This window comes from Primulina tabacum, chromosome 3 (assembly GCF_025594145.1).
Source record: "Primulina tabacum isolate GXHZ01 chromosome 3, ASM2559414v2, whole genome shotgun sequence".
Lineage (NCBI taxonomy): Eukaryota > Viridiplantae > Streptophyta > Magnoliopsida > Lamiales > Gesneriaceae > Primulina > Primulina tabacum.
The window spans coordinates 16,753,057-16,822,124 of record NC_134552.1 but is presented as its reverse complement, the minus strand read 5'-3'; the positions used below and the strand labels follow the sequence as shown (position 1 = coordinate 16,822,124).

General features: G+C 35.2%; 10 protein-coding genes across 16 annotated transcripts in view; 6 read left to right on the top strand and 4 right to left on the bottom strand.

Annotated features, from left to right (window-relative positions):
- Nucleotides 1–2,495, bottom strand: part of LOC142538524 (uncharacterized) — a 3,015-nt gene extending 520 nt beyond the window's left edge. Inside the window, exons 1-4 of the mRNA XM_075643836.1 lie at nt 2,476–2,495; nt 2,205–2,354; nt 900–1,089; nt 143–806 (exon numbers count right to left, since the gene is read on the bottom strand). Coding sequence (XP_075499951.1) covers nt 143–806; nt 900–1,089; nt 2,205–2,354; nt 2,476–2,495 — 1,024 coding nt within the window. The remainder of the gene's footprint in view (nt 1–142; nt 807–899; nt 1,090–2,204; nt 2,355–2,475) is intronic.
- A 9,711-nt stretch (nt 2,496–12,206) lies between these two features.
- Nucleotides 12,207–14,166, bottom strand: LOC142540856 (U-box domain-containing protein 40-like). Its single transcript, XM_075647282.1, has one exon. It carries the CDS (start codon nt 13,937–13,939, stop codon nt 12,338–12,340), a length of 1,602 nt encoding a protein of 533 aa, XP_075503397.1. The 5' UTR covers nt 13,940–14,166; the 3' UTR covers nt 12,207–12,337.
- A 1,658-nt stretch (nt 14,167–15,824) lies between these two features.
- Nucleotides 15,825–18,279, top strand: LOC142540855 (putative DNA glycosylase At3g47830). Its single transcript, XM_075647281.1, has 4 exons — nt 15,825–16,216; nt 16,779–16,979; nt 17,812–17,868; nt 17,980–18,279. The coding sequence occupies exons 1-4, from the start codon at nt 15,845–15,847 to the stop codon at nt 18,220–18,222; spliced, it is 873 nt and encodes a 290-aa protein (XP_075503396.1). The 5' UTR covers nt 15,825–15,844; the 3' UTR covers nt 18,223–18,279.
- Nucleotides 18,280–18,661: 382 nt separating this feature from the next.
- LOC142540854 (alpha-mannosidase I MNS5) lies at nt 18,662–25,041 on the top strand. Of its 4 annotated transcripts, XR_012819157.1 has the most exons (17): nt 18,662–19,048; nt 20,036–20,078; nt 20,173–20,238; nt 20,307–20,368; nt 20,493–20,592; nt 20,785–20,967; nt 21,688–21,736; nt 21,852–22,031; nt 22,198–22,318; nt 22,537–22,618; nt 22,700–22,785; nt 22,884–22,984; nt 23,701–23,842; nt 24,036–24,186; nt 24,426–24,738; nt 24,833–24,871; nt 24,939–25,041. XR_012819157.1 is itself a non-coding variant. In XM_075647279.1 (15 exons), exons 1-15 carry the CDS (start codon nt 18,912–18,914, stop codon nt 24,651–24,653), a joined length of 1,731 nt encoding a protein of 576 aa, XP_075503394.1. In that variant the 5' UTR covers nt 18,663–18,911; the 3' UTR covers nt 24,654–24,935. The 4 variants fall into 4 exon arrangements, 1 of the variants encoding a protein (XP_075503394.1); XR_012819158.1 differs by lacking the exon at nt 24,939–25,041 and having other exon boundaries at nt 24,833–24,935; XR_012819156.1 differs by having other exon boundaries at nt 18,663–19,048; nt 24,426–24,871; nt 24,939–24,960.
- Nucleotides 25,042–26,008: 967 nt separating this feature from the next.
- On the top strand, nt 26,009–30,568 carry LOC142540852 (calmodulin-binding protein 60 A-like). Of its 2 annotated transcripts, XM_075647277.1 has the most exons (7): nt 26,013–26,548; nt 27,129–27,204; nt 27,802–27,854; nt 27,966–28,456; nt 28,971–29,131; nt 29,431–29,637; nt 29,712–30,568. In XM_075647277.1, the coding sequence occupies exons 1-7, from the start codon at nt 26,475–26,477 to the stop codon at nt 30,291–30,293; spliced, it is 1,644 nt and encodes a 547-aa protein (XP_075503392.1). In that variant the 5' UTR covers nt 26,013–26,474; the 3' UTR covers nt 30,294–30,568. The 2 variants fall into 2 exon arrangements, with proteins under 2 accessions (XP_075503393.1, XP_075503392.1); XM_075647278.1 differs by lacking the exon at nt 29,712–30,568 and having other exon boundaries at nt 26,009–26,548; nt 29,444–29,607.
- A 7,957-nt stretch (nt 30,569–38,525) lies between these two features.
- LOC142540851 (LIM domain-containing protein WLIM1-like) lies at nt 38,526–41,077 on the top strand. Its single transcript, XM_075647276.1, has 4 exons — nt 38,526–38,894; nt 40,274–40,370; nt 40,467–40,600; nt 40,676–41,077. The coding sequence occupies exons 1-4, from the start codon at nt 38,757–38,759 to the stop codon at nt 40,874–40,876; spliced, it is 570 nt and encodes a 189-aa protein (XP_075503391.1). The 5' UTR covers nt 38,526–38,756; the 3' UTR covers nt 40,877–41,077.
- Nucleotides 41,078–42,933: 1,856 nt separating this feature from the next.
- On the bottom strand, nt 42,934–44,242 carry LOC142539041 (uncharacterized). Its single transcript, XM_075644339.1, has 3 exons — nt 43,842–44,242; nt 43,574–43,725; nt 42,934–43,238 (listed from the first exon to the last, which is right to left on the bottom strand). The coding sequence occupies exons 1-3, from the start codon at nt 44,140–44,142 to the stop codon at nt 43,125–43,127; spliced, it is 567 nt and encodes a 188-aa protein (XP_075500454.1). The 5' UTR covers nt 44,143–44,242; the 3' UTR covers nt 42,934–43,124.
- Nucleotides 44,243–54,791: 10,549 nt separating this feature from the next.
- On the top strand, nt 54,792–57,714 carry LOC142540850 (inositol transporter 1). The gene is given in 3 exon segments (XM_075647275.1): nt 54,792–55,589; nt 55,591–55,695; nt 56,503–57,714. Coding segments are annotated over 3 exon segments (1,503 nt in total). The 5' UTR covers nt 54,792–55,136; the 3' UTR covers nt 57,448–57,714.
- A 259-nt stretch (nt 57,715–57,973) lies between these two features.
- On the bottom strand, nt 57,974–63,017 carry LOC142540849 (nucleobase-ascorbate transporter 6-like). Of its 3 annotated transcripts, none has more exons than XM_075647272.1 (15): nt 62,923–63,017; nt 62,556–62,677; nt 61,861–61,958; nt 61,586–61,759; nt 60,997–61,097; nt 60,753–60,828; nt 60,555–60,614; nt 60,240–60,424; nt 60,045–60,141; nt 59,522–59,608; nt 59,348–59,406; nt 59,182–59,273; nt 59,025–59,102; nt 58,416–58,576; nt 57,974–58,335 (listed from the first exon to the last, which is right to left on the bottom strand). In XM_075647272.1, exons 2-15 carry the CDS (start codon nt 62,647–62,649, stop codon nt 58,117–58,119), a joined length of 1,581 nt encoding a protein of 526 aa, XP_075503387.1. In that variant the 5' UTR covers nt 62,650–62,677; nt 62,923–63,017; the 3' UTR covers nt 57,974–58,116. The 3 variants fall into 3 exon arrangements, with proteins under 3 accessions (XP_075503387.1, XP_075503388.1, XP_075503389.1); XM_075647273.1 differs by lacking the exon at nt 62,923–63,017 and adding an exon at nt 62,808–62,912; XM_075647274.1 differs by lacking the exons at nt 62,556–62,677; nt 62,923–63,017 and adding an exon at nt 62,068–62,478.
- Nucleotides 63,018–64,512: 1,495 nt separating this feature from the next.
- Nucleotides 64,513–68,633, top strand: LOC142540848 (uncharacterized). Its single transcript, XM_075647271.1, has 4 exons — nt 64,513–64,703; nt 65,498–65,687; nt 67,136–67,293; nt 68,266–68,633. Exons 2-4 carry the CDS (start codon nt 65,519–65,521, stop codon nt 68,371–68,373), a joined length of 435 nt encoding a protein of 144 aa, XP_075503386.1. The 5' UTR covers nt 64,513–64,703; nt 65,498–65,518; the 3' UTR covers nt 68,374–68,633.
- The last annotated feature ends 435 nt before the right edge of the window (nt 68,634–69,068 follow it).

The following is a 69,068-nucleotide window of genomic DNA, read 5'->3' as shown; positions in this document are numbered from 1 at the left end:
ACTTCAGCCTTAACTCTTCCATTTAGAGAATAATCACTGAGAACTTCAAAAACTTTGCAAGTTGCAGTGTACATACCTATCAAACTTTTTACCGAATCATAGTGAGAACTCCAACGAGTAGCTCATGCTCGTTGCAAATTACCAATCTGGTTTGCACCACTTCCAGAATCACGTTCTCCAATTGACAACATATACTCAATTTCATTTCTCTGTGCAGTACGTAATTCAGCAATGCGCTTAGTAGAAGAAGTGACAATATTAACAATATTGTCCAAATGAGAAAAGAATTCCCAAATAACACTAACATCCTTAGCTGCAGAAACCAATGTCAGTTGTAAACGATGTGCAAAACAATGGACATAGTATGCATAGGGACAATCTTTGAGAAATAATGCTTGAAGTCCATTCCACGCTCCACGCATATTGCTTGCACCATCATATCCTTGGACTCTGATTTTCTTAACATAGAGATCATGATGAACAAGAACATTTGATATCATATTTTTCAAATTCATTGAGGTAGTGTCACTAACACTTTTGATGGCAAAAAATCTTTCTGTCAAAATCCCATGATTGTTCACAAACCTCAATATAATGGCCATTTGCTCTCGTTTAGATATATCTCGGGCTTCATCAACAAGAATACAGAAGTATTTATCTCCAACTTCTTCACGAACCATCTGTCGTACTCTATTGGCCATAATATGTAAAATCTCTTTCTGAATTTCTGGAGCGATATATTGGGCATTTTTTGGAGCATTCTCAAGCACAACTTCATCAATTTCTATATTCACTTTTGCAAAAGCCTTCACCAATTCAAGAAAATTTCCACGATTAGATTAAGATAGAGATTCATCGTTACCTCTAAAAGCACAACCTTGAAGTGCTAGCCAACGAACAGCTACAATTGAGGTGCTCAAACGCAGACGATTTTTCTCTTTTTCCTCTTTAGATTGTGCATGCATCACTTTATCAGTATGTTGTGAGGGCCTCATCAAATTTTCAGCCCTTCTCTCACACATAGTATGAGGTGAAGAAGCTGCAGAACCAATATGGGCAAGAAAAGCACATGTTTTTCCTTGGTTTACCCTTTTCCAATTGTCAAATCATTCATTGACCAATGCCGAGATATTAGATGAATTAACATCATTCAGGAAAAGAAAACAATAGAAACAATATGCCTTATTTGTTGAAGACGAATAATCCAACTAATAAAATTTCTGAAACCATTTTTTCTGAAAACGACGATTCTGGCTTCCAAATTTTGTACCTGAATACTCCAACATATCTGGTTGATAAGGCCCCATATTTAGATATGAACGTCTTATCTCATCTCGTACATTAACATGATATTCACATATCTGTTTTCTTTTTCCTGGATCTCGTTCAATAAAAGTAGACGAAGACTGATGATCGTCTCTAGGAGAGGAACATGAAGGAATTTGGATATTGGGAAATAGAAGACTTTTACTGTATTGATGTTGCATTGTAAGGACCGTAGGAATTGAAGTATCTTCACTAGCTTGACGATCTCTCTTCTTAAAGAAAGAGGATATCAATGTTTTTCCTTTCTTTGCAGCAGATTGATATTCCATTTTGAAATAGTTCAATTTATAATCCTAAACAAGAATAAAATAATTATTAGCCAAATAAACAACTAATAGTCACTCAACAACAAACAATCAAGAAACCACAAATCACACACAGAGAAGCTATAAAAAACAAAATAAAAAATGTATAGCTGATTCTTACCTTGATTGTTGCCTTGCCGATGAGCAATTCGATTTCTTCGGGAGTCCACAATTCTATTCTGTCGCTAAAGGGCTTGGGACTTGGGAGAGAAATTTTGTAGAATTGAGGTGGGGCGGATCAGAGGATAAATTTGGTCTCATCCTTGTAAATGGACGGGACTTGATTGGACTAAGACATTGATGTACGACGGTTTTTGAAACAACCGTCGCTATTAGCGACGGTTTTTCAAAAAACAGTCGCTAATAGCGACTGTTATTAGCGACTGTTTGAATAAACCGTCACTAGTAGCGACGGTGCAATTAAAACCGTCGTCGATCCAGATCGACGGCGGTTTTACTAAAACCGTCGCAAATATTAGCGACGGTTTTTCAGTCGCTGAATTATTAAAAAAGTGGGCTGGGCTACAGCCCAGTACAGCCCTATAATACATCCGTCTCTGCAAGCATTGTTACAATAGCAATCTGCGGCAAAGTTTAAGTTCACTCATGTGAGCAACAGCTTCTTTAACAGAGCGGATATCATAATTAGCTTCGAGAAAGGGAATTACAATTGTTCGATTCCATTCATTCGCGATGATCCATCGATGACTCATGCGTTTGAACCTACGAAAGGAAAGATTCACTTTAACGCAGATAAAAAATGAGCGTCGAATGGGGATAAGAGAGCCTATGATATCCAAACTATTGCACTACACGAGTTTGGTCAACACTTGGGCTTGATCACAGCAATATCCCCTCAGCCATTATGTTTCCTGAACTTGCTCTAGGTCAAAGAAAAAGTATATATAAAGATGATATTCAAGTTATCAAGGCTTTATACGGCTTTTGAATTAGTACATTAATCTTTATTTTAAATAAATATGCTGAAATTGTTATGTAGTGGACTATTAAAACTGAGGGAAAAAATTTAAAGTATATAAATAAAACATTAATGAAATGGTCAAATATTTTTAGTTTTGATTAGTTAAGTACACATAAATATTCAATAATTTTTTCCGAGTGCTTTAAATTTATCGTATTTTATAGATTTGACACTATCCAAAAAAATATCGGCAAAATAATGTGAATGGTCGTAGACTAGTATTTATGGTGGTTGGTGACAACACGTTGAGCATTTATGGAGGTTGGAAGCAGACGAATGAAACGTGTTGAGGATAGAGCTCCCCTTCCCTCATCCCATATTATCTCGTTCTCAACTGATCTTCTATCATTTTATAGCATTTGAGAGCTTAATTCTATGATATTTGTGAGTTTTTTGTTCTCTTATATTAAAAGAGTGTGGGTTCTCTTTGAAAACACAGTGAGTGATTGTACATCATAAAATATTATAGTGAAATTCTTTTCATCTTGCCCGTTGTTTTTACCTATAATAATTTTTAGGAGATTTCCACGTAAATATCGGTATCTAGGTTATATACTTTATTTTCATATTATTATCTCAAGATGCCACACCTAGGACCAACAAGTGATATCAGAGCCTCAGTTTAAATTTTCTTAAAATTTTGAGTATGTTATATGGTTGCAGCCTAGACTGATCTTCCATATCAGAAAATATTTTTTATTAAGATGAGATCTACTAAATTGTTGTGGACAAAAAGACGGACATGTACAGGATAACAGAGTTCAATGAGAGAAATTTTATACTGTGAAAAATAAATGTACAAGTAGTTTTAAGAAATGAGAATTGCTTGGCAGCCATTGGAGATAGACCGAGGGAAATAACGAACGATGGAAGTGGAATTAGATGAATGATAATGTTACTGTCAATTTACACTTGGCTATAGTAGACGAAGTACTGTCAGGTATCTTTGAGATAAAGACGACAAAAATTATCTGGGATACTCTGACAAAGATGTACTAAATCAAGTCACTACACAATAAGATTTCTTAAAAAGAAGACTTTATACTCTTCGGATAATGGAAATCTTGAAGAAGAAATCTATATGCTCCAGCCAGAAGGTTTTGTGGAAAAAGGCAAAGATAACTTGGTTTGCAGGTTGAACAAATCTCTTGCGGTCTCAAACAGGCACCGAGGTTTTGATACAACAGATTTGATTCCTATATCACGAGCCTTGAATACAACAGACTTAGTGCAGACCCTTATACATATTTTAAGAGGTATGATGATAATTATATCATTTTGTTGTTGTATATAGACGATATGTTAGTAGCATGTTCCAACAAAGATCATGTCCAAGAATTGAAGGCACAATTGGATAGAGAATTTGATATATAAAGGACTTGCGGACAACAAACAAGATTTTAATTATGCAAGTTCACCGATATAGAAGTAACAAAAATATTTGGCTTCCCTGAAAAATTATTTAAAGAAAGTCTCGCAACGCTTCAACATGCAAGATAATAAGCCAATTTCGACTCATCTTCCTGTTACCTTCAAGTTATCCTCTGATATGTTTCCTAGCAGTGAAGCAGAGAAGATGAAGATGTCTCGAGTACTATATACATCAACATTGAGAAGTTGAATGTTCGATATGATCTGTACAAGACCGGACATTGCTCAAGAATTGGGAGCAGTTAGTCGATATATAACTAATCATGGACGAGAACATTGGAACAATCTGTACAAGACCGGACATTGCTCAAGCATTGGGAGCAGTTAGCCGATATATAACGAATCATGGACGAGAACATTGGAACACTGTTAAGAGGATCCTTAGATACATTAAGAGCACATCTAATATTGCATTATGTGATGAAGGATTAGATTTTATACTCAGTTGCTATGTCGATTCAGATTATGCATGTGATCTTGATAAGAGAAAATCTACTTCTGGTTATGTGTTTACACTTGCAGAAAGAACAACAAGCTGAGTTTCAAAACTGCAAACACTTGTGACGTTATCTACAACAGAAGTAGAATATATGACAAATACTCAAGCTTATAAGAAGGCAATATGAAGTGAAAAGGTTATTGGAGGAGATTGAACACAAACAAGAGAATGTTTCTTTGTTTTGTAACAGTCAAAGAGCTTTACATATTGCAAGGAATCCAGCATTTCATTCCCGAATTAAACACATTGGAGTCCAGATTCACTTTTTCCAAGAAATATTAGAGGAATGAAATGTGGATATGCAAAAGATTCATACAAATGATAACGCAGCTGATGTTCTAACCAAGTCAGTGAACATTGACAAGTTTGAGTAGTGTAGATCCTCAAGTAGCCTATCAGAAACATAAGCAGCAAGTAATTTGTGAGGTGTCTGTTCTCTTGTATTAAGAGAGTGTGTGTTCTCTTTGGAAAAACATCGAGTGTGAATTGAAGCTTCGTAAATCTCAGTGTCTGATTTTATACTTTATTTTCAGTTTATTATATCAAGATATGGCTTCTGATACCAACAAAAAAAATTTTGTTTCTAAAAATTCAGCACTGAGTATATATAGCACCTCAAGTTTGTTACACAGTTCTTTGAAAGCCCACTTAACATATGTGTATCAATGGAAATCAAGCACCCTAAGTCCTTCACGCCTCCCCGCTAGCCACCACATTCGCACCCCCCTTTCGTCATCCTTCGGTCTTCTTTTCCTTTTCAGCCCTTACGGTACTTGTCTCATATTCGACGATGCCACGCCCTAACGCTCACCACATAAAAAAGTTGCGGACTTTCTGGTGGTGGAATTTCCGGTTGTCTGTCCAATTTGTTATTGGCGGTTTTTTAAATTATCGTTTCCTGTGTTTTTGTTGTTTATATTCGAACGCTGATTCGAAACCCTAATTTTAATTTCCGCGAGGACCAAAACCCCATTTCCATGTTACTCGATTTTCTTCTCTTAGCGTCTTATCCATCGATGGACAATCTTTCAAGATTTCAGAATCCTATGCCTATCAGCAACGGAAGTTTTAACAAGATACCACCAAATCGAAATGATGTCGTTGGCATGAGACCCTCGCCGCAGATAATTCTTGATCGATTTAGGGAAATGGTGAGGGAGAGGGAGGAAGAACTTGGGTTTTTTGGTGGTCTCGGTGAAGAAGCAGTTTCACCTTTAAGTATGGATGAAATTGTACGGTTTTATGAGATCGTTCTATCAGAGCTTACATTTAATTCCAAGCCCACAATCACTGATCTCACTATGATTGCAGGTGAGCAGAGGGCGCATGCAAAGGGGATTTCTGAAGCTATTTGTTCCCGGATTATCGAGGTATAGCATCTAGGATACTTTTGGAATCCTCGACAGCCTTTTCGGAATTATTGTAAATATGTTGATGTGGTAGTTTTGATTGTATTGGAGTTGTAGCGATTGGAGTTGTAGAGAATAAAGTGTGTGAATTGAAGCTTCGTAAATCTAATTGAGCCCATTTGGTATAAGAAGTTACAATTAAAAAAGTGTTTTTGTTTTAAAAAAAAGTGTTTTTTTAATTTTTAACTTGTTTGGGTGAGCTTCTAGTGCTTAAAAAAGCACTTATTTCAAAAAGCACTTATTTAAGTTGAAATTAGAGCTTTTTTAAAAGTCCTATTTTAAAGCTTTTTTCACTAAATTTTTTAATAACGTTAAAAAAAACATCTACCAGTAGCCTCCTCTCAATCTTTTCTCCATTCTTCTACAAGGTACAATTTTTTTTTCCGTCGAGGTTTTTGTTCGTTCATTTTTTTCTGCTTTCTTTTTGCTGCAGAATCTACACTCCCTATTCATTTACGTCTGTATTACGTATTGTGAACTAGATAATTATGTTACAATTCGGTCAATGATCCGATAAATCCAGGAAGTCAGGAAGGGGAAAGTATTTGCTTATTCCATTTTTTTGCAACTCTGTATATAATATTCATCAATTCTTATGTATTACGTATATAATATTATATTAATTAAAATATGTTATATACCATAATATTACTGTAATATTATTTAATCCTTGTTTGTATTACTTTTTTCATTTATAATATTGTGAATTAGATAATCTATTGTTTTTTTATGTTTTATTTTTTGAATATAGAATGTATTCGAAGTTAGCTCCTAAACGAGTATTATCAAATCCAAGTCAATTACCTAGATATATGATTGAGACTGTTGAACATGGATTTGTTGCTGATGGGAATAATAAGGCGGATTGGACTGATCAGAATACCGAAATATTTTTAAAAATTTGTGAGGAAGAAATTGAATCCGGCAATAAGCCTACCAAACATTTAAACAAAACGGGGTACACAAATTTAGTTTCAAAATTTCATGAGAGAACGAGACTTTCTTTGAATAAAAAATAATTCAAAAATAAATGGGATTCTATGAGAAAATATTTTGCACTGTGGACACGACTTATTGGAAATAATGAGACTGGCCTTGGTTGAGATCATAACAAGATGACCGTGCAAGCTGATAATAGTTGGTGAGAGGATAAGATTAAGGTACATAATTTATATACTACATTTTAAATTTTTAATCAATTATTTTTATTTATTTTTTGTTACGTTGCAAATTACAGGAAAATCCTGAGTATACAAAGTTTAGATTGAGGGGACCCAAGAATTTAGATTTATTGGAAAATATATTTAAAGGTTCCATAGCAACTGGCTATGCTGCAATAGCACCATCAGAGGATCAACCAATTCATAATAATTTCAACGATGATACAAATGATTGGGATGTTCAGTTAGATGGAGAGTTTCAAAGTGATGTTTATATTAATGTTGAAAACCAAGAATTTATGGAAAACTCAACAATGGGAGCTGACAACTCTATGCAGCTAAGGAAGAGAAAAAGAAGGGAGAGTGGGGAAAAAAGAGGTCCCATTGCCACTAGGTTAGCCGATCAACTTGATCGTGTCCTTCAAGAATTTGAGACTCAAAAGTCTATACACGAAACACCAAAAGATGATCCATGTAGCATTGAAAATTGTCTGGAGGTTCTTCATAGTTTGCCTGGTATGGTGGTTGACAGTGAGCAATTCTTCATAGTTACCAGAGTTTTGGGTAAAAAGCATAATAAACAAACATTTATCGGATTGAAGGACTCGGAACTGCAGCTTGGTTGGGCAAAGACATTCACTAAAGATGATTTGAAGCATTATTAACATGAGTTATGTTTTTAGGAAAAATACTTGAATAATGCACTTGTTTTTTTCTTTTATTGATTGATGAGTCAACTTTACTAAGTAGAATGTTTACATTTTTAATGCAATAATCTAAAACTTTCAATGTTTATTGTTTTTTATATATATTTATCTTTATTCATATATTTTCACAAGATGTCTGCGAGTTCATGCTCCACTATATCAGATAACTCTGATGCATCAAGTTATTCCGACATTTCCGTTGATTCTATTAGAATACACATGTCTCTAAGAAAATAATGGTTTTGTTATCCTTGTGTGGTGTTACGAATTATGTTTTGAAATATATTGTTAAAGAAAAATGTAGGACATCGTGGTTATCAGGGTCTCAATGGGTGGCAGAGATATTGAATGGTAATGAGACACGATGCTTTGAAATGTTTAGAATGAGGAAACATGTTTTTTATAAACTATGTGACGATCTACTCCAAAAATATAGCTTACAGCCAACAAAGGGAGTTGATATCTATGAAAAGGTGGGATTATTTTTGTACATGATGGGTCAACCTGCTTCAGTTAGAAATGTTCAAGAGCGTTTTCAACACTCGGGGGAAACTGTTTCAAGACAGTTTCACAGCGTTTTAGAGTCCATATGGAAGTTGTCGAGAGATATCATCAAACATATCGATCTTAATTTTACAGATGTCCCTGAATATATTAAGAATGACAAAAGATATTGGCCTTATCTTAAAGATTGTATAGGGGCTATTGATGGCACACATATATGCATTCGTGTTCCGCCTAGCAAGCAAATAGATTTCATTGGAAGAAAAGGGTATACTTCAACAAATGTTATGGCTGTATGCGACTTCGACATGTGCTTTACTTTTGTATGGGCTGGTTGGGAAGGTTCTGCTCATGATTCTAAAATTTTTAAAGAGGCTATGCGCAGAGAGAGATTGCATTTTTTACTCTCACCTGAAGGTTTGATATTAATATATCTTATATGTTTTTTTAAATAATTGTTAGATAAATATTTACACTTTAACTCTTATTTTTTGCAGGTAAATATTATTTAGTTGATGCAGGTTATCCTACTTTCAAAGGCTTTATGGGACCGTATAAAGATACTAGATATCATTTACCTCAATTTCGATTGGCTCCAAAGTTCAGATAAAAAAATGAAGTATTTAATTATCATTATTCCAGTTTAAGGACGGTTATTGAAAGAACATTTGGAGTGTGCAAAGCACGATGGAAGGTATTACAAAATATGCCCACATTTTGTCTAGATACTCAATTTAAAATTATAGTGGCATGTTTTGCTTTACACAATTTCATAAAGCGATACGATGCGGCTGGAGATATTCTTGAACAACTCGAAAATATTGATGATTTACAAGAAATCGAGCAAGATGGTGAAAATGCTTATGTCCATGACAGAGGTACGAGATGGCAAGAGCCAACACAAGAAAATATTACGGAAATGAAAGAATTGAGAGATGACATAAGAAATTCACTGCCAATACAAGGTCGACATTGAACTATTAGTTTTTATTTAAATAAATTAAAGTAGAATGTAAACATTAACCATTGTTATTAACAATTGTTTTTATGGTTTTTAAGATTTAAATATTTTATTGTTTTGGTATGGATTTAATTATTTATACATCACACTTGTTTAAAACTCCGTTATAAAATATATATATATAAATTAATGAGTTAAAAAACCACTTTAATGATATGTATCCAAACACATTTATTAATTTAAAAAGTGCTTTTTATCTATTCATTCCAAACACAATATTAACACAACTTTTACTTAAAAAACACTTTTAAAAGCCAACTTAAAAAAGCACTTTTTTAATCAAAAAACTTTTGATACCAAACGGGCTCATTGTCTGATTTTATACTTTATTTTCATATTATTATATGAAGATATCGCTTCTGATACCAACAAAAAAATTTTTTTTTCTAAAAATTCAGCACTGAGCATATATAGAACCTCAAGTTTTGTTACACAGTTCTTTGAAAGCCCACTTAACCTATGTGTATCAATGTAAATCAAGCACCCTAAGTCCTTCACGCCTCCCCGAGTTTCTCGGCCATTTGAGCGGAAATTCTTCCGGAAGGAAACAACATAAAAGAGGTGCACAAGCCGATCTTCGTTGCTTAAATCACGACAGTTACCTACGGCAACGATATTTTCGACGAACCATTAGAATCTATCATCACCAAATAACAAGATTTCTTTAGCCTCAATATCACCGGATTCTTGATGTTTAGTATCTATCGTAACTCCATATTTCAAAAGAAATTATCGTGTTATCTTAAAAATTTTCGTTCCAAGCAAACTATGGAGCTTATATGCAGCTAGTGAGCTAGATATTTGAATTATCTTATTTTTAATACCTCTATAAGATTTTAAAAATATTTATTTAATAAAAATACGATAAAAATTATATTTTAGTAAATTTACGCTGTTTCTATAACTAAGCTATCTCAATAAAACTTTCTATTAATTTAATCTGTATTTTTGAATTTTAAATGATAATATCACCACTAACATAGAATATTATTGTAAAAAAAAATCTCTAAATATTTCACATAAATATTATTTTATGTTTAAAATTTAATATAATTGAACATATTGCGTGTGTAATTAAGAACTCTAGGATACATATACGATCATGATTCCAAATAGGTTGAACCCTCCACCAATTTCAGTTTCATCGTGATCTTGTGACATCATCATATTTTTGACATTCAACTCTCTTGAGCTAGTCATATGTTGTAAGTTCTAATTTTTCATTCTCACATAATTGTTATAATTTTTTAAAAAAAGATCAGATTATAATTTTTTATGTTTATTAAATATATATATATATATATATTAATAAAATATTACATAATTTGAATCGTGCCGTCGAATAAATTTAGGCAAAAACTTATGTGAAACGGTCTCACGGGTCGTATTTTGTGAGATGGATTATCCATGAAAAAATATTATTTTTATATTAAAAGTATTACTTTTTATTGTGAATATCGGTAGAGTTGATCTGTCTCACGTATAAAAATCCGTGATACCGTTTCGTTCTTGTTCTCAGTATAATTAATATTCCCGAGTGGGGTTACGAAAGCAAAAGAAAGCCCTCTCGTGTGTGTATGTGTGTGTGGAATCTTGGTCTTGGTCAAGATTTGGCTCCCAGATTTATAATAATTTTTATCTCTGGTCCAATGAAAAGGACCCAAATATGTTTCTATTTATTAAAACCCCAACATGGTTTAACTTGATTCCACCATCATATATCGTACCAAGACAATATTATCGGCATCAAAATCAAAGCCACCACATTTGACATATCAACCTCTTATACTTGAAAAGTAGCCTCTAATTCTAAGTCCAATAGAATTCTTCAATAGGACAATTGTTATTTTTGATCTATCTTGTGACCACACACACACACACACACATATATATATATATATATTGACGATTAAATTCCTAAGATATAGAAGTTGTTTTTCGACTGTGTATTTAGTAAATATTCGAATTAAGATAATACTATTTAAATTATGATAGTCAAGTAAATCGATTGGACAGACAAACTCTGTGCACGATAGGCTCATTCAAGAGTTTTTATAACAAAAATTGAAGTTATAATCATTATTCAAAGATTCACTTACTCCACAATTTTACATGTATGTATCTTCGATCCTAGACATTGTGAATGGTTTATTAGCATTCACACTATTAAAACAATATTGTAATGTTTAGTTTGAAAGTGTTGTTTTTTTAATAGAAAAAAACATTATAAAATATATTATGCTTGATTAGGTTAAAAAACACTCAAAAATGGTTATCAAAATATAAAATGGTTATATGGCCACAATCACCGGATCTATTATATATATATCTATACTTCTATACTATATTATTAAGTGTGAGGACATGATAATAACTACCTAGAGAAGACATCAACTTTTTTTTCTTCAATTTTACCCTTATATGATACTAATATTACACTTTTGTACTTTGTTTTTTTTAAAAAAAAATTCAACACACACTTTTATTTTTATTTTTTTTATTTCAACCATTCAAATATCAATTTAGTCCCTCCATAATTTGTCAAATTTCACTTTAGTCCATCGATAATGATAAAAAAGATTGTACACACGAACGCGTGTGCAGAGTAACTAGTATTTTATTAAGGATAAGGACATGATAGTAACCATCTAGGGGATACCAACTATTTCTTCCTACTTTATCATTATATGATACTAATATTACAGTTTTGTTTTGTTTTTTTTTTTAAATTTCAACACACATTTTTTTAATTTTTTATTTCAACAATTCAAATATCAATTTAGTCCCTCCATAATTTGTCAAATTTCACTTTAATTCATCGATAATGATAAAAAAAACTATACACACATACATCGCTTGTAGAGAGTAACTAGTTATAATAAATAAACACGAGAAAAGCCTAAATACAAAAAAAAAAAAAATAAATAAGTATGAATATCGACAGTGCCCCTAACAAATTAATAATAATGATATTTAATTATTCACACATCAACTCAAAACTCGGTTGAGTTAGGGCTGTGGCGCCACCCGACTCGGTACCCGGCGAGACCTACTCCTCCCTTCATCACCGCCTCCCAGTCCACCTCCTCCGCCTCTTCCCTATGCCGTAAACCCTCCAAAATCCTCCCCGACTGCTCCCTGGCCAGCTCGCTCCCTGTTTTCGTCACTTCCTCCAATATCTCCGCTGCACCCGAGTCCCTCGCCAACCCCTTGAACCTCAAGCTTCCGAAGCTCAGCAGATACAGAACGGCGACACAGTTTTCCCGAGTCGACTCGGAGGCTACTTCATTCCCGAGCTTCAAAACCTTCAGCAAACTCCCCACTCCACCGGCTTCCAACAACGCCGACCTGCCAGGATCGCACACCGCCAAGTTGGACACCACCAGAACCACACGGGCTGCCAATTCTGTATCCTCTAATAGCCCCAATAAAACCCCGACAGCTCCAAGCCTGACTATCTTAACTCTATTAGTCTGCACCAGGGTCAAGTGATACAGCGCCGATGCCGAGTCGAGGCGGCAGCGCTGGCTACCTGATCTTATCGCGTGCATCAATGGCTGAAAAGCTCCGAGCACGCCGATTGTAGTCCTGTTATCATTTTCAATCGCTAAACTGAATATCGCCCCGGCGGCATGTTCCCTCGATTCATCGGAGCCGTTCCTCAAAACCTCGATCAACAGAGGGACAATTCCAGCTCTCACAATTTTGATCTTGTTACACTTTTCGATCGAAAGGTTCACCAAAGTTGCCGCAGCGTTCGTCTGCAAGGCGGCAAAAGGTGAAAACAACGCCAGTTTTAAAGCAGACAACAGCTTCTCCGTGCAAAGCGTCACTCTCGATTCTTCATCAGTTTTAGTGGTTTTTCTTACCCAAATGAGAGCCTGTTCTCGGTCATAAACATCCAAACTCTGAATCTTGCTCAAAAAATCATCATCTTCCACAGGAGAAGTTGAAGATCGAGCTGGAACATTATTCAACGAGGCCTCACGCGGAATGAATTCTGATGAGGTAGAAGGCGAAGATAGAGACGACGAAGTAAAGCAAGATGGGAGAGTTGGAAATTGCGACAGCGGCGATGTAATGGTGATAACTGAATTATCAGAACTGGAAGAAGACGAAAAATTTCGAGAATTTGGTTCAGTCGCGGCATGTGAGAGTAAAACCTGAGGGATTTCCTCAACTCCTTTTAACAATTCTCTATCTGAAACCCCATTCGTCGAGCTATCGAGATTCTTCGAAGTAGAAGAACCCATAAGAGAATAGATAATGGACTCGATATCCGAATACACTGGTGGGTTTGGACGAGCGCACCCGGATTTCGAACACCAGTTTTGAATGGCGGTCTTGAGGGCTAAATTAGGAATCACCGTCGAGAAATCCGGCGTCGAGCCGTCGGGGAGGGTGGGAATGAATCCCAAATCACTGCACACTTTCACTGATATGCGCTCGAATGTATGGCCGGAAGAAACGATGGTTGGTTCGAACATTAAGGAGTTTGAGATGGGGCATATGAATTCTGAAGGTGGCACAGCGGCGGCTGAGGACGGTCGGTGGAAAGAGAGCCTCCATCGTCGGGGTTTCCCATCTCCACCCATGTGGACAAATGTGTGGTGTTTCTATGAGCTAATTTTTGAAATGGTTTGATGAGAAAATGGATAAAGAGTGATGGGTTTCAATATAAGGTAACAACTTAAAACTTGAAGATTGGATTCTGTCAAAGATTGGATTTTTAGGCGAAAAATCTCAGCAGGAAGAGGAAGAGCTGTTAGAGGTGATGTCGTCTTTATATACATAGAACGACGCTCGAGGACTAATCTGTATTATTCTTATATTGGAGGCTAATTGTGATATTAAATTGACCTCAAATTGCTATTTTGTTTGCAACGAAAAAATTCGTTCAATATAATATGATAATATTTTCTTTATCTCGGATGAAAACATTTATTAAAATTCAAAAAAGTACTAGGTAACATTCATGATTAGAAAAAGAGTAATATTTATAACAATTTTCCCATGCATTTATCAAGTTAATTATTAATCATTTTGCAAATAAAAGTAATTGTTTTTAATATAAATAAAAGTAATTGTTAATCGAACTGATATGTATTTTGGACAATGCATGTGATGAGTCGAATTCCGGTATGATTCTATGCCTTCGTCCTCATTTATTGTATTCAGCGCACACTCATACCCATCCACGTCGGGCATTTAAAATTTATTTTTATACCTGCCGGAAGACGGAGTATCTACGTCCTAGTCAAATATCATATTAACACATACCATTGTAATTTTTCAAATTTGAATTATTTTGATAAACCTGTGTTTATTTACCAAATTCTTAGATAATAATAAGAAAATATTAAAGATACAAAAATAACAAACTAAGCATCATATAAAAAATAACAAAATATTATAATCTTTTATCTAAACATCATTATTTTACAAAAATAACATTGGATTTATATTAATAATTTTATTTGTTTTTTATTCAAGTATCATCATTCAACAAAAAAAAATTAAAACTAATATTTTTTAATATAAATATATATTACATATACTTAATCCGATTACTCATTTATTTAATTAAGTTAAAATTCTCTTCATACTCTCCTTTGTTTAAACCAGATATCGAAATTTTCGTTTAATTGGAAGAAAATTGTCTTCCCTATTGTGTCATGATCTAAATTATGGCTAAACAATATACTGAGACACGTAGCCTAATTCAAAATATAATTAATATTTTTACAAAATGGCATCAATAATTAGGGTGAATTTTTATTTTTTTAAAAGAACATCCAACCTTATTACTAAATATTTAAAAAATTGTTGACTCATAATTCACATGATATTAAGTCTCAAGTATATTGTGTTTATTCGAAGAGTAGGTTTTTTGTGAGACGATCTCACGAATCTTTATATGTGAGACGGGTCAACCCTACTGATATTTACAATTAAAAATAATACTATTATCATAAAAAGTAATAATCTTTCATGGATGACCCAAATAAGAGATCCGTCTCACAAAATACGATCAGTGAGATCGTCTCACAAAATACGATTCTTGAGCTGCTGTGCGGTTTAAAGATTTGAGTTGCACCATACTAGCTACAGCTTTTGTTAAAGCGACAAGCGCTCGGTCCTACAATTGGTATCAGAGCCAAGGTCATGGGTTCGATTCTAATTGATTGCAAGGAATGAAATTATTGTGATAGATATTGTTGGGTGCAATAATTGTCCCTGCTTGGTAAAACGATCGAACCGTGGTGCTTGAGCTGATGTACGTTTTAAAAGATTTGAGTTGTACCATTACTACTAGCTATAACTTTTGGTAAAGCGATAAACGCTTGTTCCTACGTATTTTTTCATGATTATAAGTATAACTAACGAAATATAAAGTAGTCTTAAAAAATATTTTTATAAAGTATTTATTTTTATCAAATAACTTAATAATAATAATAATAATATGCGCGACAGGTGGGAGTGTGGAAAGTGCAGAAAATATGCAGAGGAGCCGCGAGAGAAAACAAATCAGCTCCTCCCTCAAACCACTCAGGACCACCGCGAGCTGCCGCAGTCAGCCCGCCGAAGACCCGTATTCGGATCATCCGCAACCCACCTTCGAGGAATGCCGCTCCGTGCGAGACGATCTTTTATCTCTCCACGGATTTCCCCAGGAGTTCGTTAAATATCGTGAGCAAAGATTACAGATGGGTTTGAGGGAGTCTCATATTTTACCTAATGGCGGAGAATGTGGTGAAAAGGAGAGTGTTTTGGATGGTTTGATTAGAACTGTACTGTCACAGAACACTACCGAAGTTAATTCGGAAAGGGCTTTTGGTAATCTTAAATGTGCTTTCCCTACCTGGGAACAGGTAAAGATTCTTCTTTTTCTCATTGTTTGGCTGCTTTAATTCGCTATTTTTGGTGTTTCTTTGTGTGCACGCATTTGAGATGATTTTGATTAATTGGCTTTTTTATGGGTGGTTGGTTGATGCAGCTGAATATTTCTGGTCTTAGAGATTCCATTCAGAATTTCTGGTGTTGGTTCTCTATCTTTCTTGTTTATCTTTTTCAAGGTTGTTCAGGTTTTATTTCATTGGTTTTCAAATTGTGCTGTGAACTATCAGTCATGGACATTAAATAAGTTGGGTTGTATCAATCATATGAAATTCAACTTTAAGGATGTTGGTCTGCTATGCTTACCAAGCGTTCTCAAACTTCCTTATGTAAGCCAACTGATTATTCAGGATTCATTTATTTGTGGACAAACTATCAAAGAAGTTCACTGTTAACTATAAGCAACTGGCATATGATCTTATGCACTCTATCTAGATTTAAGCCTGGATATCTGATATCATAAATTTGATGTTTACTTATGTGAGTTGTTAACCTATTTGTAACCTTCTTTTATGCATGGTCCGACAAATATTTAAGGTTCTTGCAGCTGAGTCAAAATGCGTTGAGGATGCTATAAGATGTGGAGGTTTAGCACCTACAAAGTCTTCTTGTATCAAGAATTTATTGAGTTGCTTGCTTCAGAAGAAAGGAAACTTGTGCATGGAGTACTTGAGAGAATTGTCAATCGAAGAGATCAAGGCAGAACTCTCTCATTTCAAAGGAATAGGTCCCAAGACGGTAAGCTTATGAAATCCGTATCTTTTTTATGTTATTGATTTGAATCTTGCTGAATGGTTAGAGCGAATGGGAGGTTTTGTTTGCGGCGAGGTGGGAGAACTGTTGGGGGTTGCTCCCCTCTGTCTTACGTTTCTCTAGATACATCCAATTTTTTCTGTGGTATATGATAATAAAAGGTAATATTCCCTTCCCCAAGTTCTGAAGACTTGTGGTTTTGAATGTCATCCCTCCCAACCATAAACTTTTATGTGGTTCACAGAGTGGAAGAGTTGAAGATTATGACTTCAATTTCCTTTAAGGATTATATATCTACGTATATTTAGATTCAACACAGGGTGAAGAGCCTGTGTTATAAATTTGAATTTTAACTCGAAGCTTCTGCCTTGTTGGTTTTCAGTGTTCTCCCCTTTCCACTAATTAAGTGTGGCCTCTTCTTATTCTTTAGAAGCAGATGATATTTGGCTTTTTTTGCCTTCATATTTGGGCCGAAACTGGTGCTTCTGGTATATTGATATCCTGTACTTTTAGTTAAGGCGTGTAGTGACACTTACATCTGCTAATAAGGCGAAGAACTCGTATAAATCCAGCATGAATAATAATCGAAGTTAACTGATGGTGCATGAAGAATCTAGGGCCATCTTACCATAATGAGCAGTTGAAGGCCCAACTTTCTGCAGTGACCCGTATTTTTCCTTTATTATTTAGATATTATGCATATGATTCTCCACGTTAACAAAAAAAATGGCCCCACTATTTCATATTCTTCAATACACCACTGCCTGGACCTGGAGTCACGTCTTTGTTGCATTTTTTTTCTTCCTGTGGTTGACAGGTAGCATGTGTTTTGATGTTTCAGTTGCAAAAAGATGATTTCCCCGTGGACACACATGTGAGTACTGTAAATGTTGTGGTATCCATGGTCGCCACGCTTCAGGGTTTTCTCCGTATCATGTTCAATTTTCTTAACGAAGTAATTGCTACATGTCAACACCATTTACAGGTTTTTCAGATTTCAAAGACAATGGGTTGGGTGCCAGCTTCTGCAGATATCAAGAAGACATATCTCCATCTCAATCAACGAATCCCAGATGAACTGAAATTCGACCTCAACTGCCTTTTGTACACTCACGGCAAGGCTTGTAAGAGATGCTCAAATAGGAACGTAGGTGGGCTCAAAAAGGAAACTGGCGACAGGCATTGCCCTTTATTAGCTTATCGCAACCATCGGGCAGCTGAAAAGTAAATGATAAAACATGTAAACATGATCAAGTCACGTTTTAGTCATTTTTATGCTCTTCATTCATGTCATTAAGAAATTGTCGTCTTAGTGATGCAAGTTACAAGAAATATTTATAAAACATTTTTATAAAAATGTTTTTTTTTTAAAAAAAATATAAATTGTTTTAAGAATAAATATATATTTAAAAAATTATTCTATAAATCTTTGTAGAATTTCAATAAATCTTTTAAAACTAGGATAATATTTTTGTAAAAATATTTTTAAAAACATTTACAAAAATGATATTTAAGTTTTTCATTTATAAGATAATAAAAATATTTTTAAAGTGTTAGTTTAAATGGAATCATATATGTATTTAACATTAATATTATATTGTTTATTACAATATTCACCAACATATAATGATTACAACAAAATTTTGTAAATAGAGTTTTCGAAAGTCAGAGATTTCTTCGACACAGCATACCATTTGATCCTATAAACAAAATCTTCGGTTTAGATTGCATTTGCCAAAATCATAATTCTTTTGTCCACGGTAGATTTCAACATTTCACCCCAGAAGTTGAAAAAACATAGAAAACAAGAATCACGGTCGAGAAATTCCGCCTTGCAAATAAATCTGATTCCGTGGGCTCGTTGACATAACAAACCCGGATCCCAAATCTCCTCGGAGGAGGAATATCCCGGATTCCATGTGTCCTAGAAGCAGAGGAACATGGGTTTTTATATTTTTGGTTATTATTGCAACCTTATACACCGAAACCTCGTCGTCGAAGGTAGACCCTTTTGCAGCTAAGAAGAAGCGCATGAGTGAGAAAGTGCGCCAGATGTAATGCTCTATTCTGGGTGTTCACCCGCTCACTCCATTTCATGATTCTTGCCAAATTTCCTTCAATTTTCTTGTGTTCACTCTTTTATTGATTGATCGACCTGTTTGTTACCTTTATTGGATTATTGATTTACTCATAGATTATTTTCTTGGACTGACTTGAAATTTAATAGAGGAAGGTGGAGGTAATTTAATGTATTTTTAGGTGAGAGAAACTTACAGAAAAATAGGTTGCTGGATCCCAGCGGTGGTGATGATGAACTTGTGTATAAGAAATTATCAGCTTCTTTTAATGACCGGTTACTTGAATAAGGAGATGCTTGTTTTGATTGTGTTGAAGTAGTTAGTTATATTCATTGTTCAGTAGAAATGGAAGCAGTGGAATGTGCAAGTGAATAGATCTGTGTGCAATTAGGTGTGCACAGTTTTAAATTTAATTTTGCTGACTTAATAGGGTAATAGAGCTATCCTACTTTGTTTGATGGATGGTTTGGGTTTTCGGCATAGATATCCAAAACATTTTTGTTCAAGGTGATATTTTCTGCGCAGTTCTGAGGCTTGAGCCTGTGCTCTGCTACTAAGATTTTCTTAATGTTCTAGGTGAGAATATGAAATGTATAGTGTGTTAACAGAACGATACTTCATTAGTGGAAACTATAATTCTTAATCATGGCACTTTTAGTTGGGCATATTCAGTTACTGGTTAAACGTCAGAATCTTGTGCTTTTACATGACACAGCCACATTTTGTTCTTACTACACATCAGTATTTGCTGCAAAATTTAGAAGTTGGTGTAATCAAAGTATCTGAAGTAAACATTGGCAAATATTCAGTATTTTTTGTGGTATAACAATTGCTCTTACGGAAATGGTGCAAATGAGATAAATATAGAGGCTCAACTAGTCAACTATAAGCGAAAAGATAGTAATTCGTTACAATGAGTCGGACTTGATTATCAAATATTGAATTATTTTCTCTCCATGCCAGGTTTTACCATGCTTATGGGAACTACATGACATATGCTTTTCCGGTTAGTCTTTGACCAGATAAATGTGATAGTAAATTTTCTAATTGGAGGAACATAACCTGTGTCTTGTGATTGATTGCCATTTAATTTTTTGCAGCACGATGAATTAAAACCTTTGACAAAAACTTTCACAGATTCTCTTATTGAGCTAGGAAATCTAAAGGTGAGCGATGCACCTTGCTGGAACGTACTAACATTGAGTAAATTAACTATATTTGGTCAAAATTTTAGCTTGAACGCCTACCACAAAGGTACAATGGATCAGCGCTCACGCTTATTGAATCATTATCCAGGTTCGACAAGCTGATTTTTTCGAGTTTGGGGACTTAGGTGTTAATTTGAGATCGTTTGTTTATCGGGTGTCTTATAGTGGCCTGGAATTGAAGCCTGTGTGTTAAACCTCTCTCTTTTTGTCAGCCTCGCAATCTTGGGAAATGACACTGAGTTTGGAAGGGCTGTTCACTGGCTATCAGAAAACTTAACATTTGATGTTGATGCGAGGATAAATCTGTTTGAGGTAATATATCATCTGATTCTTTAAATTCAATGTCTATATTATTGATCAAAAACTTTATTTAGTTTGCCTCTATCATTTATGCAATAACCATTTGAGATTTCCTTGATGGAGCAACAGTATAACAATGTTCTCTGTTTTTGGTCAGGTTTTATTGATTTATTTTAATTGTTTCACCTCATTGATATTCTGTAGTGCAACATAAGAGTACTCGGAGGACTTGTTTCTGCTCATATTCTTGCAACTGATTCTACAAACAGGTTAACCGGAGGAACTTACACAAACCAACTTCTTGTCCTGGCTGAGGAGTTAGGGCAGAGGTTTTTACCTGCTTTTGACACCCCCACTGGGCTGCCATATGCATGGATCAATTTGAAGGTACTTCTTGAAATATGAATATGAGAATTGGGATAAGTTTCAATGTTGCATTTGGACATTCTATGTTAGCTGAGAATGTTAAAAAACCTTGTGAGAAATTAATGGGCTAAAAAATTCCATGTATATGGAAATTGACAGTTTAATTTTTTTTTGATAGGAAACAATAATTTATTATAATGAAAATAAAGTCTACAACAAGCGGATAAGCAATCCACACATTAGAAAGGAAATAAAAACATGGAAATTGACAGTTTAAGCCCTTGGCTGATATTTTTGTGGCATGGGTGCTCCGTATGTGGCTTATTCATGAAATTACTCAATATCAGAGTTCTCACAAAGTTGAAAAAGTCATTTTGAAATTTTTTAAGAAAACATTATTATATTTATTTTCTTCTTCGTTTTATAACAATGGAAAAGATCACTGATTTTAATGTTTTTAACGCGGTCAGATATGCATATAGTTTTAAGACATAGTTGTTCATGTGCATCCTTCTCTTTGGAAGAGTTAAATTTGACACTTCTAGTAGCTGTATAAATTTTCTTCATTTCATGAGTTGCCAGGGGAACAATATTCTTGCAATCTGTGATAATTTGGGTTTTTGGAGTTGTTTAATCTGATCCTTAATTTAACTGCTATCATGTTGAGAATATTAATATGTGGTGCATCGATTTATTGGCATAGGCTTATGACACTTTGTCTATGCAAAATTCTGTTTACAGTATGGTGTGATGGAGAATGAGATCACTGAAACAAGTACATCTGGTTGTGGTATAGACTCTTTCTCCGTCCCTTTTGTCTCTCACAATTTTACATGCATATTGGCGAATACACAGACATTTTATGCTTTTCTGTTGTATGGGCTCCATTTCTTGTCTTGATTTAGGTTCTCTCATTCTTGAAATGGGAGCACTATCACATTTAACTGGGGACTCAAGATTTGAATCTGCTGCTTTACGTGCTCTTCGTAAGTTATGGAGCATGAGGAGTTCTTTAAATCTTTTGGGAACTACACTTGACGTAGAAACTGGGGAGTGGATTGAGTACTCATCTGGAATTGGTGCTGGTATATTTTATCACTGGTTCTGTAAATTTTTTCCAACCTTTCTCTATGCGTCACTTTTTGGAGCCCATATTTCTTATTGCTCCACCACTTGGTTAGGTTTTTCATGTCGATTAAATTGGTCAATATTATGAATCCATTATCTTACACCACACATATTCTTTGCCAGGGGTTGATTCGTTTTACGAGTATTTGCTTAAAGCCCACATTTTATTTGGGAGAGATGAGTTGTGGAAGATGTTTCAGCCTTCTTACCTGGCTGTCCAAAAATATTTTAGACACGGTCCATGGTACTATAGTCAATCAACTTTCCAATCTTGAAATGTATATATTTGCCAGTGTTCATAAACATATTCCTTCACCGTGTAAGGTACTAAGGTGTAATTTGTGAACTATCTGTTTTCCCTAGTATCAAGGCACATTTTTATTTGTTTAAATGATATTTTACGATGCCCGACTTTAAGGATGACCAGATCAGATATTATGTAAAACATTTAATTCTCATTAGGTACCATGAAGCTGACATGAGGACAGGAAGAGCAACATACTGGCAACTCACAAGCCTTCAAGCATTTTGGCCTGGTCTCCAGGTATACGTAGCTCCATTCACCATATATTAAATCGTCAATTTGAACCATAAGGTAAACATCTTTCTGCAATGGTGATTATAGGTTCTTATTGGGGATATTGCAGCTGCTAACTCATCGCACCGTGAATTTTTCTATGTATGGCAAAAGTTTGGAGTACTACCGGAAAGGTATCAGTTACCGTGTTTTATTTTAATATTATCTATATATAGTCCTTGAGGTTGCAAGGGTGGGCGATAAATTTGTTTTATGTATCATGTATGTTTAGGTACCTATTAGATCATCAGACGTTGCATCCTACGGAGAAATATTATCCTTTACGCCCAGAGTTGGCAGAATCCACATTTTATCTATATCAAGCAACCAAAGGTCTATTCTTTTGTCTTAAATTATATTGTAAATTGTAATCAGCCTTTTCACCACGTATCAGGAGTGATGGCTTGCACACGTGTTGATTGACCCTGGAACATAAAATTTGTGTGTTATGTTGAGAGAGTTGATGTTTGGATTATAGTGATCTTTACAACTTACTTTTTACCCTGTTGTTTAAGACTTGTTTACACCTAAACTTTTATTCCAAGAGCTTTCACTCATTTAACCAGTAGTGGTCCGTTTTCAGGAATGTGTGCACTTAAGAGTATACAAGTTTGTTGACCATTTTAGATGTGTTGCAGACAATGCATAACCTTTTATATGTTTAAAGCATTCTGAAGTCTCAAATTCATAATATACTTTCAATTTTGAATTTCGCTGTGTCATGCTACTGCAGTATTTAAGGTGCTCTTTGATGGTATAGATAAACTTGTATGTACGAGACGATGGGGCCCCCTAGGGCACGAGGGCTTCCTCAGCTTCCAACTCACCTCCGGGATACTCGATTTTCGTTTTAATTCTTAATACTTGAGCAGGAGTGAAGAGAGAACCCTCTGAATAGAGGGAGCTCTCTGTTAGCTCCTGCCTAAAGGTAGCTCTCAAGGGAGGGGAGCTACATTCAGTAATCTTAGCCCTCCCCCCGTGAGCCCAAAAGCGTGAGGGGGGAAGGGTATGTTACTGTGTTGCATGACATAATTTTTTGTTATCATCAGATCCTTGGTATCTAGAAGTAGGTGAGTCAATTGTTGATTCTCTGAATTTTCACACTCGAGTTGAAGGTGGCTTTGCTAGCATTCGAGATGTCACAACTATGGAGTTGGAAGATCATCAGCATAGCTTCTTTCTTGCTGAAACGTGAGCATATATTATTTTCCATTAGCCAGGCGTAAAACATACATGATTTTCTCTCGATTATATGATAACAAATTCAATTGCCATATAACTTTGCTAAGCGTGTTTACAGCAGTAAAAATCTAATAAAAGCTTGTGTGGTAAATTTTTAGGGTGATTAGCTCAGGTACTTTTCTTATGATCTGTTATTACACAGGTGCAAATACTTGTATCTTCTATTTGATGACTCATTTTTGGTCAACCGAAATTATGTTTTTACAACCGAAGGTCATCCATTGCCTATTTTAAGCTCTTGGCATGAAAAACTTCCGGAGGCCTATGCTCCCAGTAATGGGACAGTCATCAAGGTGCACCTTCTTTTCCCCTTCAACTTGTTGATTTACTTCGAAGTCATATATTTTACATACCTTGCAATCAAGGGCAACTCAATAGGGAAAAAATATGTACAGTTTCTCAAAAACTGCAAGTTTTGGGACAATCCCTTTAGCAGAGTGATGAATGATGATTCTTGAGCAGGCCTATATCCCCCAGTAAATGACATTTCATTTATTTATGGCTTAAAATTGGAAGCTATCACTTTATGCAGAGCGTAAAGACGCCAAGGCGAGCTAGTGCAATGTCGTTACAAATATGTCCTGCTATCATACCAAATTACAGGCACAACCATCAGCTGCTCGAGAGTGCTTGTCACGTACCTGATGCTCGTGCTGATCACAGATGTCTCGTAGATGAGGATTGTGGTGTTGATTCTACTTCTTGTAGACGAAGATTGTGCAGTTCTGCAGGCTACTGTGGTATATGGCAGTCGATGTGATACTTTTTCTCCCCAAAATTGTCTTATGACAAGGAATAATGAATACCCACTTGTTGGGAACCCACAGGCTTAAAGTTACTCTCAGGTACACTAGGATATCATTCGTAGGTATATGGGAACATAGAAGAGTTCGAACTTATTTCATTTATTAATCTCATGTCACAATCTTGCAATCATAGGTTTAGATGGAGAAGAACATGTTTTGGCCAAGGATTCTGGTATTTTTTGTCTGACATACATGGCTTTGTTTCGCCTTCTTGTTAATGTTTCGCTTTCGCGTAACAGGATGAGCAAGCAGATAAAATAATCTGAGTTTGCAATCAAGAGAAGTGTAAGTTTGATCAAATTTGAATGTTGGTGGTCATAAGTCAGAACAAAGAGTTGATCCTGTATATATATGTTGTTAAGAGTCAGTCAAGCCACCTCTATTATTTTTTTTTCCCAAAAAAAAAACATAAAATATTAAGAAAATGTGATGCTTTAATTGCACGATATTCTGGTAAACGAAAGGTTCATCGAACCGTCCTTACAGAAAATCAACACGCCTAATTACCTAACTTAAAACTATTCGATTTAGATCAAATTTAATATAGAGATTTGGAATTCGAGACTTGATTATAATAAAAATTTGTCGAAAAATTTCAAATTTAAGATGCCATTTGAATTTCGAGATTCAAAAAAATCAGTCAACCAAACTCAAAAAATAAAAAATAGAGCTGATACTGATAAGACCCAATGTACCAATATTTGGATGTGGTGGTGTCTGAAGCGACCACCACTAGGCTGTTTTTTGCAATGGCCCGTAAATAAAGTTTCACTGTTTCTTTTTCTTTATTTATTCTCCTTTTTTTCTAAAATAAATAATTTTATGATTTTCAAATATTTTATTATAATTCTTAATTATAATAAATACTAGTGCACCGACGCACGTGTTGCGTGCTTGTGTAATATTTTTTATAATTCATTTGAGTTATATTTAAACGAGGATCAAAATATAATTATAAGAAATAACGAGGAACTACACTGTAAATTTGATATATAAATTAAAAATAAAAGAATAAAAAAATGACCTCATCAAGAATTGAACCTATAACCTAAACATAAAAAAAATGACTATAACCACCTGAACTAGATATAACTTACGTTAAAGTTTTAATATTTTATTAATATATATAATTATAAAAACAAACCATAACATCAAAATTAGTTATTTTAAGTGTATCAAATTTAATAAAATAATATAAAAGTACAGATATTATTATTTGTTCGCCATTAATTAATTCTTTTTAAAAAAAAAACTGGTAAAATATCGTGTTCATATGGGGCCCACGCGCTTCGTTTCCCCCAAACGTGGACCCCACCCCCACCAATCTTCTTCGGCAAAAAACCTAATCGGCCATCAACTATTCCTATCAAAGCTGCAGCAAACCCTTGGATGATCCGAGAAACAGAGCTCGATTAGTTGAACTTATCTGCTCATCGCTACTGAAAACTAAATGGTTCAACTTTTACTGCCCCTTCCATCCACCATCGATCTTTTCTCGTCCTATCAAACAAAGCCCGTCCATCAGTTGTCATTCCTCTTACGTGTATATGCATTGTTTTGCATCTGTAGTTGTTGCATATGCTGGTTTGGATTTGATAGTGTTAGCTTTTCGTTGGACCGCCGCATTTTTTTTTTCTTGTTACGGCCAGAAAGCAAGATTGCTGTTGCTTCTGGTATCCATACCCTTTTGACTTCTCTGAACCGATAGTGGGAATTTCGAAGGTACATCAATTGGAGCGTAGATTGCTCGTTTGACTGGTGGTGAGGCTTGGGAAATGTCGTCCAAGCGGCAACAAAGAGAGGAAGGCAGTTCTTTGGACGAAACCCGCCCTCGGAAAACACCTTCTAGGTGGATTTTTTTTTTGTGTTTTTCTTATTGATCTTTCATATATTATTCGAAATACCTTTTCTATAAAGAGTTGCTGATTTTTGATATACTTCATGTTTTGGCTTTTGGTGGTTCGATTTTGAGTGTTGTCAAGGTTAAAGTATAACTATGGAGGGGAAGTGCAACTTGTTTATTTGATTTTGTCGGTGAAAAAAGAAAAATAGTTCGGCCTCTTAATCCTTTGTAAGGATTGAAATTGAATTAGAATTGGGTTGTTTGAGTTTTGTGCTCGATGATAATTAAGGGAAAGTAGATTAGGAATTAGGATGCATATGATTCTTCAAAAATAAGGAATTTTAGAGCTGATTGACAGTATTCTGTTTGAACATGTAAATGTGTCTTCATGAATAATATTTCCATTACTGTGTTTAATTCTGGAGAACATGGTAGTCACTGAGATTGGCTCGATGGTGCTATCAGTTGTAAGAAGGAATCCCTGTGATGGATGCTTTGGGACAATGTCATTTGAGAGTATATCTTTGTAAATTTTAGAAAGTTTTAATTGATTGTTCTACTGATTAATTTCTTGTACTTTTTATAGTGCTGTGCTGGATGTCATGAAACTATGTAGATGCCAGAATCTCGATGCAGATTTGGAGCCTTTGATTCGCCGAGTGGTAATTTCAATTATACATTGTGGTTGTTTATAAAGTATTTGTATGTGGAAAAATGCCTGTGGCACTACATTAACAAAGTTTGGCAGGCGGATTTTTTTTCACACATTGAGATTTCTCTCTAGAATTTGGTACACTAGATTGTTGTGTAAGTTAATTCTGGATTGAGTTGGATCACTTCCAGTAAATTCTTGCTCTATATTGCTAGTGTATATGTCGTGACGATGAATAACTGACTTTTGAATTTGTCTCTATATTCTTCAGTTTGGCACCTTGTTTGCAACCACGTGTTTCTTGGCCATATGTTGTAAAGAAACCTCCGACTTTCATTCTTTAGTAAAATGAGATGAGATAGGACACTTACTTTATCAAAATTTGTTTGATACCTCAAGTTGCAAGCCAAGTCATGGATATTCTTTTCTTGTCTGAAATCTGTATTCTTGTTATCGTGTATAAATTCCTTATAAATGACCGTAAATGCTCATTTATCCTGAACTGCATCCATTTGGTCCAGGCTTTGCTGTTGTCGTATCAATTACTATTAGAACACAATTAATTTGTGTTGACTTTGACTGGGTGATACTTTTTCATGCGCTACAGGTTAGAGAGGAAGTGGATATAGCATTTAGAAAATATTTGATTGCGAAGAAACGGTATGACAAAAAATTTCAGTGTAGAAAGCAAATAGACCAACACAGGGTTCTAGTGACTTTCAATTCACTAACTGTTTATTTTTTCTTATGTTTTCTATCTAAATTTTGTAGGAATTATGAGAAAGATACACACATTTCTGAACTAAGGAGTTTACAGTTACAATTTTCAGAAGCTATATCTGTTCCCGTATTTACGGGGACTCTCATTTTAGGAAAAGGAAGTACCACTATGGAAGTTAATTTAATTGACGTACTTACTAGAGAAATTGTTTTCGATGGTCTTGAATCCTCAGCAAAGGTGGAAATCGTAGTTCTTGAAGGAGATTTTATTGGTGATGGCGGCGACAATTGGACACTTGAGGAGTTCACAAATAATATTGTGAGGGAGCGGGAACGGAAAAAATCCCTTCTAAGTGGGGAAGTTATCACGACTCTTAAAAATGGAAAAGGTTCCTTGGGTGATGTTTCATTTACTGATAATTCAAGCTGGACAAGAAGTCGTAAATTCAGGCTGGGGGCTCGACTTGTTGACAATTTTGGTGACATCAGAATAAGAGAGGCAATATCAGAACCATTTGTTGTAAGAGATCATCGTGGAGAATGTGAGTAGTTTTATTTTTATCCTTTTCAAAATTTTTATTATAAATCTGAAATTTGGTTTTCCCTGGTTCTCATCAAGTACTCTCCACTGTACCTCATAACACATGATGAATACCATTCATTTAGTTGCTCCATCAAAGTAGTTTTCTTAATGGACCAAAATTACATCTGTAATGATTTGTATTCTGAAAAATATATTGCACTATGCTTCCAAATTGTCTTATACACACACATGCATGCATATGTGCATACACATGCATATGTTGCATAAACTCCTGATTTGTCTGATGCCAAAAATTTTTTGTCGAGATTCTTCTGCCTTTTTAGGCTCTAATTTTTCCTCTTCATATCCTGTGAAATGCTCAGCTTTGTTACTGTTCTTTTACATTCTTATAGCTGATGAAAATAGAAGTAGAGATACATATATAATTCTACCTGTGACACAGACTATGCTGTCTGTATCAAGTGACTAATATAACATTTATCGAATTTGCTTTTTCCTTTTTCTCTCTTAAGTGTACAAGAAGCACCACCCTCCATCTCTTGTTGATGAAGTGTGGCGGTTGGAAAATATTGGCAAAGATGGAGCTTTTCACAGACGGTTGAGCAATGAAAATGTTAATTCCGTGCAAGAATTTCTGATTTTACACTTCTCAGACCCCACAAAGCTTCGAAATGTAAGATTTGATATAGTACTTATAATAAATAGTTGACGAAAATTTCATTTACATTTGTGTATGGTATGTTTGATGGAATTGGTGGGCTGCAGTGTGATCTATTTATTTTGCAAGCTTACGAGGTCACGCCAAGAAGTTTTCGTAGAATAAAACCTCAGAAATGATTTTTTTCCTGATCATATGAGGATTCCTGCAGAGTGCTGCATCTGATTTTTTAGATGTACTTTTTTTCAGAAGAAAATGCCATTTCCTCTGTGTTCCTGTTCTGTTCACATTTTGTTTTTTAAAAAATTCCGCAGATTCTTGGTGTAGGTATATCTGCTAAAAAGTGGGAAGCCACTGTGGAGCATGCTCAGACATGTACTTTTGACAGGAAATTATATTATTACGATTCGGGTAGATCTTTACAAAAGAATGGCGCGGTTTTTAATATGGTGGGACAAGTGATGGGGATGATCTCAAATGGCCAGTATGTTCTCGCTGATAAGCTGTCTGAATCAGAAAAGGCAAGCTTCTTGTTTTGGTTGCTTTATTGTTTTTTATACATATTTGGGAACTAGAGTCATGTCCGTTGTTTCAGGATGATGCCCGTGAGCTGGTAATCTCTGCCTTTAGGAATCGAGACAAAATTGTCACTTTTGATGACGCATCTACACCTACCTCATCTTGTTTGTCATTTGTCCAATCTTCTCCGGGCTTCCCATCTAAGGGTCAAGATTTAAGCTCTTCCAAGATTGGTGAAAACACCTACTCCCAACCAAATGCCACGTCCCCAGACTGTAACCAGTCAATATTTTCAATTGGAGGCGTAGACAATTTTGATGATTGCTTGCATGGCATTGATCCCCTTGATAATATGGGGTACGAGCAATCTTTTAGTTTCCCTTTCCCAGCTAGGGACAGCTTAATCTGCGACACAGATTCAATTGGCCCACCGTTATCGAACTATGATCTACAGTACTTTGAGGCAGATTGTTCAAATTTGGAATCATCACCGGACTTACTAAGTGATATGGATGCTCTCATTCCTGGTTCGGTCATTCAAATTAATGGAGCCAAATGGCGTTGGAATGTATTAATCAGCATAGTAAGATGGTGTTGCTATCTGAAACGAATCGTGGCTAGAAAAACTCGTGTCAAGAAAATTTCAAGACGTTGTTAGTGACGACTGTTGGCACAACAGTTGGTGTGAGGTCTACAATAATGGTACAGGATCGGGTGCTCCCCGGCTCGATTTGGGAAATAATTTTAGTTAGACTTTATATACACACACAAATATGCACATACGTGTAAATTCACCACTAGAAGTTCTGGATACGGCTGTCGGGTGGAGCTGTATATTTCTTGGGGTGGCCTGTATTTCATCCGGGATCGTGTCTCTGTACAAATTCATTTGATTTTGAGAAATTTTCTTGATACTTGCTCCGGCCCTGGTTACAGTTTGTGTCTCGATTTAGCAGACTTTATTTATAACTTTTCAACCACAATTTAATAAGGAGATCTTGTGTGAGATGATTTTTCGTCATATAGATCGATATGATCTAGGTTTCTAATGGAAATTAATATTTTTGACATTAAAAATAATATTTCTTAGTTGTCGAGTTGGAGATCTGTATCAAAAAACTGATTTGCGATTGTCTTGTAAAAATTTTGTATTAATTAAATTACCGAATGCTCGCTGCTAGTCCTTTTACAGAGAGTAACATTGAGTACAAATAAATAATCAATTTACATATTTGTTATCCAAATGTTTGGAAAAGTGATTTGAGGATCAACAATCCTAGGTTTAATGATATTATTATCAGTAGAAATTTTTACTAAATATCGAATATAAAATCATTATCGTGGTAATATTCAGTTTGATAGAAGCCTATTTCGATTTGAATTAGACTCATATTTATGGATAACTTTTTGTGTTATTGTTTGCCAATTGTTGTCGACAACATCTTATAGTAGATGGTAATGTCTTCTACTAATTAGTTGCCTTGTCTTTCTGTAGTGGTTGAGTAACATATCATATGTTTCTTTATTTATGTCGAAGAATCTTTTGTTGTTTCTACAAGATGTTTTCGGTCAATTTTTGGCAGAAAATTCTTTTCAAATTCTAGCTCTTTCTGGTTTGGACATTAAGGGCAGATCTCTTCTGACTATCTTCTAACGTGAGTCATATTACAAAATTTCAGTGAGTCTTTTTGCTCTCGAATAGTTTGTTGTTCTACATAAGATTTCGTTTCTTCTCAAATATTTCTTTTGCAAATCCTGTAATATTTTGATGTCATGTTACTTAACAAAAAATATTTGTTAACCGAATTAAAGTTGAATTTGAATGAAAACTTGACTTTGTCTATCTCTGTGGGACATACCCATATTCCTCATACTCTTTTGATGGAAATGTCATCTTCAGTAAGTGAAGTTGGCCTCTCCTAAGCTTGATGAAATGAAAAGCCTCGTGTGAACTTTTCTCATCTGGTTTTGGTGTTGAGCTAAATAAGTATAGCTAAAAAATATTTCTTCTAGACAAATAGCTTTATTCACCTATTTTCATGAACAGTTTCATATATCCATTTTGGTAGTGCGGATATCTCACGGAAACTTGGTGTTAGTGTTATAGTATAGATCGAGGTAAGAGCTATGATACGATAAAAATATGTGTTTAATTAGATGAGGTAGAGAAACACTTTAAAACATTTTGTTTCTAAAAGTGCAACAATAGCTAGTTCTGGAAATGTTAAAAAATGAACCGATCATCAAGAAATTATATTTAGTTCGGTTTTAAATTGAGCGGAGAAAACTCAACATAAGTATATAATAATCGATTAAACATTTTTAAAATTATTTGAAAAGAATGCAACTTGAAACAATAAAAAAAATTGTTTGAAACATTTTATCGAACAATTAATTTTTTTTAGCAATGCCTATCAAAACAACATCAATAAATAAACGCGATAAAGTAAAGATATCATAACTTGTTTATGGATGTTATGGATGTTAGGAGATTCACAACTCATACGTCACCCATTTTTCCGTTGTCAGAAGGTATTCACTAGAAGATTTTGACTTAGAATAAATACAATGCTCCAAACCTGATCTTGATAAGCACCCTCAACGAGAACTTCTAGTACACTCTCGATTGTAAGCCGCAACCTTGCATCCTACATAATGTTTACCTTTTCTTATGTCAATACTACAAACACAATATTTAACATCTTTGTGTAAAGACTATCGCCCTCTATTTATTCTTTAATGTTCAACTCTCATGTATATGTGTGAGTGACTGTGTGTGATGATTTAATCTATTACAGTGCAATTCTCTCAATTATAACCTCACACAAAGGGATAACTCTCAATCAGATGATATATCCATTAAGACTCACCTACATACTTCAACCCTAAAAGATTATATGTCCTCTTTTTTGGGTTGAGTTGTTCTTCATCCTTCTCATCCTTTTGTTATCATATAACTTGATCTTCAGAGTGCTGTATTTATGGTGTCCAAGAATGATATAAATGGTATAAACAAAGATATGACTGTTTAAAAAGGTTCTATAATGGTTTCTAACATTTAAACACTCATTTTGTATTGCTAGACATTTTCTGAGACCGAGTAAATTTTTCTATTGATTGGGATGATTTGACTATGTTGGTTGACCAGCTGGTTTGCTAGTTTGATCAGCTTGGTCTAAGTCGAGCTGGTACAAGTCAAGATGATCATTTATCTTGATTAGAACTCTTGATTCGTCGATTTTTGAGTAAATTGATGAACATGAACATTATAGCAATTTATCTTACTTTTCATAGAATCAAGAATCACTCAATTTTGAACTTGTATGATATTGATATGCTCGAAGTACGAAGTTATATACAAGCTGAAAATCTTTTTTCATTTAGTGGAGAACGAGCAATTTAATCGCAGTTTTTCACCATCTTAAAATATGATCTAGTAATTGACTCTGGAAGATGATTTTTAGTTCATGGTCTTAGCTTTGTAACTCGAGCTGAATCATTCCATTTCAATAATCGAGTTGGCATATATAACCAAAATACTAGAACTAGTTATGTCAAGCTGATTCAAGATTGCGACAACCAACTTGCCTGGATAACATTCGGATCAGTTGAGCTAGTATGAAATATGACTTGTAGCAATTTGAGTAGGCTGTTCAACCATTTTGGTTGCTGGTCATTTGCATCATTGAGTTATGAAATATTATCGCAAAAATTCAGCTCGCCAGAAGCTAAGTTGTGCAAAAATTATATTTCAACTACTTATGAGAATAAAAAGATTTATTTTTAAACAAATTAAGCACAAATTGTTCTCCCTCGAAGATTTAAATTCAAATTTTCCTTTAAAATTATAATTATCCCTTGTATTTTTAAAATTTTGAAATTAACCAAAACAGAGAGAATCAAAATAATGTACAATAATAGCCAAACGTTAGTTTTTAACTCAATCCAAATATAAGTGATTTATGAAATATATTCAACACATGGATACACAAATCGAGTATTAAGTTTCAACAAGGAAAAAATTTAAAATCAAAAGTTTCAAACAACACAAAATCAAGATAAAATTTTCCAACCCAAATATTCAATGCAAATTTAAGAGATTCTCTTCTTAGTCACTAAAGACAATCACAATTGTAAGAGAGTTTTTAATAATACCAATACACAAAGCAATGCTAGCACAAAATATAATATCATATTGGCGAAAACTTGAGTACTTCTTGTAAATTAATATGAAAATTTTAGAACGAGTGTACCAATTTTTATTGATGATGTATGAGTAAAATTAGGAATTTATTTACCTATTTGGTTGATGAGTGCAACATTCTTGAGCTTCTTTATAAAAAACAACTTTGTCCATTTTTTTTTTCCGCAAAACACGTAGTTCAATTTTAACCAATAAAATTATTTTTCTCGTGCATGACCAGACTTCAAATTTTATACGTTGCAATCCTCTATGAGTCTGTTTTGCAATGCAAAAGGCGGTTTAACATTTAGATAATCAAGAAAGGAGTTATGTTATTTTTCTCAAAGTTGTTGCAAGCTGTCAGAATTTTTCAACTATATATAGTGTTAGAAAATATCTCAATTTTTTTTAAAAAATAAATCATTTTAAATTCTCTTTCGAAAACAACTCACTCTAATACTAAAACTAGTTATCTTAAGCTGATTTCAACTTTAATTACATCAAACTTGATCTCGCGATCATTAGCTTGCCTAGATAACATCTGAATCAGTCGAGGTTGGTCTGAAATATGACTTGTATAAAATTGATTTGGTGGTTCAACAGTTTTGTTTGTTAATCATTTGAATCACCGAGCTACGAGATATAATAAAAAATCTTTAGCTTGCCAAAAACTAAGTTGTGCGGAATATATTTCAAAAACTTATTACTTCCAACTTGAAATCTACCAACTGCACACAGTTAATTAAATATATTAGCAACACAATAACAAGTTTTCTATCATCAAAATAATAATGTTAGCATTTCTGCAACTCAATAAGGCCCAAATTCATACCATGACTTGACCTCTTTAGAATAAGCATTAAGCTGGTACGTGGATATTTTCTTGCAACGTCGGCCCGACATGATTATGGGTTTATTCATATTATAGTTTTTTATTTCTCTCAGTTCTGCTGATATACTTGAATTGGAAAAATTATAAACTTATTAGAATCAACCTTAGATTTTTCTTTGTCTATTTGAGATATAAGGTTGGACCTTTTTTTCAATCCCCGAAGTGAAGGGTTTAATTGATGACTCGAGATAAGAATCCGGAGACTCAATTTTTGCATGGGCCAAATCATCTGATGATGATCCCGGTTTAGCACTTGTGCTAGGGGTACTTAAATTCCCTGCTACAAGTATAGAGCTCTATACTCGAAAACTCTCATTTTGAGAAGCCAATAGTTTCTCACTAGCCTGGAAGATAGGCTTTTGCAATACCGATCATAATTGAGTGTAAGCATGTAAACAACATGCAATACAATAAAAGACATCACCCTGGAAACGCTCTTTAATGGAACTTTAGCTGTAGCTGGTCGTGACCAAGAAACCACCGGTTTTGTTTGGTGGGCCGGAAATGCCCGACTTATTAATTTATCAAGTAAACTACTAGGAGCTCATGTAGCTCATGCCGGATTAATCGTCTTCTGGGCTGTTATGCTCATTACTAAACTTGTTAAAGAGATGAAATATAACCGATGTATATCTTTTGATCAGAGGTTGAATCGATCATCAGACAAAAAATTAGGCAAAAAATTAGGATACATTATGTGAAAATCAAACTTCCATTGAAGAGAAGCAAATGAAAGGTTTTCATAAAAATTCTCTACATCAACTTGTTGTAATCTACCCGTAAATTCTACATTTAGGGAAAGCTTGTTGAGCTCGTTTCAAGCATTTATAAGTGCTCCCTCAAATGTCTACGTATTTTCATGATGACATCGAAATTAGTTTTGTCCGCTTCTTGTTAGAAAATCCGCAACAATATTTTCATAAAATTTAATAATAACAATATCAAAAATTTAATTTTGACATAAAGCTTACCATCTTAATAATCTAGTCTTCTCGGGTTGAGATTTAGTTCTATTTTTTTTAAGAATTTTGAACAATTGTATTATCAACTCTTAAAGTAAATTTTTCATTAATTAAAAATAATATTGTCATCTTTCAAAAGTCTTTTTTTATTGTATATAATTCCTTTTAATTTATGTGTCATCATATGACATATGCATCGAATATAGTTCAGTACAATATCTACATGAATGTTATTTTTCTGTTGTTAGCTTTGTAAGAAATGTTGTCCACCAACGATCGCTGACACATGTATATAGTTCTCAGTGTCAAATCTTGAATATTACTCATTCATTTATTGCATATAACAATATCAATAGATGAATCTATTCTTTCTTTCAAAGTAACTTTTATCATAATCTGTATTGTTCTAATATTAATATAGGACATGGTTTGTGCTAATTCTGGCTTGAGTTTCTATAATTCTTTTTTTATTTTTTCAAAATGAATTAATTGCATCTCTATCTGATTTCCCGTTAGTTCCACTGGATTGTCATTTTTCTTCTTGAAACTTTATAGATTAGATGATATTTTCTATTTCTTAGGCCAAAATTTCCTATTAAAAAAATTTGTTTGTCACATAAAGAATCCTTGATATCTATGTATATTAGGGTTTTCTTTCATGATATTTTGGACCATGTTGTAATATATAGTTATCTAGCTAAAGAAACAAGACATTTCTTCATTTGTTTCGTGTCGAAACACTTCGTCTTCATTATGATTTTGATTTTGTTTCTCCATTCGACTTTTCTTGACTCACTGACTTCTTTTACTCATACATATTTTCGTCTAAGAAAATATTTTCAAACTGATATATTTGAATCAGATCTTGTTAATAAATCGCTTCTTAGATATTCAGAGTTGATTCGAAGCGCCTTATTCATTTTCTATCATTTTCTATACAATTGATCGAAATGAGACCTCTTGCTCCACATGTCCAGCTCTTATTATCTTTAAAACTTTCATTAGCTTTGTTGTGATATTTTTTTAAAGATTATCTTGTCGAAGTTCGTCATGTGCTTCTAGATGAGTCCTACTTCGTAATGATCTACTTATTTATCCATATTGTAAGATCTGTAATATTTTTCTAGACTATATTATTCTTGTTTTCCAATAACTTCTTTCACTTTTTCTACTTCTGGAATAAACATGATATCTAAAACTCTTTATTTTCTGTATTTATGGTTTACTTCCAATGATTGTTAGAAGATCATTTTGTTTACAACATAATGGTGTATGTTTATATCTCTTACTATTTTGTAGTTCTTTTGTATTGATGTCAAATGACACAATTCTGTCAATTTTCATTTAAAAAAAGATGATCTTCTTGCCAACGTATTTGGATGGTTAGTGAGCGGGTTGTCGATGACGCGTAACGCAGCCTGCTTACTTGGCGGCATGATCTGACAAACTTAACCAATTTTTAGTTATATTAAGTAGGTGTAACAATATGTTATTTGGACGGGTCGGAAAATTACCAACTCAACCATCTATTTGGTGGGACGGAGGGGCCAACCAGTTATAATTACTCTGATGATTATTATTATTGTTGTTATTATTATTTAATTAAATAGTACATACCCTTCCTCAACCTATTCAAATTAATGTTTGTCATTAAATATATAAAACAAGATCCATGTTTGATTTCAAATGCCCGATTTAACAAATAATAATCATATTCTTTAGATATCACTTTAACTTTAATTTATTTTAGTTATATTTAAATAATAATTTTATTATGTTTTCAGACTTCAATTTTTATTGCACTCCACTTCTCTTCCTATCTTTTGTTTTACCAAATACCTACAATATCCTTTAAATGACTCTTCTTGTTCCAAACTAAACATATTTTTATTTTTGAAATCTACATGATTTTAAGTACACATCAGCAGATGAACTCCAATATAAAAATGCGTAATTTATTATAATAATTTTTTTTACAATGCATATTTTTTTATGATAAACAATAAGTTTATTCTCACTTTAATTTAGAATAACAAGATTTTTGCATTTACGGAAATTAATTTAAAGTCTTTAAAATCAAAATGAATAAAAGCAAGAAGATGCTTGGAATAGCACCAAGTCAGCTTAGATGTTAGGATATGATGATTTCCTATCAAGAGGTCAGTGGTTCAATCACTCTCTATCCAAATTTGAGTCTCTACGCAGAATTTGTCCAATATAGTTTATCTGGTCAATGTGATTTGAAAACTACTGCGTTAACCATTTGAGTTTATCCAGAACACATAAAAATAGCGACACTGAGTTCCAAGTTTTTAAAAAAAAAACATGCATGGAACACAAAGAAATCTACTCTGAATGCTTATTCATCAATCGTATATTCACCTCATTTAGTTAATTATAAAAAATATTGTTATTCCCCCAAATAAAGATGACTATATATAGTCATAATTTTTATTATTGATTGATAGATATTTTTAACTATATACCAAACAGCCCATGCTGACCATATGCTCGAGATTTCTCGTTTCATTGGCTTATTCCATAACAAATATATATAAGTTTTGACAAAAACTAGTGTGAGATGGTCTCACGGGTCGTATTTTATGAGACGGATATCTTATTTGGGTCATCCATGAAAAAATATTATTTTTTACGCTAAGAATATCAATTTTTACTGTGAATATCGGTAGGATTGACCCGTCTCACAGATAAAAATTCGTAAGATCGTCTCACAAGAGACCTACCTGATAAGTTTTTACAGGATACCGTCTACATTCATGCATTATTGAATTTGGTGTATGTATTATTTAATGTAAAAATCATAATAAATTGGACGCACAATTCCAAAAAGAATGGACTGCATGGAAACGCCTCCGCTCAAAAGACTATACCTCTAACTAGCTGACCTGGAAAACACACAGCGAAAACAAAGACTTGATCAAAGGAAAGAGAAAGAAGGAAAGAGCGTGATTTTGTAGCGTTGATTTCTTGAAACTATTCCTTCTTTATATATATACACAATTAATTCAGAGTGGAACAAAGAATCAAGATCCACGACAAGTTTTCAAAAGAAAAATTAAGAAGATGGCTACTTTTGCAGGGACAACGCAGAAATGTAAAGACTGCGAAAAGACTGTGTATTTGGTGGATCAACTCACTGCGGATAGCAGGGTATATCACAAGGCTTGCTTCAGATGCCACCACTGCAGGGGAACCCTCAAGGTAAGATCTTTTTTGCTACCCTCTTGTTATTTTACACTATTTTTTCTTGTTTGTGTGTTTGCTTACTTGTTGTATCGCTGTGATTTCTATAGCCCATCTTGTATTAATCTTACTGCAGTGTTTTGGTGTGTGCGCGTATTTCTTGATGGATATGCTTGATAACTGTGATGTTGCTTGTATTGATATTTCCTATTTCGCATGGATTCGGTTTAAAAAGTATGTAGAATTTTTCACAAATACAAATTTTGTCTCGTCGGCTGATAGTTGACATCAGTCATTAGATCAATTGTGAGGATCTTGATGCAGGTATTGTTTTGAATGTAAACTGATCTGTTGTAATATTTGCTTGCCGAAAAAGAAGAATTTATGCTTTAGAACTAATGCCTGTCTGACTGTCAATTGCTGATGTATAGTTGCAATAGTTCATTCCCTATATCTGATCCATGTTTCACTGGACTTGCTTTTGAATATGTGAATTACTTGTGAGTTAACAAAATAAATTCAATCGTCACTCTACTTGTTTGGGAGAGTCCATTGTGTTTGATCAACTTTCTGATGCATATCCCACGATTTCCTTGTGTATTTCCTAGATGAATTATCAGCAAAATGCTGAGAAAGTGCACTGTAACAAGATTTTGTTTTGTGTTTTTACTTTTCGAAATCTGTCTAAAAGAAGCTAAATCTATTAAATAATCATAATCTTGCTTTTTCTCAAATTTGAATGCATATTGGCTCATACAATTGATTAAGGCATCAATGATGTGATTATTCGGCTTACAAACTTGTTCGTCTCCTCGCGAGTTATGCCCCTAATTGTTTGGAGCTTACTGGGTTCTTGTCCTTAAGAACCCATTTTATTTTTTTGTTTCTTTTACTCACCATACCTCATCTTTTCTTTCATTCCTAATTGTTGCACAACTATTATAGAACTCATTTTTTGTGCTCCTCGACCAAGCTACTGATTTTGCATCACCGTTGATACCCGTGATGAAAGATGATAAAATGATATGTTTATTCGGCCAATAATTGCTTTCAGCTAGTCCCCTGAACTCGTGCACATGACTGGTGATTCTTGTCAAACAGAATCAACCGATCGTGGTACAGAAGATTTTCTCAAACTCTGCTTGCTCTGTCTTCAACATATGAGACTACTTTACTTCCTAAAATTTTAGTTTCTTCAAAGTACTGTTAATGGAATTCGTTAAGTGAAAAAATTATGGCAAACCATCAACATTTGCTACATGGTTTGTTGGCCTCAAAGCCAGCATAGATTATATCTTACCACTAATTTCTCTTCCTTCGCGTTATATCATTTGTAGAAAATTTATTAACTTTATTGCTCACATTCTATCTGCAATTTTTCTATGTCGTTACTGCAGTTAAGTAATTACTGTTCCTATGAAGGAGTTCTGTACTGCAAACCTCACTATGATCAACTTTTCAAGATGACTGGAAGCTTGGATAAAAGTTTCGATGGTTCTAACAAAATCAAGCCCCTTATTAGTTATTTCTCTTTTTTCCTTCAATAATACTCTAAGCTTAGCTTATTTCTTTATCTAATCCTACCCACAGGGGGCCCAAAAACTGCAAGAGCCGACAGATCTTCGGAGCAAGGCATTACAAACAACAGCAAACTTTCAAGCTTGTTTGCAGGAACTCAAGATAAATGTGTTTCTTGCAACAAGAAAGTCTACCCTCTTGAAAAGGTACATAAACTACTCCAAAATCGAGCTTCTAAAGCGATTCTTCTAATGCTTTTTATGATATGTATGTATTTATAGGTAGCGGTTGATGGAAGTTCGTATCATAGGTCGTGTTTCAAGTGCAGCCATGGTGGCTGTGTGATAAGTCCATCAAATTACGTTGCGCATGAACATCAGCTATACTGTAGGCATCACCATACTCAACTTTTCAAGCAAAAAGGCAATTTTAGCGGATTAGCAAAACAAGAACATGTTAAAGCGGAAAACGGAACAGCCTAGGATAAGTTTCATCGATGTTAAAAGTTCAATATCAGACCTTGGAACTTTGGTTCTGAAGCATCAACTATAAAGATACATCAAAATTTAAAGAACAAATTGATATATGCTGGTGATTTTCCCTTTTGGTTTTGTGTTTTGATGGATGGTATTCTCACAAGATTATTGTGTTTTTTGGTGTAATATAACCAAGTTTGAGAGTAAGATGGTTTTGAAGCTTGAAATGGGAGTTTTTGAATCCTAATATACAATGTGTGCCTAAAATTACAAAATACAGAAAAAATTCTATTATTACATTGAGATATGTATATAATATATATATATATATATGTATGTATATCTATGTGTATGAATATCTATTTTCTTTACAATATTTAGATGATTAGTGAAGTTTTTAACAAGTTAATTTTAGTAAAATATATTATCTAGGGCAAAGTTTAAAATGAGAAATATATTTAATATAGTTATATTATATACTTCTACTATTATTCGTGTTATATTGTTGCTGCATTTCATTTAATTTATTCCTGAAAAATAAAATTCATACAATGATTTGTAGCATATGCTGCATAATATAACACGAATAAGGATTAAAAAATAATATAACACGAATAAGGATTAAAAACTTCACTAATCATCTAAATATTGTAAAGAAAATAGATATTCATACACATAGATATACATACATACATATATATATTTTATACATTTATAGCGAGCAAGCCAGTATTTTTTCAAAAATAATAAAATTTTAGAGACAACAATTAAATCTCAGTCACATTAAAAAAAAATTTATTTTTTTCAAAATATTGATCTCATGACAAATATGTCCAGACAACTTCATATGTTAATAAAGTAACGCCTAATTTTTGAAAATAATTATCTCGATTCCATAAACTATGCGCCAGATTCCTTTCTTTTGTTGGCCACAAATCTGGAAGAAAAAAAGAACACTTGAAGTTGAATAGTTTTAAGAAGATATTTCTTGTTAATGCTTCTCCTTTTATAAATTTTTTTCTCAATAGAAAGCCAAAAGAAAAGGAAAGAAAAAGCCATTATTTACTTTTTAATATTAATTATTTAATATTAATTATGTTGCAGTGGGACACTTGCTTGTGAAACGAGGATTTGAATCTTCTATTGTATTGAAAATACAGTATTTAATGTTGTGCAGTTTTTACACGAGATGATCACACGATCATTTTGTGGACATCACAAAAAATTGTCAGATTAAACGAGATGATCAGGTGATCATCTCGTGTAAAAAATACACAATACTTGGTGATGTGTTTTCAACACTGCATAAGATGTAAATCCGTGAAATGAAATATCTAATGGTAATATGTGGTGGATGAATGATTCCTTCTTGATTCATTCCAACTGATCATCTCGTGTAAAAAATACACAATACTTGGTGATGTGTTTTCAACACTGCATAAAATGTAAATCCGTGAAATGAAATATCTAATGGTAATATGTGGTGGATGAATGATTCCTTCTTGATTCATTCCAAAGTGCTGCAAAAGATGGCTCAAATGATCGTTAATAATCATTACATTTGCAGGTTTTCTTGGTATCATTCCTATCTTCAACTTTGACCATTTCAGATTATGGTAGACTCATTGAAAACGGGTAAAGGTTATTAAAAATTATATTAATAAACCTATTAAAATAAATGTCTCATTCAAAATAGTTCATTTCAACATTTCGTATTATACTTAATCATTTATTGTTATGTGTATCATTATTATATTTAAAAAATTATCTCACCAATAAAAAAAACCCAAGGTGTGACAATCATGTGTAACAAGAAATGTTAAAGACACTATTCCTCGAGTTGTTGAACCAGTCTCACTCTTGTAATTTTTCTGAAAAGTCTTGTATTAATTATATATCTTGCCATCAAAGATTGCATCATAGAATCATTAACCCCAACTTCTAAGAATCTTTTCCCACGTTGGCATGGGAAAAAGAATTCATATTTTACATTGCAAAGCATTCTTTCTGAACATGCTTACATAGATTTCATCATCAGTTGGAAGTAATAATTGTGCAAACAATTCTAAAATTTTTAAGGTAGCGTGAAGTAGACCTAAGAAACATTAATTCTTTGATACATGGAGGGCAAGTTTCATGTCCAGATCGTGGCTCTTTTGATCTTGTTAGCTTATCTAAGTTACAGATATTTTTTTTGGGCAGAATCTCAATCCAAGGACAAGAGAAAGTACAGAAAAGAAAAGGTAATAAATCTTCAGCTTTCAGCTTCAGAGATACTACTTAAAGACGGTTGCCATGCTTTGGATTTTGATGGGGCGTGAACTACTGGTGATTTATTATTTCTTGATTTCTGCCCTCTATCCTTCACCTGTAGCATTTTACAGGGAAAAAAATATCAAAAAATATTATAATTATCTTTTCACCATATTTTTTTTCAATAAAAAAATGGCACGATGAGACTGAATTATGAGTTAAACTTGCTCTAATATGAATAATTTATGCGAGATATGACAAACAAATATTGGAAACATGAGTTGCAGTGTCGACATATGAGTAAAAAAATTCAAAATACAGAGTATCTCAACAGTACTTGTAAATATGAATAATTAACAAGAAACCAGGTCAGATTGGTTGAAAATCTTGAGATAATTTAAGCATGAAATGAGATTATATATAAATATCAGAGAAAAAGTAGAAATCCACCTGCTTTGTCATCTCCACGGCATTTCTTCTGAGAACTCCTTCGAAATCTGAATTTGGTTTCGCAGCACTCTTTCTATACATCACAGCATCGTCTCCAGATTGCTGCCGCTTCCATTTTGCTAGTTTCTTGGCCCCCAATCCCTTCATTACCTCTGCAAAATATATAAAAGATAGAAAACCCATAATTAAACTCCTTTGTTTGATTTAAAAACTCTTAACAAATATTGCAAAGACAAAAGAAATAACAAAACGAAAGAAACAAACAAACCTTCAGTAGTTATTAGTCTATAAACATGGCCAAGAACAAGAGTATCGGTAGGCCTAAGGAGCTTAATACGTGTTACACGAAGTGGGATTGTGTTATTTTTTGTACTACCCTTGTTTCCGGCGGCGGCTGTGGCGGAGGAGGTGGATGTGTATAAGGTGGTGGTGAGGAGAAGTGCGACGTAGTGACCAGGATTGATCTTCATTATTTCAGTAGCGACTATAGGCTTAAAGAGCCGATTCTCTTTACCATTGGGATGTTGGATTACTAAAGTCGCATTATCAATGGCTTGGCAATTTCCCATTTCCGACTAGATTTTGTTTTTGATTCTTAATTTTGAGTGGAAGAAGGAATATGTAGTAGCAATCTCACCCACCACCACCTTTGTTTGGGTGGAACACATCACAGTCACATATATAGCCTAGATAAAGTGTGTCTAAACACTTGTTCAAATAACATTGCCCTAAACCGAGTCGAACATACCTTCGCTCTATCCTTTCGCAAGAAAAAGACATTGAAAAAAATTATAAAATATCGTTTTTCAACATAAAATCAATTTTTTCCAAATTATACTTAAAAAATTGTTAGATTTACTTTTGACCGTAGCAACATACGAAGCAACGTTATAAATATCTTATATCACGTCATCAATTTTTTATATTATGTGGTTTGACGAAAAAAACTAAAATACAACAACAAAAAATCAAACAAACACATTAGATTAAGATCAAACATCGACAACTCATATGATAAAAAGCAGAACAAACCGACTTATAACTCGACAGATTTTGTAATTTCACCGTTCATGATACAAGCTCTTATGTTTTTATGTTCAAATATTAATGTTCTTGTTGACCTTAAACAACAAAAATCTGGAATTAATTTGGTATTGGGATCACTCATAGAATTATGTTAACCAAGATTACATCACAATGGAGTATAATATAAGATTATGGTTGTATGGATAGATTTCAAATTTATTTTGTTTGTTAAAGAAATAAGATCATAAATTTCAAATTAATTCTTTACATATTTATATAGTATTTTCATATTAATTATGATGGATTTCAAGTTCACCCAATGACGATATGGTCGTTTGAAATTCATTTTAATTTATATTATTGATATATAAATAAGTAAGATATTGATTAAATCTATAATCAAGATATTCATAATAAAAAGTAATACTCTTAGCATATAAAATAATATTTTTTCATGGATGAATCAAATAAAAAATACATCTCACAAAATACGACATGTGAAACTGTCTCACATAAATTTTTGCCTTCATAGTCTCATTCGTATCCTAAATACATCTAATATTTACTAGCTAGGTATGTGATGGAATATGAAATCAACTTTAAGGCGATATTTTCTGTTTGTGGCGAAGCATTATCTTTTTAATTGCCACTTATTTTATGTTTGCATTTTATTAATTCGGTGAATTATTTGAACCACTCCAACTAATTTTTCCTTAAAAAATTGAAAATAATGGCCTTATTTCTCAGTTTCATATCTTCCAATATAAATCATTACTGACACTCACGGGAAATTTAGGGTCCGATCCACGCAAGCGTCACTAATCCAGACACGGGCTCCAAAATTACCCTGAGCCTGAAATCACAAATAAGACCGTTAGGAGGGGGCCAGGAGGGTGTCCTGGCGTAGCCCCTCCGACGCTCAAGTCAGTGACTGAGGGTATATAGGGGGAGCAGCTAAGGGCGCTGCTGAAAACAATACAGTGAATCCAATAATCATACGCTCCAACCTGGTATTTATAGGAGAATAGCTGGGCTTGTCATGGGCCATTCACCTGTGGGCCTTAATGATGGGCCGGGAATTTGGCCCGGATCTTGATGGGTTCATCCCTGGGTATCACCAGTCTCCCCCTCCCGAGTCGAACTGAATCGTAGGTTCAAAGTTCGATTGATTGCGTTGTTCTCGGTTTACAACATGTGAGTTGTGCATTTTCTTCCAGCCCTCCGTCAGTCTCCAAAAAGATGGAAACAAATCAAATATCAATCCTAGCACCGTTTCATCATCACCTCGCCGCCTGCACGCCAGCCCCAACAGCGTGCGTCCGCCCTTGCGCGCCTCGCCCCCTCGCGCGCTCGCCCGGCGCCCTCGCCCCGCGCGGCCGCACAGCTCCCGCGCGCCACGCCCTCACCGAGCTCGTCCGGCGCCCTGCCAAAGCACTCGCCCCCTCGCGCACCACGCTCGCATGCTCGCCCGGGCGCCGGCTTCGCGCGCGTGCCACAGGCTCGCCCTCAAGCCCTCTGCCATGCCTTCGCCCTAGCGCCTGCTCGCCAGCGCCACGCCATGCCACGCCACGCCAGCTCGCCCGCACCCCGCAGCTCGCCCGCCACTCCAGCTCGCCCGAGCACCAGCTCGCCCCTAGCCCCTCGCGTGCCGCTCTTGCCCTCGCCCGCCGAGCGTCTGCTCGCCGCACGCCCGAGCGCCACACGCCAGCTCGCCCGCCACTCCGGCTCGCCCGAGCGCCTGCTCGCCCCCGCCACGCCACGCCAGCTCGCCCTCACCACGCCAGCTCGCCGAGAGCCTGCCTGCCCGCCACTCGCTTGCCCTCGCGCCACAGGCTCGCCCTCAAGCCCTCGGCCACGCCTTCGCCTCGTCCAATACGTTGAGAAATTTGATATATTCCCTTGCGAATGATTGTGTGATTTCTGAAAAAATTATGGGGGCGTTGCCCCCACACCCCCACGACCTGACCGGGCAGGTCGATCCCCGTAAACATCTTTTGTTATCGACTAACCAAATAAATTTTCCTCTTCCCAAACTCTGCTCCTCTGCTAGGCGATGCCTTAGCAGGAAAATAAAAACTCAACATCTCCACCCTCTAACTCCTATGCTAGGTGACACCTTAGCAGGGAAAATAAATTTAATTCTCCTCATCCACTATTCTCCTCTGCTAGGCGATGCCTTAGCAGGAAAATAAAATCAACACCCCCACCCTCTAACTCCTCTGCTAAGCCGGGCCTTAGCAGGAAAAATCAAACTCTCACCTCATCATCTCATAACTCCTCTGCTAAACCGGGTCTTAGCAGGAAAATAAAATTCAACACCTTCACCCTCTAACTCCTCTGCTAGGCGATGCCTTAGCAGGAAAATAAAATCAACATCTCCACCCTCTAACTCCTCTGCTAAGCCAGGCCTTAGCAGGAAAAATCAAACTCTCACCTCATCATCTCATAACTCCTCTTCTAAGCCGGGCCTTAGCAGGAAAATAAAATTCAACACCTCCACCCTCTAACTCCTCTGCTAGGCGATGCCTTAGCAGGAAAATAAAATCAACATCTTCACCCTCTAACTCCTCTGCTAAGCCGGACCTTAGCAGGAAAAATCAAACTCTCACCTCATCATCTCATAACTCCTCTTCTAAGCCGGGCCTTAAAATCAACACCTCCACCCTCTAACTCCTCTGCTAAGCCGGGCCTTAGCAGGAAAATAAAATCAACATCTCCACCCTCTAACTCCTCTGCTAAGCGATGCCTTAGCAGAAAAATAAAATTCAACGCCCCCACCCTCTAACTCCTCTGCTAGGCGGTGCCTTAGCAGGAAAATAAAATTTTTCTTCTCCCCAACTATGCTCCTCTGCTAGGCGATGCCTTAGCAGGAAAATAAATATTCTCCACCTCACCCTCTACTCCTCTGCTAGGCGATGCCTTAGCAGGAAAAATTTAACTTTTCTCCCCTCACTCTTCTCCTCTACTAGGCGCAGCCTAAGTAGGTAAAATAAAATTCATATAATCCTCATAATACAAGAACAACCACGAACTTAATATAAGAACTTGGCTTTATTAACTTTCAACTGATAACATAAGATAAATTCAGAAACAAAATACAGCAAAATTCACGTCAAGATTAATATTCTCTAAGATGATAAGTGCTCCTGGGCCTCTTTAGAGCATTAACCAGCGCATTCTCCAACTTTCTTCTCTGCTCCTCTTGTATCTCCACAGAACAAAGTTACCCACTTAGAAGCTTCTGCGCATGACTCTACAACTGTAAGACTGAGCTCAAGCTTCCATGTGAATGCTCGCGACCTCTCTTTTCTTCTTCCTTCACGATTCTTTCATAACAACGACGTGCGACTTTTTGGTCCCCGCACAAGACTCCAACTCCCTTTCCCACATGAAACTTAAGCTTCTGATGATAAGTGGAAGCTACGACTCTAAAATCCTTTAAGGCTGGCTGCCCCAGGACTCCATTATACGATGAGGGAGTATTCACTACGGTAAATGTTACCATCTTTGTCACCCGCCGAGAGTCACGTCCCAAAGATAGGGGAAGAGTAATCTGACCCAGCGGCGGGATGACATGTCCTGCAAACCCATACAGCGGGGTGGAGACCGGCTCAAACTCAAATTCTTCCACCTTCATTTGATCCAATGTGCTCTTGAACAAGACGTTCACGGAGCTTCCATTATCAATAAATATCCTTGCCACATCATAATTGGCAATGGTGGCCGTCACCACCAAGGCATCGTTATGTGGAGTCACAACGCCTCGGAGGTCTTCCGGCCCAAAGTTGATGACGGGGTCTTGTGGTAAGTCTGCACTACTATATATCTCAAAGTTCTCCAATTTTCTCCCATGTGCTTTCCGAGCTCGCCCATAGCCTCCATCGGTAGCACCGCCCGAGATCATATGAATCATTCTTCTCGTAGGGTGATTATCCTCATTCGTTCCCCTCCTCGGTTCGACGGGCTCCTGAAGGACATCTTGACCTCGACCTTCCCCTCTCTGCTCCCCAACCCCCTGATTTATCCATGGAGGGCCTTGACCACGTCTAGGGGACGGGTGAGACCTCGGTCGACTCCTGGATGCAGATCCTTCTCGTCTGTCCCGCGAAGGAAATCTAGCACTGCACTCAACCCTTCGTGACTTCTCCCACCTCCTCGCGGGCTCCCTTACCTCCATCACCTCGTCACGACTCCTATCCAGGGGAACATGTGATGAGAATTATCCTCTACTTCTAGTTCTGTCTTCCTCTCTCTCCCCCGCACTCCTCTTCCTTCCTCCTTTCTCCACTCCCTCAACTCTACTTCCTCCGTGCCGGTTCTCCATCCTTCTGTACCGTTGGGCATCTTCCAAGTTTACATATTTCTCAGCTCGAGCCAACAGTTCATCAAAGCTTGACGGGGGCTTCTTGACCAGCGACTTGAAAAACTCCACTCCCCTCAATCCTTGTGTGAAGGCACTTATCATGATGTCAGGAGTAGCCGCTGGTATTTCCAGCGCTGCACTGTTGAAACGCTGGACAAATTCTCGTAAAGTTTCATTCTCTTGCTGCTTCATCACGAACATGCTCAAATAATTTTTCTGGTGCCTCTTGCTGCTAGCAAATCGGTGCAAGAAGGCAGCTGAGAAGTCCTCAAAAGAACGTATAGAGTTGGGCTGCAAAGTGTTAAACCACTGCTGGGCTGACCTCACTAACGTGCCCAGAAAAACCATACACCTGACTCCATCTGAATATTGGTGCAACAGAGCCGCATTCTCAAATCTCCCCAAATGCTCTTCGGGGTCGGTATGTCCATCATATTCTCCAACATTCGGTTGTCGGAAACTCGGGGGAAGTACTTCTTTCAGAATGGCAAGCGAAAAAGGACTTCCTTTCTTGGGGGCCGGCGCTCTACTTCCCACCTGTTGTCTCAACATCCGTATTTCCTTCCACATCTCTCCAATCTCTGCATTCCCTTCGCTTGGGAGGGGCTGGGTCTCTTCAATTCTGCTCTGCTGGCCCTCAACATTTTTCTCTCGCTCCTGGCGAGTGGCCTGCTCTTCAATGAACACAGCTTCTTGGTTCCTCTTCATAGCCTCATCCACTGTCCGAGTGATAAATTGACCCAACTGCTCCAGGGTCAAGTTCCCCACATTTTCATTAGGATGGGGTTGCTCGACCCTGGTCTCTTGACGAGGTTGTTCAGTTCTTGTCTCCTGATGGGGTTGTTCCTGCCTCGCCTCAACATGAGACTGTTCGAGTCCCCTCTGAGGACGCGATGACGCTGAGTTAACTCTTCTACTCCCTCTTCTCCCTACCATCTCTACGTCTCAACTCAAATATTTCCCACAGACGGCGCCAAGTGATACCCACGGGAAATTTAGGGTCCGATCCACGCAAGCGTCACTAATCCAGACACGGGCTCCAAAATTACCCTGGGCCTGAAATCACAAATAAGACCGTTAGGAGGGGGCCAGGAGGGTGTCCTGGCGTAGCCCCTCCGACGCTCAAGTCAGTGACTGAGGGTATATAGGGGGAGCAGCTAAGGGCGCTGCTGAAAACAATACAGTGAATCTAATAATCATACGCTCCAACATGATATTTATAGAAGAATACCTGGGCTTGTCATGGGCCATTCACCTGTGGGCCTTAATGATGGGCCGGGAATTTGGGCCGGATCTTGATGGGTTCATCCCTGGGTATCAATTACCATGAACCAAACTAATTTTACTCATTTACTACAAAATTTGATGTCTACATACATATGATTCTTAGCAATTTAATCATTAATTCATGACAAAAACGAAACGATTAGTTGCGAGTCAACACCTAGAAAATCATATGAAATCAATGGAGAGATCTAGTGTACCAAACGGATGTACATCTCACAATTATTCGTGGTTGTAAATTTTTCGATTTCATTAATTAATATTTGGCAAAAACTTGTGTGAGACTGTCTCACGGGTCGTATTTTATGAAACGGATATCTTATTTGAGTCATACATGAAAATGTAATACTTTTTATGTTAAGAATATTATTTTTTATTGTGAATATCGGTAGGATTGACCCGTGTCACAGATAAACATTCGTGAGACCGTCTCACAAGAGACCTACTCTGAATCTTTTAATTATTGATAAAACTAAAATTTCGATTTTATTTATCTTTTATTTTTTAGAAAATTTTAAATGATAAATAAATATAGACAAATGTAATAGTAAATTTAAGAATACGGGAAAGTGAAAGTATGCGATATTGTAAAATTTGTAGTTGTAGACAAAGGATAAATTAAGTAAAATATATTTTTCTTGTAAAAAAATTTTGGTACATTTTTCATGTGATTTTTTATATGACGATAGAACTTGCGGTCGTCACTTTTCCATATATATTGAATAAACATTCGGGATCAAGCAATTTTTCACGTAGTTTTTATTAAAATGAGAATGGGTACTTTTGAGTTCTGTCCATTTGAGTAATGTAAGGAATATTTTGTCCGACAGATGTCACAAATAATAAAAATATCAGAATAAGATTAAAAATAGTAAATTTGTGTTTTGTCAGAATTAGGTGTTGTGCCAGATGTTACAACATCTCGGACAACATCTACATGCAGCGGAAAATTAACTTTTATAACACAAATTGACTTGAAATAAATAGATGGACAAGATTAAATATGCACAAGTATAAATACTTGTGCGGTGCCTTATGGCAAAAATTAATCACTAGAAAACTCAACCGTTTACAAAAACCTAACACTAGTGATTATGACAAAAATCAATTTTCTCAATAAGTTGAGAAAACAAATGCTTTCTAAAACAAACAACCAGAATAAAACTAAAACAAGAAATCAAAAACGTGTTGCCAAATAGTAGATCTACGAGAAGCAATCTTCGGTCAATTTCTTCCCAGATGTTGTCCGCAGATGTTCTCAACATTCACAGCAACACTCTATCACCCTCTTCACATCACGTTTCTCGAATAAGGGACTTTCTCTGAATTTCTGAACGTGCACACAGAAGTGAATATTGACCGGGAAGAAGAAGCCGCAAGAAAAACTCTCACTAAAAACTCTCCACGAAAATCTTCTCACGTGAAAACTCTTCACGAAAACTTCCCACGAAAAACACTCCGACTCCACGAAAATTCTACACACAAACTCTCTGAATTTTTCCCACGAAAATTCTTTCTTTTAAGCTCCCAAGAAAATCACCTCCACGAAAATCCTACACGTGAACTCCTCCACTAAAACTCTCTCACCTCTTTTTAATCTTCATCTCTCTTATTTATAATTCACTTCATCTCACAAGGAAATCTACAAAATAAAGAAATCAAGAGTTAAATCAATAATATCATATCTTCAAGATCTTTATCATAAATATAATATCTATAAAAGTCAAACCTAATATTCCACATAATCTTATCAAGAATTAAATTAGATTTAAGAAAGATATTATATCACAATAAAATCTTAACATAATTATCTAGAAAGGCAAAACCATAATTAAATATTATACTCAATCAAATCAACAAGGAAATATAATATTAGAGAAATAAATCAATAAGATATATCAATTAAAATTAGGAACAAATATTTTCCTTCAAGTAACATTACCAAAACTTCTAAATCTAGTTTACGGGATTTTTAGCATTATTTTTAAGTGTATAGAACAAAAAAATAGTCATTCATTTTTTAAATAAAATTCACACAAAAAAATCTATAATGATAAATTGCTTAATTTGTTCAATCATCCAACATGTTTACAAATCATAAAAATTTTGTAAGACAATCTCACGAATCAATTTTGTGAGACAGATATCTTATTTGAGTCAATTATAAAATGGCAAAGTATTATTTATTATTGTAAATAGGACAGTGTTGACCCGTCTTACGCTCACAAGACCACTACTATTTTCAAATTAATTCTATTCTCTGTCAAAACGATGCTATCCATAAGCTTTTCTTCTTTTAATTTTTTAAAAGGCATACATTATAAGATTGTGCAATTTATGCTATTTTTGTACACTATTTATCACATTATTGCGTCAAATATTTATTAATTAAATTATTAAAACGGTATGGTACATGGTTAATTAAATCCACCCGTAGCTCTTAATACTTGAGTATCAATATGTCCAGTTCAAAAACTCTAAAATACCGTTTGGTACAATAAAAAATTTACAAATTAAGCATCATTATTAATTCAAATTTGACTCGATTTCTACAAATAATACAACTACATAACATTTTCTTATGATGTAAGAACCTGTAACCGCTACTCTTTGGTATTCATTGAGCAAACCTCCGAATTAATGTAATATCCATTAAACTACGTTAATCAAGTAAACCGCACTAGACAAATATTGTACAACAAAAAAAATCTCGGAAAAGATGATGGTAGAAAATCAAATTCATGACTACTAACCAAACGTTCATTTGTTCCAACCACTGGAATTTTGTAATGATTGATTGATATTTTCAATTCTGTTATTCACGTGTTTTGCGTTAATATGTAAATACTTTGGGCCGCGTGGTATACACGGCCAATAGGGAATAAGGAGATGACCCAAAAAAAATAAAACTATATATTAAAAAAATTCAACTATATATGATAATTAATTCTCGTACAAATTTGGTTATCATGACCATTATACAATAACTTTAAGAGCAGAACTACTCGTGAAAAACAAATTTTCGGATACAAATTTTTAAAGAAGGATTTTAAAATCGCGTTCCTCAAAGTAAGATGATATGGTCATTGGCAGGGGCGGATTTAAAATTTCGAATTTGGATGGTGCTTGCGAAAAATATTCAAAAGATTAAAAATAAGAAAAAATATAAAATTTACTGATTTAATTGGTAGGGCATATATCGGTCATTTAAGAGAACTAAATATTCATAGGAAGGAAGGAAAATAAATTGGAATAAGAAGGATTTGACTATAAGTTGTTAGAATTACAGATAATAAGTCTCTTGTGAGACGGTCTCACGAATCTTTATCTGTGAGACGTATCAACCTTACCGATATTCACAATAAAAAGTAATACTCTTAGCATAAAAAATAATATTTTTTCATGAACGACTCAAATAAGATATCTGTTTCACAAAATACGACCCGTGAGACCGTCTCACATAAATTTTTGTCAATTACATAAAACCTTATTTGTCGTTGAGATACAATCAAAGTGGTCCGGCCTGATCCTTTCAAAATGGACGTGCTCGTTGGATTGGAAAGACGGATCGAATTCAAATTCCGTGAAAAGCATAGCAATTACTTAAATTTTATAATATTATATTGGAAAAAAAAAAATCTATAATCAGTTCGAGTATTACATTTCCTGATATTTTTCAGCCCAACACATACTTTGATGTTAGTCTCTACGAGTTAATATATTTTCAAATGGAAATTGCTACAAAATATTAAAAATATAATATGAATATATGATATTTGAGTGTCAAATGTTTCAGATCTGATATTAATATATGATTTTTGTGTATTCAAACATGTATAACAAGTATTGATATTGATAACTATGACTTTTTAACGGATGAAAAATTATACAAAACATTGAAAATATGGTACTTATATATGATATTTGAGTATCAAATGATTCATGTATGATACTAATATATGATTTTTCAGTATCCAAACTTATATAACAAGTATTGATATTAATAAATCGTGTATTTTTCGGATGAAAATCGATGCAAAATATTTAAAAATATGATACTACTATATGATATTTGATTGTTAAAATAAATGTAACAAATATGATATTAATATAGATATTATTTTATACTCAAAATCTTATTTATATAATATCTAAGATAGTTTATATATTAAGTATTATATATTAAAATCATATTTTAAATGTTTTTGTGTATATTTTTTCATCTTCTATAAAAAAGACACGTGAATATGATAAAAAACAGATTCTCGTGAATCAAGGATACAAAATTTTATTTTCCGTCGACAAATATTAAACACAGATTAAACATTGCAAAAACTTGTAATTAAATGTTGAAAAAAATTTATGTGAGACAGTCTCACAGGTCGTATTTTGTGAGATAGATCTTTTATTTGGATCATCCATGAAAAATATTATTTTATATGTTAAAAATATTATTTTTTATTATGAATATCGATATGGTTGACTCGTCTCAGTTATAAAAATTTGTGTGATTATATCATATGAGATTATTCATTAATATTTTTTGAATTTAGTAATTCAAAATGAAGTTGTAAGAAATCAGGAATTTCTCCTCGAAATGCCTAAATTTTGTTGTCATCTCAGGAGATGTACCTGCCCATACCAATTACAAAAAGCCTTATCTGATTTTCTGCTTGTTGCCCCACCTCACCAAATTCCAACCCAAAGTTACCCCACTCCATCTTCTCCTCTCTTTCTTGTTCTGTAAATTGTTAATGTTGTTTGTAATTGTTAATCGTGGTTGAATTCGTGGACAGATTCTTCATTATTTGCAACCTTACATTTAAGAATTTCGTTTTTATATAAGACTATTTCACTTGTGAGATAATTATCAATAGCTGCGAGGAGGAGATGACGATAGAGTTATTGCCAGCGAGTTCTGGATATTTGAATGATGGCGGAGAAAATGGGGGCAGGAAGATCACCTATTTCAGCAACTCTTATGTGCTGGGACTGACTATGGTTGCTGGTATCGGCGGTCTTCTTTTTGGATATGATACTGGAGTTATTTCTGGAGCCCTTTTGTATATAAAAGAGGAATTCGAGGAAGTTAATGGGAGTAGTTTTTTACAGGAGACAATTGTCAGCATGGCTTTGGTTGGTGCCATGATTGGAGCTGCTGGAGGTGGTTGGATTAATGATCATTACGGGCGTAAGAAAGCTACCATCTTTGCTGATTTAGTGTTTATTGTTGGATCCATAGTCATGGCTGCTGCTCCCAATGCTTATGTTCTTATCGCGGGACGATTCTTGGTTGGATTGGGTATCGGTGTAGCATCTGTTACGGCTCCTGTATATATTGCCTGAGGCTTCTCCGTCAGAAATTAGGGGTGGCCTCGTCAGTACCAATGTGCTGATGATTACTGGTGGACAGTTTCTTTCTTACCTTGTGAACATTGCTTTTACAGAGGTCGGACTTTTGATCTCGGTCATTTTATTTGCTAGCTTTTGCAGTTGCTAATTTTTGTGATTATTATGTTTGTTAAATTCATCTTGTGGAAATTTTACGACACATAGAGTGTGCTAGGTAATGTGTAGTTCTTGATGGTTTGTCAATGTTACCGGTGCTATAGTTTGGAGGACCAGCTTTTGTAGACTCGGGATGATGGAGAGTTAAATGATTGTAGGTTCTAAAGAGTGTTTTAGCTGACATTTCATATTGCATGTTCATTGGAGGTTTGCATGCTCAATTATTTTGTGGGGTTAACTCTCTTTGCTAAAGTATTTGCCAGTGTTTTGCCACCTTGTATTTGGTAGATTTACGGCGACTATGGACACAGCTGAGAAGTTTCTTTTGATCTCAGAATGATGGTTGATTATTATCAGTTAGCAAAAGAGATTTGGATACCTCTTTCATTCTTTCGTAAGCCGTCCTGATTCTCTATCCCTTTATTAGTTCCATTGGTTATCAGAAACATCAACATTTAATGATTTCATGGGTCACATATCAAAGTTCTTAATTTCCTATCGGTATTATGGCTAATCCATGTTTTGATTATATTTTGTGTGTTTTTTGGTATATGGCTTTATTTTGTTCTTTTAAGGAATAGTTGGCTTGTGAAAGTTTTTTAAAAAAAGAGAACATGACTGTAAATTTAAGATTGTTCGAGATAAGTTGATCAATGTGAAGTAAATAATGTCGTATCCATGATGTGTATTTCTTTTGGTAATAATTGGTGTTGCCTTCTGTGATTTTTGTTGTTTAATGGCTAACCAGGTTCCAGGCACATGGCGGTGGATGCTTGGAGTATCTGCATTGCCTGCTATTGTACAATTTTCTCTTATTATATTTTTGCCCGAGTCTCCGCGGTGGCTTTACATGAAGAAGGATAAATCTGAAGCCATGATTGTGCTTTCTAAAATTTATGATCCATATCGGTTAGAAAAGGAGGTAGATCAGCTTGCTGCTGCACTTCGGGAAGAGCAAGAGAAAAGCAACAATGTCAGTTACATTGACGTTATCAAATTAAAGGAATTAAGACTTGCTTTTTTGGCTGGAGCAGGTATGCAGGCCTTTCAGCAATTTACTGGAATCAACACAGTTATGTACTACAGCCCAACAATTGTGCAAATGGCTGGCTTTAATTCAAATCAATTAGCACTTCTTCTATCTCTCATAGTTGCGGCCATGAATGCCCTTGGTACAGTTCTTGGAATATACCTCATTGATAATGTTGGTCGCAGGAAGTTAGCTCTAAGTAGTTTGTGTGGAGTAACCATATCTCTTATTGTCCTTGCTGTGGCATTTTTCTTGCAGTCAACGGATCCTGTAAATGGGTTTTATGGTTGGATTGCAGTTGTGGGTTTGGCTCTTTACATCGCATTTTTTTCACCTGGAATGGGCCCTGTCCCTTGGACAGTTAATTCAGAAATATATCCAGAGGCCTACCGTGGACTTTGTGGTGGCATGTCTGCCACAGTGAACTGGATATCGAATCTGATAGTAGCTCAAAGTTTTTTGTCCTTAGCTGAAGCTGTGGGTACTGGCCAAACTTTCTTGATACTTGCTGGAGTGGCTGTTGTCGCATTTATATTTGTCGTTCTTTTTGTGCCTGAGACAAAGGGATTGTCATTTGAGGAAGTGGATAAAATCTGGAAGGAGAGAGCTCGGGGCCATGACTGTAGTGGAGAACCACTGCTGGAAACTGGAAACAACCGTTGAGCGATGAACCTTTGTATCTTTTTTCTGTTTTATGCAATCTGAATGTTTGTGAGATGTGTGTCCACTATAATGTGTTCAAAATCCCAGTAAACCATGTGAAATAATCCAATAAGTGAGCAACTAGGGCAACAGTGGATGGAACTGTTGCTTATATCAAACTTAGGTTCAGTGATTGAGTCACACCTGGTACGCATATGTAATTCACCTTGTACGCCTATGTAGTTTTTAAATAAACTTATTCAGTAATGCAATGCATATTTCACATCATGCATTTTCCATGCTTTTTTATTTTCATTTATGAACCAGTGTAAAATGTGCAAAAGTTTTATGTAAACCAGAATGCCGTTATATGGGAAAGAAAGTTGCATATGTCAGAGTTAGTTGGCTTTTGTAGCGTGACAGTGATTGTTAAGCCATAGGGCAAGTTCTATACTTGAGATCAGCTTGAACGTAAGTGTTGGATTATATAATGTTGTTTTACAGAGACAGATTGAATTATAAGAAAAAAATTTGATGACTTGAGACATGGAGACTTGATGTCAAATTAATCAGAGAAACTAAATTATGGGATTGTAGAGTCCCATAATTCTTTATAAATATTTAGTTTTACAGAACTACTGAACGAGCACGATACAAGGAAGATCCGTTGTCCTTCCAGAGGGACAGACATTAGACAGATGGGAAATATTTGTTGAGATTGAGAGGAAGGGAGTAGAATTCCCCACTTCTGGTATCAGTCTTGAAGTCTTTGAACTTGTCCCACCAATGTTTTCCTCTATCTTTCCGTACTAGTGCATCTTGCTTGTGTAAAGTGTTGTCAAGAAAGTATGAAACTATACCAGCTACAAAAGCTTTGGAGGAAAATGGGACGTTTACCATGTCGTTGAACTGCAAGGTGGAAAGATTATTTTTTGTGAGTAAAAAAGTTCTTATTCATAGGAATGCCAAGAATTTACGGTTGTGCATACCCATCGGCCAGATGTGTGGACCGGGCCGTATCCATTGATGGCAGTGTATTCGTTAAAGTACTGGGGAATCGACAAGCCAAGAAAAGTTGAAAAGCTTAATATGAACAAGTTCCTGAAGCTGTTAAGTTGGCAGAACTGCAAGAAACTCAAACCACCCGAGCCTGTGCATTAGGATTGCGTCTAGTAAGTATCATGTGAATCATTTAGATGCAATAAACTTTGTTCAGAAGAATTAATGCCATGGGTCCTCATTAGTGGAAATTTATATAATAGGTTCCCGTTAGTAGCTACTTCTCATCCACTCCTATTTTACGAAAACAGTTAACACATGTTGTTCCGTTGCATGTAGGGGTAAATCCATGAAGTAGGAAAATGAGAGCGAGAGTAGACAAGGGGAGGAGGCGTAGCCCGATGGCATGGATTTTGGGATTCAAACTTATAATTATAAAAATAATGACAAAAAAGATTTTTAAAGAACAATATTTCAGGGGTAAGTAATCCCACCCTAGTAAATTTGTTTCAAATTGATTGTATATTGCCGGTCATTCACAGCCCTAAGACAATCTCACCAGGGACGAGATATTGGATTCACATATTGTAAACACTTACCAACATAAGCAAAGAAGACACAGTACAACGCAGCCACAATAGGCATTGGAATTGAAGCAAAGACTGCTCCAAATTTCCCTGCAAAGATAACTCTGGTTTCTTAGAGAGCAATGTCATCTACAGAACAATATTTTGTTTAGAAGAATCGGATAATTACCAAGAACAGAGAAGAAAAGCATGAATCCAGCAGATATCTGCACTACTCTTCTACTGCCAACTCGTGTCAGTGCTATCAGCCCAATATTCTCACTGAGCAGAAGCAAAGAAAAGCATATATATCATAAGATATGAAATCACTCAGAAATCAAGAGTCACTTTCTTACATAGCCACTGATGATCCATTCCCAGTTCCAAAAATTCCAGACAACAAGATAGCAATACCCTGGCATACAGAAGCAGGCGACATGAAAATCTATGTTCTAACATTCATTCTGTTTCTGGGAAATTACTGAGACATTGAAAGAGTCCCCTATGCAGTGCAAGATGTCTTATTCTACCTGCCAGCCTACGCCACGGCTGAAAATAGATGGTGGCAAGGGTGTCGCACTCGCATATCTCGACAATCCAACAAAGCCACCACTAGACTGAAATCACATTAGACACACAAAACATGTACAGAAAAGTGTAAGTTGCAGTCAACAAGTACGTGCAATTCTTAAAATGTAATTTGGCTTTAACTAAGAAATTGTGAGCTGCAAAGAAAATGAACATTGTGTCATTTAGAAGCTAAGGAAAAATAAGAGAAGGTGAAGATTCAAGATATCTTAATGTAAGAAGCTGTTTCTGCCTCCTAAAGGCAAATACGAGGACAATTTTTGTTGCAAGCGAGGCCTATACACTCATTTTTACAAAAAAAGATTAACCCTATGATAAAGGAATCCATTATATGACTTCATAAACCTTTACAACTCTTTCTAGAAGTAGGATGTATATTGCAATATTGATCAATCAAAAAAATTTTTTGGACATCTTTACCATCTATCGATCCTTGTGCAACCTAAGGACAAAATAACAACAAACCTCAATGAGGGCCACAAATGCTGCCATCATCATGGCGAAGGCTTCACCAGCATCAAATGAAGGTGCCCCCCACTGAAACGGATATGGAACTCTTATCCTGGAAATGAGTGAACAAACACTTATTTTAGTAAGGAAAACAATTTTAGAAGCACAATTCTCGTGAGTCCCTGCTATAGTCAAGAAAGTTAAGCTTACCAGGGAGCAGCATCTATAAGTCCAGCACGATCAGTTCTGCAGCTTATTTGCGTATTTGTTGGCTTTCCATTGTAGGCACCACCCACAGTAAGAAAATGAGCATAAATCCATACAATCACCACCGAGAATAAAACTGAAAACCGGTCCAAGAGATACTTCCCGGGACGTATGAGGTGGACCAAATACTGTAGTAAACGACATGTTATGATAGTGAAACTAGTTAGCCAAGTTAACTGCTAGATACGCTTATTGTGACAAGATTCTCGGGGGATAACATGTTGATCTTCTTATTCAAACTGAACTTGTAACTGTTACCTGAGAGAAGAGAACCAAAAGGACGAGCTGAGGCAACCCGATTTCAATGCATTTGGCAACCTGAATGCAAAGTGCAGAGATATAAAGGGTGAGTTTGGATGTAGCAAGTGGCTTAAAAAGTATTTTCTTGAACATAGTTTCTTGAAAAAGGAAAAACAATATTTGAAAGTGGCAACTAAAAGATGTTTTATTTCTTACTCCTGGAAAACCAAATTCATAGAGCCCAAAACCAGCTACAGAAACCAAAGGGACAACGGAAATTGGACTCAGAAACCTGCATCATTTTGAACATACCGCATTAGTATAAATCGAACCCCCGGAACCAGTGTAATCTTACACGAGACATCATGTTTTAAACAACTTAGTTGTTGACTACAACTAGTAAACATGACTATTTACTTCAACTATATTAATGATATACTTGCTAAAGTATTAGACAAACCTCACAACATTACGCCAAAGACCACTGAAACCCAGGACTATCTGGACTGTTGAAGCAACAATAAGTGCACCCTGTGTGGCCCTCATTATCTTCTTGAACTTCTGAAGCATCATTCATGGTAAACACATCTTAAGGATCAAATCACCAAAAATAAACAATAGTATTTCGTGTAGGACTCTCTGTGTACTGTTCTCTCCGTGCAGTTAAGTCTCAAAAGGCTGAACGCTAAGTTGGTTTTGTAATTTTATTTGCTGCGTAGTTTATGAGGTACAGAAGATATTTATTGCATGTTCATATCTGATGAGCCACCTTGAAAAATTATGTAAAACAAGCCTGGGATACCAGAATGATACGCTGTTACATCCTGGCCCACAAGCCCACGCAAACAATACTCAATTAATTGAGTTCTGCAAGCAACTACTCAGTATATATTCTCACTTCACGAGCATATGATCTTTTGCATATGTTCATATCATAGTTGCGTAAGGCATTTTGCATATGTACCGCACCCTGATATAGGATGGAGGAGAGGTGTCACACATACCAACAGACTGAAAGATCAAACAACAATAGGATCAAGATCACAAACCGATATTGGGTCAGGATCACTCCATCTGCCAGACAGAATAATCGAAATTGTGGGGGCAACAAAGGTGTATGAACCTCCAATTACAGCAGGTAATCTGGTTCCGAACAATGTCTGCAACAGAGTGTTCAAACCAGAAACAAACAGCAGCGTCTGAATAACTTTTGCTTTCTCCTCCTTAATGAAAAAAGTTGGTGTAAGAATATATTTCCGCATGCAAAAAGCAAATAGAGCCAACGTTCATAAATTGAACTGCAAAAAGCAATCCAATGCCTCACATTTCCTCCTCCCATTTGAGGTACCAAGGCCGTAGGAATCATAACAGTTGTTCCAAGCATCACCAGATAATGCTGGAATCCAAGAATTATGGCTTCGGCTGCAAAAACAATAGCAAACGTTCGCTCAAAAAATTGCACTAATACACCTTTTGTTTTATAAGAAACAAAATTTAAAATATAAAACCGAGAGAGAAGGCATTTTCAGACCATTAATCGGAAAACAATGATTCACAACTCATTTGAATGCTATGTCTCAACAAAACAAGTTACAAGATTATGACCGACCTAAATTTATCATAACATTTTGATAAAGGATTTCCAAACTCAGAACTAATGAAAATGGATCAACATGATTAGAAATTTAGCACATCCTAAGTCACAGTCACCCGATTTTATCTAGGAAACACAAGATTTATAAAATGTAATGCATATGATTAAGGGTAACTACAAGTTTATGGAAATTGGATTGGGGTACATTTCTCTAGTAAAGCAGAAGGAATATTTTTATTTTTTCATAAAAGTTAAAGATAAAAGCAGAATAACTTGAAAAAGGCAGAATAACTGAAGCAGATGGTATCGCAAAAATTAGGACATGGTATCTGCCAAAACCAAAAAAATAATAATTTGGGATTTAAGATCACCGAAAGAATATACTAAAAAGTGAAGAAATTATAGCAAATTAAACAAAAACTGACGCCATGGAGGGGGGCTGGTAATGCAGTAAGCAACATTTGGAAGCTGGTCTTTTGGTAAATGTGGTACTGGCTCATCTGCTGCCTTTGCTGCCATTACTTGTAACTTTTTCACCTTTATATATCTGTGATATAACAGAAAGATTAAATTTTTCAAGAGTTTAATCAGAAATATTTCAGAAATTATGCAATCCGTACTAATTTATTGTATCCCACTCACTATCTAAGAAATAAAAAGTCAAAGAAAAAACTCACAAGAAAGCCAAGCAAATGGAACTCTGTGTGTGTGAAAATAGTGTAATTTTCAACAAAATAAGAGCATATAAGTAGAGGTCCCTTATATACAAGGAAGAGGAAAAACACAATGTACCTTGGTATGAAATGTGGAAGCTTTTCAAGAAGAAAAACTCATGAACTGATGTTTGTACAATCAAAAGAAGAAAACTTTCTGCAGCATAAAAGGGGAGGTATATTAAAAAAAGGAAGCAACTTTACAAAAGGTGGCAATGGCAAATGGTATATTTTTTACATAAAGTCGAGAAAAGAAGCCCCGAATAACAGTAATGTGAGAATTTTTTTTGCAGAATCCGCATATAGATAAGATACAAAACTGGCCCAAATCTGTTAATAAAATCATGATAATAAAAGTATTGTAACTCAAATCTGTTCTATTGCAAAGACTGTGCAAGACAGAAAGCAGTTCTTTATTTTTCAACTAGATCATTTAATGTGTCGTATAAAGTGCTAAAATTCTGTATTTTCAAACCTTAAAAATTTAGACTTTCTTGAACTAGGCTCAGTGGAATGGTGCTTACTTACCACATGCCTATATCTCGGTGCTTGAAATGTTAAGCTCGTTTTATGGAACATGCTGAGAAAAGGAAATTACACTGGAGGGAATCTTATGCAAAGTGCACACTTTCAACGCTTTATTTAGAAGTTTTCTTGCTTTGTTTGTTTCCTTATCTGCAATTGCCCGTAAAGACATGTGAATTCCTTGATGCAGATGGGATATACTAGCAACCTACCGATTGATACATAATCCACCTTCATGAGGGAGAATATTGGGAATTTCAAAAAGTAAAAGTAAGAAAAATTATCCATGTCGCATTCCCAAATATTATTATAACTAGAGAGTCGTGACACACTTATTTTTCGAGAAAAAAATAGAAAGAAATGTTTTTTTTTTTAAATTTTAAAATGAAATTTATCAATTTTTAAGTCGAAATGATAGAAATATAATAGATACAATGGAAATAGATTTGTTAGTAAAAAACAATATATTAAAACTAACTATCATACAAAACATGGATATAAGTAAATATATTAAGAAACTTAAACTAGTTTAACCTTACTTATAATTCCTTGGTGTTAAACACTTGGAAGTCTTGGCTCTCAGGGAGTGAGGGCGAAATTACAGGCAGTTATGTGATTTATGTCTTTTGGAAATAATAAAAAATAAAATTAGGAAAAATCACAATTTTGATATTGTTTATTTGTCGAATTCCAGTTTTAATTTGTTATTTTTTAAAAATAAATAAAATTATCATACACAAAAATTGAATTTTACATAAAGAAAAAAATCTTGTAACACGATATCACGAATCTTTATCTATCAGACGAGTCAACCCTACCGATATTCACAATAAAAAGTATGACTTTCCATGGATGATCCAAATAAAAGATCTGTCTCACAAAATACGACTTGTGAGACCGTCTCACACAAATTTTTGTCATACATAAATATGAACGATATTTTTTACATTTAAATTAATATATATAGCAACTTTTTTAATGAACTGAAATTGGGGTATCATCAGCCCAACAAGTAGATGTTTAAAAATATTTTTATTGGGCTGACAAGGATGCCGAATGAGTTTTTAACAGCACACGCTTTCAAATAGCGTGCTTTGCTAAACTTCGAGAAAACTTGCAATTCGGGTTTTTGGTTGGTGAGGGCTTTAAACAGAAAGTCCAATCTAATTTTTACAGGTCCTAAACCTACAAGGACTTCATCTTCAGACTTCATCGTTGGTCACTGTTTTCTTCGGTTCTTCGACTTCTATCCATCGTTCTTTCTCTTTACTTTTTCCCTCAGCCCTAATTTTCGAACCAACGGACGACGGGAGCCGGGACGAGAAACCGATACTTGTGAGTAAATCTTTATTTACTTCGATTATCGTTTTTTCTCATGTTTATTTGCGAAAATAAATTCATAACTTTGCTCGATTTACTTGGAGATTTCAGATTTTATTCGTTTTTTTACTAATTTACATGAGTATGTGTTGTATCCTTGAGTAATTGAGGGAGTTGTAAATGTTTATGCTTCGAGATTTCTGCTTAAAGCTTCAATTTCTGCTCTCTTTTTTTTGCTTATTTATTCATGAGTATATGTTGTATTAACTTAATGGTTAATTTAATCAAGTGTTGTTTTTTGTGTGATTTCAAATGGTTGTGATATTACTGATTTTCAGTGCTCTCTCGGTGGTTAGAAAGTCGAATCATCAGTATAACCAATTGTTGGAATTCAATAAAATAAGATTAGGAGTGGCAAAAAAAAATTGAAAAATCCAGATTTTTAAATTTTTTTTTAAAAAATCGGTTATTTCGGTTACGGAGCGAAATAACCGATTTTTTATTGGTTCGATTTAATCGATTGCTGGTTTGGTCGGTCGAAAAAAAATTTGGTTCATTTGGTTTTGCTAATTTCGGTTCGGTTATAACCGACTGTACACCCCTACCACTCATTTGCTTGATTCCTGGCCCCTCTGTTGTATTGTTTTGTTATTCGTGGCAAATGGTAGGAATAAATAACACCCAGTTTGAGATTATACTCCAGGCGCGAAATTTAATGGAAATTTTGCGATCTTCGTATTTTAAAGAAAGTGTGTTTTGATTAGCGGTTTTTGGTGTTCATTATTCATATTTTATCTTGCTTCTTGCAGAAAGTTCTCATTTTGAAAGTAATGTTTTTGACAAGGATATTTGGGAGGACGCTATACGCTGCTGCCAAATCTGAGGCTTCAGCAGCAGCTGCTGCTGCTTCTTCTTCTTCTTCTAAGCTTCCGCATAACCCACTTGAGGAGTTCTTCGAGGTTGATAGGAACCCGGAGGATGATAAACCGGTTGTCTATGGTAAAATGTTACTGTCCACTCATTGATAACATTGTTATTGTTTTTCTTGGTTGGGTATTTTAGTTTTGTATGCTAGGCCCTGGGATGCTTTTTTTCCGATGCCTGAAGATTTTAGTCATGTATGGAAGAATTCAGGTTATTTTAAATGGAAGAAGAACGACTGTGTTAAGGCCATGGATTAAGAAGAAAGCCTCGATTCCTCACAGTCATTCCATTCTTTACCTTATTCCCTATCTTTTCATGCATTCTTTTTGGAGTGCAGGAAGTAAGGATCAAAATGCAGATTTTGAACGCCTTAACATGATTGATCTGTTTTCATAGGTGTAGTAAGACATATAACTGGTGCCTGAACACTTGTTCTGTGAAAGACATAGAACTTTTAACACGGAGTTAGTAGATATATGATTCTCTTATTTGAAGGAAGAAGCGTAGAACACTCTCATCTTTAGTGAGTGGTTTCTTGCCAAGGGGTTCCACTACAAAAATAGTAAATCTTAGTGAACAGATATGGTCTCTAAATCAAGATGTGCTCATCAAAGGGATCATGTTGTTGCTAGAGAAGAAATGTATGGATAACAAGTGTTCATGAATTGGTAAACTTACTTGGAATCTGGGGATGTAACTGCGAGAATTTACAGTTGAAAGTTTGATCTTCAACTGATTTTCACACACTTGATGTGAAAAACATATCACTTTATGCAGCAGATTTTAACACCGGTAAACACCAACAATCAGGTTGCACCCTGTTTTTTTGAAGTTTGTTGCCAGATTTTGTTTCTCTTTTTCAAGCACTACGCACTTTGATAATTGAATTAGACCATTGTTGCTCAATAATTCTGCTGTATCTTATTTTGACTATTTGCTCACATGGAAAGTGAAGAATAAGATCATGTTTTCAAAACCCATTTATAACCACCTTTCCTCGCTCTTGTATCCTATGCTCGATGTTTTCCTTTCATAACTTCAAGGGAAGAAATACAACTGTTCTTCTGAAAGTTTTTTCTTCCTATTATTTATGGTTGGTGGTTGATTAATGTGTCTTTCATCTGCCCATTGTTGTACTGATAGATTCATCATTAACTGCTTCATTCTCTCCTTGATAGATTGCATTCCGAGCTTATTTATGCAAGACATGTACGGCAGATTTCGATAAAGGTGTTCTCATTAAGTGGTGCATATTCATTTGAGTGGGCCATAGATCTCATAAGACCAGATACCATGTATGGCTACAATAACTTTGCGACATGCACACTACTTGTTTATGTGTTCTGAGAGTGGTTAGATACTTGTCATTCATAAAATTTGATATATTCAACTCCATCAGCAGATTGTTTGAGATAAATTCTTCTGTATATACGTGATAAATCTTCATTGGAAGAGTTATACTTGCTTTTGGTGTGTGTATGATGTTATTTATTTCTCTGATAGAGAGAGTTTTAATTTTTCAGGTAGGAGTTGGAAGGCTTCTGAACTGCGTCTCAAGTCTTGGGATGACCTTAACAAGCTCTGGTATGTCCTTCTGAAGGAAAAGAATATGTTGATGACTCAGCGGCAGATGCTTCATGCTCAAAACCTACGTTTTCCCAATCCAGAGCGTGTCCCAAAGGTGCACTTTACTTCTGAACTTGACTAGAGAAAGTAATTTGATTGTGTCGGTTCTCAAGTTATCCACCGCATCTTGTTCCTATCTCTTCTGATCATGGTAATGATTCTTTTGTGTGAGCATCTGATAGACTGCTGATAGCTAGGCTTCATGTTTTCTTTACCAGTTACTAGTAAAGCTTTGCTATATGTGTTTGAGAAAGACCCTTCCCTAAATATGTGTGTGTGTTGAATAATCACCTAAATATTGTGTTCGGAAATGATTCTCCTGGTATAATTAACCATTTAGCCTTTTAGACTTGTACTATCTTTAGAGCTACGGCTTAGTGCCCCACTAGCAAAAGTGTTGTAGTTATTTATATAGAGAATTAGTCTGCCTTAAATAGGCGGTTAACAGTTTTATTTGGAGATAAAAAGTTTACGGGCAATGACCACTTTGTTAGAAGCATACTCCAATGGTGGATCCATTTTTGATTATCTTTTATTCTTTTGTGTTCTGTTATTGAGAACATTAATATAGCAGATCTACCAAGATAGTTTTGAAATTTTCTTACAGTCGTAAGGAGAAATTGGTATATTGGCCAATTCAAAAATCAAAAACCTATTAGAACAAATATATTCAACTTCGTTCTGCAGGTGGCGGCAGTCACTACAAAGGAATATTACACTAGATTTATCGCTTCAGTCTTCATATTCTTCATACTATGCACCTAAACATGACTGTAATTATCTTTTATGTAGTGTAGTATCCTTTGCTCTTCTGCAAGTGACTTCCAGGCCAATATTTTGTATTGTCTGTGGAGTTATTAGAGTACCCTGAGTTTCTGACATCATTCCAATAGCTAATGTCCCCGTTTCTTATGACAATCCCAAATTTCCATAAATAACCACTCGTATGGCCATATGATATATAATTGCAGCCCCCACTGAGTCATGGTCTTCTGTTACTCATCCCTCCCTTGTCATGACTGAACAGGTAAGAAAGTCAATGTGCCGGATTAAACATGTGCTGACTGAGAGAGCTCTGGATGAACCAGATGCTAGGAGATCGGCAGAGATGAAAAGGATGATCAACTCCTTATAAATTTTTACTCGGGTCTTCACTATTAGGTACGACAGACAGACGCTGGTTGAGTTGCATCCTTCCACATTCCCCTTTCTTGTGATTTGGCAGCCATTGTGTCCAAATTCTGAACCTATGGTTACGGACCAAATTTCTACTACATTGCCACGTAGATCTTGGTCTCGTCTTTCAGTATTTTTATACAATTTGTACTGACCAATTGGGCCTTCTGTATATCTCGTAAGTGTTACAAGCACTTGTGTTGTACACTTTCTTTCTGAGCCAAGTGGTTGCGTTTTTCTGTTTTTTCGTCTCGACTGTAGGAGTAAATCTGTTCTTAAGGTGGTAGATGTAAAATGTTTACAAACAAGTCACTATGGGTCGGAAAACCGAAGTAAATATCGCCAAAGATGTCGTGTGAAAATATCGGCCAACGTACGGTTCCATTTTTAATGTTTTGATAGCAATTGAAGGGAAAAGACGTCATATCAGTTTTTGAATCGATAGCTTTTGTTATATATGTATCATACATGATTTTGTTTTGATATATTTTATCAAATCATATTTTGATAATTGAATGATAAAGATTAGGAGTTGGATATTTTGAATTATAATATATTTCATTTAACATAATTTAATGTGTAAAGAGATTAGATATCATAGGATATACTAACTTCGATTTCTATTGATAGCAATATGATATGTGAACTACACGA

Excerpts from the sequence above, each read along its gene's own strand:
- LOC142540856 (XM_075647282.1), bottom strand. The coding sequence starts at position 13,939 with ATGGGTGGAGATGGGAAACCCCGACGATGGAGGCTCTCTTTCCACCGA.
- LOC142540855 (XM_075647281.1), top strand. The coding sequence starts at position 15,845 with ATGCAGAGGAGCCGCGAGAGAAAACAAATCAGCTCCTCCCTCAAACCA. Across the intron at positions 16,980-17,811 it reads AAGGAATAGGTCCCAAGACG|GTAGCATGTGTTTTGATGTT; the intron begins GTAAGCTTATGA and ends TGTGGTTGACAG. Across the intron at positions 17,869-17,979 it reads ATTTCCCCGTGGACACACAT|GTTTTTCAGATTTCAAAGAC; the intron begins GTGAGTACTGTA and ends CACCATTTACAG.
- LOC142540854 (XM_075647279.1), top strand. The coding sequence starts at position 18,912 with ATGTGTCCTAGAAGCAGAGGAACATGGGTTTTTATATTTTTGGTTATT. Across the intron at positions 20,239-20,306 it reads TTGAGCTAGGAAATCTAAAG|CTTGAACGCCTACCACAAAG; the intron begins GTGAGCGATGCA and ends TCAAAATTTTAG. Across the intron at positions 22,319-22,536 it reads TATTTTAGACACGGTCCATG|GTACCATGAAGCTGACATGA; the intron begins GTACTATAGTCA and ends AATTCTCATTAG.
- LOC142540852 (XM_075647277.1), top strand. The coding sequence starts at position 26,475 with ATGTCGTCCAAGCGGCAACAAAGAGAGGAAGGCAGTTCTTTGGACGAA. Across the intron at positions 28,457-28,970 it reads AAGAGATCATCGTGGAGAAT|TGTACAAGAAGCACCACCCT; the intron begins GTGAGTAGTTTT and ends TTCTCTCTTAAG. Across the intron at positions 29,132-29,430 it reads ACCCCACAAAGCTTCGAAAT|ATTCTTGGTGTAGGTATATC; the intron begins GTAAGATTTGAT and ends AAAATTCCGCAG.
- LOC142540851 (XM_075647276.1), top strand. The coding sequence starts at position 38,757 with ATGGCTACTTTTGCAGGGACAACGCAGAAATGTAAAGACTGCGAAAAG. Across the intron at positions 38,895-40,273 it reads ACTGCAGGGGAACCCTCAAG|TTAAGTAATTACTGTTCCTA; the intron begins GTAAGATCTTTT and ends TCGTTACTGCAG. Across the intron at positions 40,601-40,675 it reads AAGTCTACCCTCTTGAAAAG|GTAGCGGTTGATGGAAGTTC; the intron begins GTACATAAACTA and ends ATGTATTTATAG.
- LOC142539041 (XM_075644339.1), bottom strand. The coding sequence starts at position 44,142 with ATGGGAAATTGCCAAGCCATTGATAATGCGACTTTAGTAATCCAACAT. Across the intron at positions 43,726-43,841 it reads TAGACTAATAACTACTGAAG|AGGTAATGAAGGGATTGGGG; the intron begins GTTTGTTTGTTT and ends TATATTTTGCAG. Across the intron at positions 43,239-43,573 it reads CCGTGGAGATGACAAAGCAG|GTGAAGGATAGAGGGCAGAA; the intron begins GTGGATTTCTAC and ends AAAATGCTACAG.
- LOC142540849 (XM_075647272.1), bottom strand. The coding sequence starts at position 62,649 with ATGGCAGCAAAGGCAGCAGATGAGCCAGTACCACATTTACCAAAAGAC. Across the intron at positions 61,959-62,555 it reads TACCAGCCCCCCTCCATGGC|CCGAAGCCATAATTCTTGGA; the intron begins GTCAGTTTTTGT and ends TTGTTTTTGCAG. Across the intron at positions 60,829-60,996 it reads CTTTGGCGTAATGTTGTGAG|GTTTCTGAGTCCAATTTCCG; the intron begins GTTTGTCTAATA and ends AAAATGATGCAG.
- LOC142540848 (XM_075647271.1), top strand. The coding sequence starts at position 65,519 with ATGTTTTTGACAAGGATATTTGGGAGGACGCTATACGCTGCTGCCAAA. Across the intron at positions 65,688-67,135 it reads TGATAAACCGGTTGTCTATG|GTAGGAGTTGGAAGGCTTCT; the intron begins GTAAAATGTTAC and ends TTAATTTTTCAG. Across the intron at positions 67,294-68,265 it reads ATCCAGAGCGTGTCCCAAAG|GTAAGAAAGTCAATGTGCCG; the intron begins GTGCACTTTACT and ends ATGACTGAACAG.